Source organism: Myxine glutinosa, chromosome 1, assembly GCF_964187855.1.
Source record: "Myxine glutinosa chromosome 1, kmMyxGlut1.1, whole genome shotgun sequence".
Classification (NCBI taxonomy): Eukaryota; Metazoa; Chordata; class Myxini; order Myxiniformes; family Myxinidae; genus Myxine; species Myxine glutinosa.
Window position 1 is genome coordinate 340,999,429 of NC_136261.1, and position 72,089 is coordinate 341,071,517.

General features: G+C 48.6%; 1 protein-coding gene across 1 annotated transcript; it reads left to right on the forward strand.

The window, feature by feature from the left end:
- Positions 1-17,729: 17,729 nt before the first annotated feature.
- Positions 17,730-30,262, forward strand: LOC137419520 (beta-1 adrenergic receptor-like). Its single transcript, XM_068105547.2, has 2 exons — positions 17,730-18,444; positions 29,797-30,262. The coding sequence occupies exons 1-2, from the start codon at positions 17,737-17,739 to the stop codon at positions 30,136-30,138; spliced, it is 1,050 nt and encodes a 349-aa protein (XP_067961648.2). The 5' UTR covers positions 17,730-17,736; the 3' UTR covers positions 30,139-30,262.
- Positions 30,263-72,089: the final 41,827 nt, after the last annotated feature.

Sequence of the window (72,089 nt, forward strand, 5' to 3'; positions counted from 1 at the left end):
GGAATACAATATAACAATAACATGATTTTGTTGGGCGTTATGCTTTTTTTATTGGCCCGACATCAATGATTAGCAGCCCGACATAGCCATTAGCGGCCGGAGGGCCCGAAGTGCCCAAGGGCCGCTAATGGCTGTGGAGGGCTGCTAATCATTGATGAAGGGCCAATAAAAAAGTATAAAGCCCGTACAAAATCATGTTATTAGGTTTACTCTCCATGAAATGGAGAGTAACCTATTATTACTGCTAGAGTTTTTCTTATTATTATTCTTCTGCCCTATTTTGCACCTCCGAAAACTTCATAATTAATGTTCTCAGCAACCGCTGGTCGGATTGACAGGAAATTTTCATCAAATGATCGACTCGGCTCCTAGAATTTTTTAATGCTAATGATGACGTCATAGGTCACGTGGTATGGGCGCCATCTTGTAAAACAAATTAAAATTTCCCCCTCTGTATCTCCGAAACGGCCCAATGGAAAAATTTGAGGAATGGCTCATTCTGAAGAACTCTTCAATGGGAACAAAAGACATGTGTATCGAGTATATTAAAAATGCTAATGTTAAGAGGTTAGTATTCGTCAAACAAAAAAAAAATTCTCCCCCGAAAATGGGATTTTATTCCCCAGATGCTTAGTTAAAAAAAACTCAGACTGCAAAAAATTTCGAAGTCATACGTCACATGGTTCGGCCGCCATCTTGTTTTTCGTGAAAAAACACAAAAACCCCTTTTTATCCACAACGGCTGGACGGATCGAGCCCAATCTTGGCATGCGTATTCGCATGCCCATGACGAACAACAAAGTCAGCATGCACGACTTCATCCGACACATGGTTTCAGAGTTATGACGTTTTAAAGCTCAAACTAGAAATGGTATCACCTCCATCATTTGTGGAGATATCGAGTGGACACTTTATAGAACTGTTCCTCATGAGGAGATGTTTCAATGTTACTTGAGACGTTTAGATAAGTTACATGGTTTGGCCACAATAAATAATGGAAGTTAAATTTTAAAAAGCTTGTAACTCTTGAACCACTGCATGGATCGACTTGAGTTTTTAGCGCAATGTAGCGCTCATCAATCGGAAGAAGTGTTCAAAATTTCAAGATGATTGGATGTACGGTCTCGAAGCTATAAGTCTTTATTGTTGAAAGAAGAAGAAACACACAAATTTGTCCTTCCAGAACGTGATCACGATAACGCGATCTCCCGCGGTCATTTCAACCTCAAATGAAATTCCAATTGCAGAATTATCAATAGGTGAGGCATATTAACAAACGAATGAAACAGATTTGGTGAAATTCTGACTATTTTTAACTCGATCGCATTTAATAATAATAATAATAATGCATTTATTTTATATAGCGCTTTTCAGGAAGCCCAAAGACGCTTTGACAGAGTGCAAAACATAATGCACAGCAAAACATAAAGACAATTGCAAAAAAAGAAGAATCAATAGGGAAATATTCAAAGCACAAAGGAGGGAGAAGGAGAGGAGATAGTCAGGGGTTAGATGCTGTGGGTTAAATGTTGAATGCAGTGTTGAACAGGTGGGTCTTGAGTGATGTTTTGAATGTGGTGAGTGAGGAGGAGTCTCTGATGGTGTGAGGTAGCGAGTTCCAGAGGGTGGGAGCAGCGATGGAGAAGGCCCTGTCCCCCCAGGATCTAAATTTGGTCCGGATGGGGGGGGTCAGGAGGTTGGTACCAGCAGAGCGGAGGTTGCGGGTGGGAGTGTGTCTGGAGAGGAGGTCAGCCAGGTAGGATGGGGCCAGGTTATGGAGGGCTTTGTAGGTCAAGAGGAGGATTTTGTACTGGATTCTCTGGGAGATGGGGAGCCAGTGAAGCTTGTAAAGGACGGGGGTGATGTGGTCACGGGTCCGGGAATGGGTGAGTAGACGGGCAGCGGAGTTCTGAATGTATTGGAGTTTATTGGTGATTGTTGAGGGTGAACCATAAAGGAGGCTATTGCAGTAGTCCAGACGGGAAGTGATGAAGGCGTGGATGAGGGTTTCTGCAGCCACGGAGGAGAGGGATGGACGGAGACGGGCGATGTTTTTCAGGTGAAAGAAGGCTGTCTTTGTGATCTGTTTAGTGTATTTGTCGAAGGAGAGGGTTTGGTCAAAGATGATGCCAAGATTCCGGATGTGAGGGGAGGTGGATACTGGGAAACCGTCGATGTTGAGGGCAAAGTTATGGGTGGACTTGGTGAGCGTTTTTGGGCCAATGATGATTATTTCAGATTTATCACAGTTAAGTTTGAGGAAGTTGATTTGAAGCCAGGATTTTATTTCAGTGATGCAGTTTGTCAGGATAGAGTGGGTGGCGGTGGAGATGGACTTGGTGGAGATGAAAAGCTGGATGTCATCGGCGAAGCAGTGGAATTGGAGACCATGACGGCGGATTAAGTGACCGAGGGGGGACAGGTAAAGGATGAAGAGGAGGGGGCCAAGAACTGAACCTTGGGGGACACCTTGGGGGAGGGGAGCAGTGGGGGATTTGCAGTTATTGATGGAGATGAACTGACGTCTGTCAGAGAGGTATGATTTAATCCAAGAGAGGGCAGTGCCGGTAATGTTAAAGGTGGTTTCAAGTCGGGTGAGGAGGATGGTGTGATCGATGGTGTCAAAGGCGGCGCTGAGGTCGAGGAGGATGAGAATGTTGAGGTTTCCAGCATCAGAGGAGAGGAGAAGGTCGTTGGTGATTTTGAGGAGAGCAGTTTCAGTACTGTGGTTGGAGCGGAATCCGGATTGGAATGTTTCATACAGGTTATTGGCAGAGAGGTGATGTTTGAGTTGAGTGGCTACAGCGCGTTCCAAAACCTTTGACAGAAAGGGTAGGTTGGAGATGGGTCTGAAGTTATTTAGGGTGTCAGGGTTTAGTCCAGGTTTTTTCAGAATGGGGGTAACAGCAGCAATTTTGAGGGATGGTGGGACGATGCCTGTAGACAGGGAGGAGTTTATTGTTGCAATGATAAGTGGAGAGAGAGCAGGAAGGGAGGCCTTGACAAAGCTGGAGGGGATGGGGTCAAGAGTGCAGGTGGCAGTTTTCATTCCGATGAGGAGTTCAGAGAGGTCAGTAGGGGAGACTGGGGAGAATTGAGACAGGGGATGGCAGGATAAGGGGGGGCAGGTGGTTTGAGGGGGAGTGGGTGCGGCGGTGGTCAAGCTGTGAGGTGTTTTTTTCAACAACGCATTTCAACGCATTTCACTCAACGACAACGCATTTCAACACAACGCAACGCAACGACAACGCATTTCAACAACAACGCATTTCACTCAAAGTTATGAGCTACTGAAGAAGAAGCTGTCCATCCAGGACGTGATCACTATCACACGATCCGCGGTCATTTCAACCTCAAATGAAATTCAAATTGCAGATTTATCAATAGGTGAGGCATATTAACAAATGAATGAAACAGATTTGGTGAAATTCTGACTATTTTTAACTCGATCGCATTTCACTCAAAGTTATGACAGACTGAAGAAGAAGATGTCCAGCCAGGACGTGATCACTATCACACGATATCCCGCGGTCATTTCAACCTCAAATGAAATTCAAATTACAGATTTGTCAATAGGGGAGGCACATTAACAAACGAATGAAACAGATTTGGTGAAATTCTGACTATTTTTACCTCAATCGCATTTCACTCGAAGTTATGAGCTACTGAAGAAGACGATGTCCAGCCAGGACGTGATCACTATCACACGATATCCCGCGGTCATTTCAACCTCAAATGAAATTCCAATTGCAGATTTGTCAATATAGTCCGGCAGCTAAGCTAAATATAGCATAACAATTGTGCATTTTGTGGGGAAAGCACCAAATTTGGCACAGTAGTAGACTATCATATTATGAAAAGATCTGGATATTGGGCCATCTCAGATTCAGAGATTTGATTTTTGCAAGGATGTGTGTGTGTGTGTGTGTGTGTGTGTGTGTGTGTGTGTGTGTGTGTGTGTGTGTGTGTGTGTGTGTGTGTGTGTGTGTGTGTGTATGTGTGGAGGTGGGGGATGTGAGTGTGTGTATGTGTGGAGGGGTGTGCGTGTGGGGGGAGGGGTGTGGGGGTGTTTGTGTGTGTGGGTGTGGGGGGGTGGATATGTGTGTATGTGGGGGGGGGGGGTGTGCATGTGGAGGAGGGGGGGTTGGATGTGTGGGTGTGTGGGGGGGTGTGTGTGTGTGGATGTGTGTGTGGGTGTGGGGGGGGGGTGGATATGTGTGTGTGTGGGGAGGGGTTGGGGTGTGCATGTGGAGGAGGGGGGGTTGGATATGTGTGTGTGTATGTGTGGAGGGGTGTGTGTATGTGTGGAGGGGTGTGCGTGTGTGTATGTGTGTGTGTTGGGGGTGGGGGTGGGGAGATGTGTGTATGTGTGTGTGTGTGTGTGTGGATGTGTGGATGTGTGGATGTGCGTGTGTGTGGATGTGTGTGTGTGTGGATGTGTGTGTTTGTGGGTGTGTGGGGGGGAGTGGATATGTGTGTATGTGGGGGGGGGGGGGTTGGGGTGTGCGTGCGGAGGAGGAGGGGTTGTATGTGTGGATGTGCGTGTGTGTGAATTTCTGTGTGTGTGTGGGGGTGGGGGGGGGGGTGGATATGAGTGGGTGTGTGGGGGGGGGTGGATATGTGTGTGTGTGGAGGTTGGAGGAGGTTGGGGTGTGCGTGTGGAGGAGGGAGGGTTGGATGTGTGTGTGTGTGTGTGTGTGTGTTTGTGTGTGTGTGTGTGTGTGTGTGTGTGTTTGTGTGTGTGTGTGTGGAGGGGTGTGTGTGTGGGGGTGGGGGACTATGTGTGTGTGTGTGTGTGTGTGCGGATGTGTGGATGTGCGTGTGTGTGGATGTCTGTGTGTGTGTGTGGGTGAGGGGTGGGGGGGTGGTGGATATGTGTGTGTGTATGGGGGGGGGGGTTGGGGTGTGGGTGTGTGGGGGGGTGGATATGTGTGTATGTGGGGGGGGGGGGGGTTGGGTGTGCGTGTGGAGGAGGGGCGGTTGGATGTGTGTGTGTGTGTGTGTGTGTGTGTGTGTGCATGCGTGCGTGCGTATAAAAGAGAGAGATAGAATTGTGAGGAACAGAAATGACAAAACGGGGTGTGTGTGTGTGTGTGTGTGCGGTGGGGTTTTGGGGTGTGCGTATGGAGGGGTGGGCAGATGTGTGTGTGTGTGTGTATGTGTGGAGGTGGGGGATGTGCGTGTGTGTATGTGTGGAGGGGTGTGTGTGTGGGGGGAGGGGTGTGGGGGTGTTTGTGTGTGTGGGTGTGGGGGGGGTGGATATGTGTGTATGTGGGGGGGGGGGGTTGGGTTGGGTTGTGCATGTGGAGGAGGGGGGGTTGGATGTGTGTGTATGTGTGGGTGTGTAGGGGAATGTGTGTGTGTGTGGATGTGTGTGTGGGTGTGGGGGGGGGGGGTTGGGGTGTGTGTATGGAGGGGTGTGTGTGTGTGTGTGTGTATGTGTGGAGGTGGGGGGTGTGTGTGTATGTGTGGAGGGGTGTGTGTGGGGGGGGAAGGGTGTGGGGGTGTTTGTGTGTGGGTGTGTGGGGGGGGTGGATATGTGTGTATGTGGGGGGGGGGGTTGGGTGTGTGTGTGGAGGAGGGGCGGTTGGATGTGTGTGTGTGTGTGTGTGTGTGTGTGTGTGTGTGTGTGTGTGTGTGTGTGTGTGTGTGTGTGTCTGTGAATGAAAGAGAGGGATAGAATTGTGAGGAACAGAAATGAAAAAAAGACGTGTGTGTGTGTGTGTGTGTGTGTGTGTGTGTGTGTGTGTGTTGGGGTGTGTGTGTGTGTGTGTGTGTGTATGTTTGTGTGTAGGGGATGTGTGTGTGTGTGTGGGGGGGGGGAGGGATGTGTGTGTTTAGGTGGGGGGTGTGGGGGTTGGAGTGTGTGTGTGTGTGTGTGTGTGTGTGTGTGTGTTTGTAGGGGTGTGCATTTGGGGGGAGGGGTGTGGGTGCGGTAGGGGGGATGTGTGTGTGTGTGTGTGTGTGTGTGTGTGTGTGTGTGTGTGTGTGTGTGTGTGTCGGGGTTGTATCCAAGGGGGTTGTGTCAAAGCATGTCCAAAGAAAGTGGGGTGGTCGCAAAAGTGGGGTTGTATCAAAAGTGGGGTTGTATCAAAAGTGGGGTTGTATCAAAAGTGGGTGCGAGTAAACCGGTCATCACTGCCAGCAGTTTTAAAGTGGCAGTTCTAGTTACTATTATTACCACTTTTTCAAGGCAAACACACTGAGGGCAAAATCAAGGGCGCGGGCTGCGGGCCTTGTAACGCGACCTGTAACGGACGCGAAATGGCATATTTTGTTCCTTTTCTCCAGCCACGTCGAAAACTTATTCACTCCGTAAGTTGTAGCACGAACAGTGGAGTCTGGCAGCGCACTTTTCTCCAGGTTTTGCAGCTCAGTTTCCGACAGTTCGCTGTCGTTGTCATTGTAAAGAGAGTCAGCCATTCTGATGCTGTCGTCTGTCAACGTCGCGTGATGTGACGTCACAGAGGTCATGACCCGGGCCGCGGGATGTTATGAAAATCAAGCTCTCATTAGCGGCCCGCGGCCCTTATGTGATGGCATTGAGTCAAAGTGAGTCAAAGCGTTATACAGTTTCACCATGCATTGTAATCGCCGATACTGGACTAGCAACGCCTTCGCAAGTGGTAATAATAGTTATCAACAACGTTTGGTTTTAATCTGAAGGAGCTGTGCTCCAACTCGAATCGAAAGAATGTACGCGACAAAAAGCTGGAATTCGTCCGAGTTTCTTTATTGCATCAAATCAACTCGGGTACTCTGAAAAGCCCGTTTATCGGGCAGCATTATATACAAGCACTCGAATATCTCATGCCGGAGCATTTGCCCTTAAAAGGCGCGACTGGGCGTGTCCGGGAGACCTGGGCGAGTCTGGGCATGCCCGGGAACGGCGAGACTGGGTGTCGCCGGACGGGCCGGGCGTGCCTGGACATGCCCGGGAACGGCGAGACTGGGTGTCGCCGGACGGGCCGGGCGAGCCCGGGAAAGGCGAGTCCGGGCATGCCCGGGAAAGGCGAGACTGAGCGTCTCCGGGCAGTCTGGGCGAGCCCGGCACAGCGATCGCTCCGTGGTTGCGTCCTCGGCAGGTGTAAGGCGATTGTGTATGTTCAGCGGCAACCGCTACACACGCCCCTCCAGAATCGACTTGCACCGGCAGGGTCAATTTAAGGGTGGTCCTGATGACCCGGCCGAAGCAACCCCTGGAGGGTCGTGGGGGGGGGGGGGGCAGTGTGGGGGGGGTGGTCGAGCGGGAGGCACTGTGGACGGGGGGCGGCCTCGCCGCGGAGTTAGGGCCAACCGAGGTGGTTGGTCGATGTCCACGTGCACCGGCTTGAGGCGGTCCACCGAAATCCGGTCCGACCTGCCGCCGACGTCGATGACGAAGGACTTGTCGTCCCGTCGCAGGACCCGGAAGGGTCCGTCGTATGGCGGCCTGAGTGGCCCCCAGTGTGCGTCATGACGCACGAAAACGTACTCCGCTGTGTGAAGTGCTGGGGGGACGTAGGCCTGGGGGTCACCGTGGTGGGACGTTGGCACGGGGGCAAACCATCGGGCGGTCTCCTGGAGGTCCGAGCGCTGGCGAGCTGCAGACCAGGGACTGGTGGCGTCGGGCACAAATTCGCCCGGGACGCGTAGCGGCTGGCCGTAGACCAGCTCGGTGGTGGACACCCGGAGGTCCTCCTTGGGGGCCGTGCGGAGGCCCAAAAGGACCCACGGTAGCCGGTCGGTCCAGCCGCCGTCCTGAAGGCCGGCCATGAGCGCGGCCTTCATGGAACGATGGAACCGCTCGCACAACCCGTTGGCTTGGGGGTGGTAGGCCGTGGTACGGTGGAGCCTGACCCCCAGGTTGCGGGCGACCGCGCCCCACAGCTCGGAGGTGAACTGCGGCCCGCGGTCCGAAGAGATGTCCGCTGGTGCGCCGAAATGGGCGACCCAGGTGGCGATGAAAGCCTGCGCCACGTCGGCGGTGGTGGTGGAGACGAGGGGAACGGCCTACGGCCACCTGGTGGTCCTATCCACCATGGTGAGCAGGTGTGTGAAACCCCGTGATGGGGGGAGGGGGCCCACTAGGTCCACGTTGACGTGGTCGAAACGCCGTTCGGGCACGGTGAAAGGTGCCAGCGGGGCCTGGGTGTGTCGGTGGACCTTGGCCTGTTGGCAGGCCATGCAGGTGCTGGTCCAATCGCGGACATCCCGTCGAAGGCCGTGCCAGACGAATCGCGCCTACACCAGCTTCTGGGAAGCTTTCCGGCCAGGATGGGAAAGGCCGTGGAGGGAGGCGAAGATGCGGCGTTGCCAGGTAACGGGCACGATGGGGCGCGGTTTGCCTTGGGAGACGTCGCAGAGCAGGACAGTGTCCGTGAAGGGGACGTCGGCCAGGCGGAGGCCCGTGTCCGCCGCCCGGACGGCTTGCACCGTGGTGTCGGTGGTCTGGTCAGCCGCCATAAGCGTGAAGTCCACGCCGAGGTGGACCGCGTTCGTGCTGGTCTGAGAAAGACAGTCGGCCACGGCGTTGTCTTTGCCGGTGACGTGCCGGATGTCCGTGGTAAACTCCGACACGGCGGAGAGGTGGCGCTGCTGGCGGGCCGACCACGGCTCCGTGACTTTGGCCATTGCGTAAACCAACGGCTTGTGGTCGACGAAAGCCATGAAGGGTCGGCCCTCCAGGAGGTGGCGGAAATGGCGAACGGCCAGGTGTAGACCGAGGAGCTAGCGGTCAAACGTGCTATATTTGAGCTCGTTCGGCCGGAGTTGCCGGCTGAAAAAAGCGAGTGGCTGCCAAACCCCGTTCACCCATTGCTCATGTACGGCGCCCACCGCGTGGTCGGAGGCATCCGTGGTGAGGGCGATGGGAGCATTGAGCACCGGGTGAGCGAGCAGTGTTGTGTCGGCGAGGGTCCGCTTTGAGCTTGTAAATGCCGCGTCCATGGCTGCGGACCAGACGACGTCGTGTTTGGCCGGCTTGCCCCGGAGGGCTTCGTAGAGGGGCCACATGAGCTGAGCAGCGCGGGGCACGAAGCGGTGATAGAAATTCACCATTCCGAGGAACTCCTGCAGGGCCTTGATGGAGCGGGGACGCAGAAACGCGGTGATGGCCTCGACCTTGGTAGGCAGCGGCACGGCCCCGTTCTTGGTGATGTGGTGGCCCAAAAAATCAACGGCCGTTGTGCCGAAGTGGCATTTGGCCGGATTGACGATTAGGCTGTGCTCGCTGAGGCACCCAAACAGTGTTCGTAGGTGGAGGAGGTGCTCGGCCCGGGACGCGCTGGCGACGAGGATGTCGTCCAGGTAGACGAAGAGGAACGGCAGGTCGCGCAGCATGCCGTCCATCAAGCGCTGGAACGCCTGAGCCGCGTTCTTGAGGCCAAATGGCATTCGAAGGAATTCGAATAAGCCGAACGGCGTGAACGGGCTTTGGCCACGGCGAGCTTGGCTGGGTCGAGGCGGCGGGTTCTGGCGTAAACCGGTGGGCCCGTAGTTGGTATGTGGTGCTCGATACCATGTCGTACCGCGATGGCCGAAAACGTCGGCCGCGTGAGGGCCGGGAACTCTGCGAGCAGGCGAGCAAACTCATTCGCCGCCGGGAGGGCGCATGCTAGCTCGGTCGGCGCGGAGCTGCTCAATGTGCATGCCAGGGAGCTGAAGGTCTCGGCGTTGACGAGGCGACGCAGTTTGACATCAACCAGCAGCCCGTGTGTGCAGAGGAAGTCGGCGCCCAGCAGAGCCATGGGCACGCTTGCGGTCACAAAAGTCCAATGAAAGCGCTGGCTGCCGAAGCAGAGGGTGACGTTGCGCGGGCCGAAGGTGTGGATGGCCGATCCATTGGCCACCACCAAGGAGGGGCTGCAAACCGCGGACTGCCTGTCCTGATCGGAGGCGAGTATGACGCTCAGTTGGGCGCCGGTGTCACACAGGAAGCGCCGTCCAGACGCTTTGTCCCTGATAAAAAGTAAGTTGCCCGTGTGGCCGGCGCTCATGGCTGGTAAAGAACGCCCGGCCGTTTCCGGACTTGCCAAAAGTGCACGGGGGTCGGCATGTCCGGGCCTTTTGTCCAAACCTGGCATGGAAGTAACACATGCCTGGTCAAGTGTAGGCCCCGGTCGTCGTGTTGGAGGCGGTCGGCGCGGCGTAGCGGCCGCCAATTGCGCCGGCAGTTCGGCCGCCGACCGTGCCGGGTGCTCGGGCGCCATGGGCATTGCTTCGGACGGCGGCGGCCTCCAGGTCGCTGCCCCGATGCGTTGGCCTGCCGAGGAGATCTTGTCGGCTTCCCTGGTGAGGGCGCGGGGATCCGTGATCTGCCTGCTTGCCAGGGCGAGGCGTACCTGGCTAGGCAGCTGACGGAGGAACAGCTCTTGAAAAAGAAAATCCGGGGCGTGCTCCCCGAGCAACGAGAGCATGTAATCCATTCGCTCGGACGGGCGCGTGTCGCCGAGCTCAGGCAGGTCGAGCAGGCGCAGTGCGCGTTCCGCCGATGAGAGGGCGAAAGCGTCGAGGAGGAGCTTCTTGATCGCGCCGTACTTGTCAGCGGCTGGCTGGTGCTGGAGGAGGCTGAGGGCGCGGGCCGCGGTGGCTGAGCCGAGTGCTGCTACCACATGATGGAAGCGGGTGTCGTCGGCGGTGATGCCTCACAGGGCGAACTGGGAGTCCGCCTGGGCGAACCAAACCGCCGCGTGAGCCTCCCAGAAGGTAGGCAGTTTGAGGACAACTGCCGTGTCCATGTCGGTAGGTCACCAATGAAGGAGCTGTGCTCCAACTCGAATCGAAAGAATGGACGCGACAAAAAGCTGGAATTCGTCCGAGTTTCTTTATTGCATCAAATCAACTCGGGTACTCTGAAAAGCCCGTTTATCGGGCAGCATTATAAACAAGCATTCAAATATCTCATGCCGGAGCGTTTGCCCTTAAAAGGCGCGACTGGGCGTGTCCGGGAGACCTGGGCGAGTCTGGACATGCCCGGGAACGGCGAGACTGGGTGTCGCCGGACGGGCCGGGCGTGCCTGGACATGCCCGGGAACGGCAAGACTGGGTGTCGCCGGACGGGCCGGGCGAGTCCGGGCATGCCTGGGCAAGGCGAGACTGAGCGTCTCCGGGCGGTCTGGGCGAGCCCGGCACAGCGATCGCTCCGTGGTTGCGTCCTCGGCAGGTGTAAGGCGATTGTGTATGTTCAGCGGCAACCGCTACAAATCTATTTTTACTTTGTAAAGCGAAAAGTTTTCGATACATTCAAGTTTAAAAATGAAGTCACCCATGACTGATGTGCATTTTAAGACTGAATCAACACGTCTTTGATAATAAATTACTTTTTGAAGAAACAAAGGTACATTTTGATTACAACTAAAGCAAAGGAAACCAGGCAATGCCTGTTTCGTTCTGGGCGATTATACACTGCCCAAAGAAGATGCCTTTCATTTCTAGAGGAAATCAAATCATGAAATCTTTTTTTTTAAAATTTTGGGTTTTCGTACAAGTTTTCAAGGCTGAATCAATTGTGTTCACATCCAGGATCATTAAAGAAACTTAATTTCACGTGTGCATGGACATGTAATTCACATATGTAAAATAAATAAACAAACACAGACGGGAAATAAAATAAAATAAATAAACATAGAAAAAATGTATTTTTTCATTCTTATTTTATAAGCTATGTGCACATACACTTTAAAGAAGTTTATTTCAAATCTTTAATTTTAAAAATGTCATTTTGTACGCTGTAACCATAGCTTTGAGGGCTTTGAGGGCTTTGTTTGCTCGCATAGAAATGCGGCCTCTTTTGTACGGCCCACGGTGTCTTGCTCTCTCTCACAGTTTTATTTCAACTCTAATTCGATATCTCATTTCATTTTTCACAGTCGATAACCCCCCCCCCCCCCCCCCTCTCCAGTCCCCCCTCTCCAGTCCCCCCTCCATAGGAGCGGAAGGTTGGTTCATGTTATTATCCTTTCTGGGGTATATAGATTACAGTGTATTTAGGCTAGGGTTTGTTTGTCTGTGGGGGATGGGATAAGCATATGATCCTCAAGAACATGGGGTTTCTTCCCTTTCAATTTAGTGTTAAACAGTAGTAGCGACTGTCTGTAAAGGTTAATCAACCGTGTTTGTCATTTATAATTTCTTTACTTCCCTTAAGGGTGCCCCACAAAATGCCACGATAAGCTATCTATACACGTTAGCATGGCGCTTTTCCAAATAGGAAAAGCCCCTTGGTAATGGGGGGGGGGGGTGGGGGGCTGGTATATTTATTCGTATTATTAGCGTTTTGTATTAACATTGATATTAGGCTATTATCCTTCAGCTTCCAGTGAGGTGTTGGGCTAGTGGCTAGGGTGCCAGCTTAGAATACCTAGGATCCTGGGTTCGAATCCTGGTCAATCACTGAATTAACACAAGGGGGGTTGAACTCAGCCTGTTCATTCCTTCCAAGTTCGGCTAATGGAGTACCTGTTCACTGGTAATTCCCTGCTTGTAGTAAAAGGTGACAAAAAGGGTTGGTGGCAGGAAGGGCATCCGGCCATAAAACATTGCTTCAAAAAGGGGACCGAAAAACGACAACAACCATGGTCCCAGAAAAAGGCCAACCTGTGCATGCCGGGAAAAAATGGCCTCTGAAGGTGGTTTTCTTTTTTCCAGTGAGGTTCCCACTGGAAGCCTATTTTTCTTGTCAGGATTTTTATTATTATTCAAAGCAAATTTTGTGGAGATGATTCTGAGAAAACCGTTATAGAGACCTCTGCGAAACTTTAACCTGCTATAGATACCTATGTAAATTTGTGCATAACCTTTTTTTGTTTTCATTTTTTGACTTTTTTCAGCAGCCATCTTGGATTTATCAAAAACTTTAAACAATCTTTTCGAAAAGCCCTGAACAGATCAATGCAAAAAATTTTTAGCCATGAGGATGTAAAAATTTTTTTTAAATAAGCCATTGGTCACATGTTATGGCAGCCATATTGGATTTTAAAATGAAACTTCAAAAAGCCACTTCTCCAAAACCGTTCATCCGATCGATACAAAGGCTTTACAAATACGATCAGATATGCATGTGGAAGAAGTTTGGAAAATGATGACGTCATCAGTCACGTTGTTTGGCTGCAATATTGAATTTAAGCAAAAAATTAAATAATATTTTATCAAGAATTGTTCAACAGATAAATTTGATACTTCATATGTGTGATCGAATACCCATGTGGAAAACAAAATTAGAACTATGACATCATCAGTCACGTGGTTATGGTGGCCATCTTTCAATCTAAGAAAAAAATATTTGAAAATGTATATCTCCAGAATCACTCAACGGATCAATCTGAAACTTCATATGTACAATCGACTAGCCATGAATAATTTTTTTGCAAACTATGACATCATCAGTCACATGGTGTGGCAACCATCTTGGATTAAAAAAGAAAATCTTCTTCAAAACTGCTCAACTGACCAAACCAAACCTTACAGATATGTTTGACTACCCATGAGGAAAACTTATTGAAAATGATGGCATCATCAGTTAGTGTTGTGTTATTATTAGGCTTCCAGTGGGGTTCCCATAGGATGCCTATTGTTCTTGGAATTATTTTTCTTAGCAAATGTTGTGGAGACGATTGCAAGAAAAACATTATAGCTAGCTTTATTTAACTTTAACTGATTATAGACACCTGTGTAAGCTAGTGCATTATGAATTTTGTTTTTTGAACTTTCACTTTTGTTCGCCGCTATATTGGATTCAACAAAAGACTTCAAAAATTGAATTTGATAGTGCTGAATGGATCAATGCAGAATTTTAAACATACGACCGACTAACTATGAGGTTATAGGTTTGCAAGAAAAACGTCATAGGTCATGTGGTTTGACAGCAATATTGGATTTTTTTAACTTAAAAAATTGGAAACTGCTTATCTGATCGATACAAATCTTGAAATATATGATTGCATACCCATGTGGAATAAGTTTTGAAAATTATGACGTCATCAGTCACGTGATTTGGTAGCCATATCGGATTGAAAAAAAAAACCTTTAAGAGTCTTCAAAACCATGTGACTGATCGATACAAAACTTTGCAGATAGGATCGACTACCCATGAGTAAAATTCCTTCTAAATTATGACGTCCTCAGTCATATGGTTTGGCAGTCATATTGCCTGGAAGCCTATCATCACTGCTCGCAGTTCTAATTACCTTGGGAAAACTCCACAATAAGCCATCTTAACACAGATATACACCTTAACCCAGATTTTGCCCAAGCCAGAAAACAAATGGGAGGGAGGGCAAATGAAGCCCTAGGCCGGCAGCCCAGAGCATTTTGGTCAAACGAACAAGGTACCAATATCCGAGTACAGAAACATTTATTGTGTCACCTAACATATTCAGATATGGATGTCTGCCAGGGACCCCCTGCTGCGTGGGGCCCCTGGGGCCCAAAGAGGGGGGCCAAATAATGGGCTGGATCAAACATTGGGGGTACCACATGAAACCAAGTGGAAATCAACAGGTACATCTCACAGAGCACAGAGTGACCACCGCCAAACAAATTTGCCTCTGCATAGGCCCCCCCAGATCCCCCTGAAGGGGTCCCAAAATTTGGGCTGGATTAAACATAAGAGGTACCACATGAAACCAAGTTGTAATGAAGAATTATACTCCAATAAGTATAAAAAACCCATCGACAGACAGATTGTCTGCTGCATAAGGCCCGCCAGACACACCCAAAAAGTTGACCCTGGGGGCACTGTGGTAGAATTGGCCTAGAACATATCTCAAAAGTACCACATGAAACCAAATGGAAATCAACAGGTACATCTCACAGAGCACAGAATGACCACTGCAAGAGACCCCCTAAAAAGGGTCCACAAATTTGGGATGGATTAAACATTGAAGCTACCACATAATATACAACCAAGTTAAAATGATCAATTACAATCTACTATTAAGTACAATATATCTATCGATTGTCTGCCACATAAGGCCCGCCGGATCCCGCCCCCCCCCCTCCCAAAAAGGGTCCCAAAATTTGGGCTAGATTAAACATACCACGTGAAATCTATTTTACATGACATCCAACAGAATTTACAATATATATGCTTAATACATCCAATGAGTAGATCACTATCAGAAAATCCTTATGATTCTTGAGAGGGTTAGATCTCTGTTTCACTTTCCGAGTTTTCCTGAAACAAGATATGTATGGATTCAAATTTAGTTATCCACAATCAAATTCAATTCATGCTGAACTAATTGTATTCAAGATGCCCTTTCGTTTTTCAAAGTCAGTGTTTCCTCAAGTCACCACTTGGATAACACTTAGCTATTTTCTGAAAATTTACTCTCTTCAAAAAGCTCCCTTTGTGGGCATATCTGCTGTCGGGTGCATAGAAAGAAGATTTCACCATAATGCTAAAATATAGCCTCAAAACAAATTAGTGATGAAATAATATACTAGTTTAGTTTTCTGAAGTTATGTCGATTCATTCCCCTTCCCTCAATGAAATTATTTCTTGGTGAAAGACTACTTAAACAATAGAAATATCATAGGTATACTAGTACCTTATCCATTTTCCCAGTCATCTGACACAGTTTTACGTGTCTGGCCTCATTGACATCCTTCACGTCACCCTTCATGCCATACAAGGAACAGACAAACTCTTCTGCTCTACTCTGGTCTGGTTGATCTTCAGAAGCTAGTCTGCCGAAGAACTGGATGAGTGTTCCTTCTATGTCTTTCCCAAGAACTTCTAGAGGCTTCTTTTTACCCTTCCTGTAGAATGCAGTGGTGAAGTCAGAGCCGGTAAATGCATGAAGACCTGGCATGGCTGCAGCTAGTCCCTTCTGCTTTGACTCCAGGGTGGTGGCAATGCTGCTGACATCAATATGTCGACGACTATTCCCCGATCCACAATCCATAATAATGCTATTGTATGCCGTAGGTCTGTGACTTGTCAGGTGCCTTCCTATCATTCCTAGGATAATAACTAAGATATCAGTATCGGAGGCTCTGATCACTGCATTTCCAGTAACGCTGGATGCATGGAATGCAAGGAGAGTGTCAGCTTCCTCATGACTACCCTGGAGATGGGCTGGGTGTACAACAGACATCTTCAAATCAAGCTGATTGAATGTGAGATGAATACAGTTGCCACCATGGGACACAATAAGTATCTTGTTTGCTAGGATGGGACCATAATGATCTTCTTGCCATTCTTTAAGGAGAAATATCGCCAACTGATCCTTGAAGATCCCGTTTTGGAGTAACTTCTGACAGCCCTGTCTGGGTGCTTGCTCTGGACCAGTAATGAGGAATGGACGATCATCGGCTCCACGTAGTTTTCTCTCGCTCCCCTTCAGGGACATGGGACGATAAGTATCAAACAATACGTGAACCTCATTCCCTTGGCTGCCACATACATACGCTAGAAGTGTCCATGCAAGATTTCCATAAGATTTAATCTTCCCAATGGCAGATAGAAAAGAGTGGATCAATAGTCCACCATCGATCAAGGTCACATCAATCAGTGGGAGTGGTGTTTCCATGAACCCATCCTGTAGTTCCTCTAGCTTATTGAGTAACTTTCTCTTTGCAACTTTGCACAACTTTGCAACATTGAGTAACTTGCATCTGTGAGATGTACCTGTTGATTTCCATTTGGTTTCATGTGGTACTTTTGATATATGTTCTAGGCCAATTCTACCACAGTGCCCCCAGGGTCAACTTTTGGGGTGTGTCTGGCAGGCCTTATGCAGCAGACAATCTGTCTGGCGATGGTTTTTTTTATACTTATTGGAGTGTAATTGTTCATTTTAACTTGGTTTCATGTGGTACCTCCTATGTTTGATCCAGCCCATAATATGGCCCCCCTCTTTGGGCCCCAGGGGCCTCACGCAGCAGGGGGTCCCTGGCAGACATCCATATCTGAATATGTTCGGTTACACAATAAATGTTTCTGTACTCGGATATTGGTACCTTGTTCGTTTGACCAAAATGCTCTGGGCTGCCGGCATATCCCTGCAACTTCCATCGTGTAAACCTAAGTCCTGTCAAGTTTGGTTCAGATTGGATAAGTAATGACTGGATGAATCATGCCTTGAGAGACATGGACAGACTTGAGTATTTTAGTGTGAGAGACCTGGACAGACTTGAGTATTCTAGAGAGACCTGGACAGACTTGAGTATTCCAGAGAGACCTGGACAGACAGACATGTTCTGTTCATGTTCTGTTCTGTATTCTAGCTCTTCTGATCATCATCACATGTTTTTACGTATGCAAACCCATTATTATTATGGTTTTTGTTTCTTTATTTTAAATATATTTGTGGAATGTTTTTGGAAAAAAATATTGTTCTCCCCTCTTTGGGGAGAAAAACAAGGCCTTTGTACATAAATCAATAGAGTACTGTTCTCCCCTCTGGGCTGGTACACCCAAGATCACATCTCTCCTTCCTGCATTTGGTTTATTCCAAAGATCTCAACAATAGTGGAATCACCAGCAATTTGAACACAGCAAAATGGCTGTTGTTTTCCCATCAAAAGCAGGTCAATATCACTCTCTCTGTCAATTTCTCTGTGTTTTTCACCGTCTCAACTCCAACATTGATCCCTCTGGTCTCACAGTCCTCCGGGTCTCCCGAGCAACTCCAAGATGCACATATTCTTCAACAAACGAATTTGTGATTAAACCTCCGGAATCTGACTGCGCACACTTGATTACCCAAGAGATTATGACCCATGCATGGTGGTAAAAATGCCAGTGGGGAAATGAAGGCATTGATAAATAGCTCGGAGGTAACTCCTGGGTATCTTGATTGTCAACCAAGAACAATGAGCACAGTGAGCGAAAATATAAGTGTTGTTTTTGTCTTCCAGCCATTACAGGATGCTGTGGGATATTTTTTCTTTTTCATGGCATTTATTACAGTGGCAGGAAATGGTCTTGTGCTCATAGCCATTTCATATAACCAACAGCTTAAGCAAGGAGTTACAAATTGTTTTGTGAGTTCACTCGCATGTGCAGATCTGTTGATGGGTCTTTCAGTCATGCCTCCAGGAGCCGCTCTTATTCTCAATGGATCTTGGCATTTCGGGTCGAGTGCCTGTGCTTTGTGGAACTCTTTGGATGTGCTCTGTGCCACGGCTAGTATTGAAACTCTGTGTGTGATCGCCATCGATCGATACGTGGCTATTACATCTCCGCTGCGTTATCAATCAGTTCTCACTCGACGTCGAGCTTACATCCTAATCATTTGCGTGTGGATTGTCGCTGGAACTCTTTCCTTCCCTCCAATCTACCTCGGCTGGTGGCGTTCCGATGATCCTGCAGCGCAAGTTTGTTACGATGACCCTACATGTTGTGATTTCATCACCAGCAAGTCCTTTGCTATTGTCGGGTCTTTGGTTGCATTCTACATCCCACTTGCTGTCATCATCTTTGTGTATGCTCAGGTGCTGAGAGTTGCGGAAAGACAGGTAGGTGATGTTACTTGCTTTCAGCAATTCACTCAAAAATATATTGGCATTTTATGTTTTATGCCTCTATTAGTTTTTACATTTAAATACAATTGGAAAAACGTCTTTGGAACTGAATTGTTTTGTTCAATTAATCATTGCGATAAATGTACGAAGTAGGCAGTTTTGTTCAACCTCAGCCAATTTTTACAATGCTTGTTCCTTTCATTTCGTCGTTTTAATCCGTATAAGGTTTAGCAGAATCAATCCAATATAATTGAAGTTTATGTTTTTTAACCTTGACTATGGAAATTGGAAATCCTGAAAATTTGAAAGCCGCTTTACTCTCAAGTCTCAAGTGATGCGTTCAAAAGTTTTCGGAATGAGAAACATGCCAGGGTCCAGGAAGCGGCATTAAAATATATATATTTTCAAAGATAATTATTAATCATAAATCTACATGCTCATTAGCTTGCTTCCAATTAGAAGCAAGGTCATGTAATCATCGAAGTTGACATTAACTCCTTCCTTTTCGCCAACCGCTTGATCTCAGATCATCAGTTCAGTTTCAGATGTGATCATTCCGAATTGGACATGCTGTTTGTCCCCTCCCAACATGGATGGAAGCCTTTAATATCAGGCATGAGATCAGGGCAACTGGCTGGAAATATCTTGAGCATTTTAGAGAGCCTATAGCTCTTAATGGAATCCTCTCATCTCCTCTCGCTGTCAAGGCTATATAATAAAGGCTTTACAGTTAAGTTGGCTGAGTTGAGAACATATGGTCCTGAGTTTGAGCCCCCTCCCATGTCATTGAATTAACACAAGGAGGGTTTACTCAGCCTGTCATCCTTCCGAGGTCGGCAAAATGAGTACCAGCTGACTGGTACGAGGGCACTGCATCAGCGCCACAGCTGCACCCCCAGAAAATGTTGCCTTGCCACAAGCTGCACCCGAACCACCAGGAAAGCCTTGAGGGAGCACCAGCTGTCCAGCCTGGGTTCGGATCTCGACCCAGCTATAAACAGTGATCCTGGTGTTTCGCATAGAGCCTGGTGTTGGCTTAGCGATTAGGGTGCTGGCTTGGGATCCTACGATCCTGGGTTCGAATCTTGGTCGATCGCCAAATCAACACCAGGGTGGGTTGACTCAGCCTGTCATCCTTCCGAGGTCGGCAAATTGAGTACCAGTGCACTGGTAATTCCCTGTGTGTCGCAAGAGGGTTGGTGGCAGGAAGGTGCATCCGGCCATAAAACATTGCTTCAAAAATCGGACCACGTTGCCCGAAAAAGGTAGCCCTGCTCTGTGGGGGAAAATGGCCTCTAAAGGTGGTTCTTCTGGTGTTTTGCATCATCAATGTTGGGTGTAAGGTATCAATCAATCTGTGGTTGTCTGTCGGATGAATGTTAAACTGGGTATCCCTTCTGTTGGCATTGGTTAATGGACAATATTCCACAGTGTCCTTTGTTGCAACAAGTGGGCTATCGCCGCACCATATTTTAATTCCAAGTGTTGCGCCCGCAGTCAAGTATCCCTGTGTTGGAGCGATGACCCCTCCAGGACTGTAACCCTTGCCAAAGAAACTGCTATGTCAGAACCAATGCTTTCTCTAGACCATGACACATGAATAATTGAATTATTTCCTTCTGAGCAAGTTCAATGATTGATAGTGGTCACTTGGCTCTCGCTTTCCAAAATGTCTCAAGGTGGTGCGTTTGGATTGACTCCACCTTGCCACTGCAGATTTTAAAAGTTTCCAATTCCACAGTGACAATGGTATGACAGGTACATTGTCATGATCGTAAATGTAACGGTCCTATCCATAGCATTACAATAAAGCTATTGCCACACCCTGTGATAAAGCAAATGTTGATGGACAAATGGATAAAAAACAAATGCAATGGAGGATAAATATGCACCTGCAGCATTGGAACGTTAATTTCAGGTTCGCATTTGTTGTTCCAATATTATTTGGACTATCGTATTTATCAGTTGAGGTTTCAGTGCCATATTGTCAGGGCACTGTTGTCACATTGTCACATTGCCTATTGTCACAAGAAAAAAATCAAACAATGTGGTCAAGCACCATTTAGTGTTGTCTGGATTATCTATTTTTAGCCGCATCGCAAGACGCTGCTCATAGAGTGCCCTCTGCTGTTGTTGTTGTTCTTCTTCTTGTTCTTCTTCTTCTTGTTGTTGTTGTTCTTGCAGAGAAGACAAAACCTCAAAGCTCCACCCATTCTGGGAACCATAGCTCCACCCATTGTGGGAGAGGCTTCATATAAACAAATATCCATCATTTTATTAACTCGCATAGCTTTGAGGCCTGTTTTGTAGGCCTGTGGTGTCTTGCTCTCTCTCCCAGTTTTATTTCAAATCAAATTCGATATATCATTTCATTTTTCACAGTCGCTAACATAGTTTTAGACTCGGTTGAAAAAAAACGTGAAGAAAATTCGATGAAAGTTGCCCTTTATAGAACGAAATGAATTCTCAAAGGCCTGTAACTTCAAGTCCATTGAGATATATATTTTTTAAATCGCGGCATGGTCAGTCATACACCGCCCGAAATAACAGACGGGAAAATGCCGAGATATATTAAAAATTCGTCCATTTGATGACAATCGTCACGATGAAATATTTAATTTATACGTCGTCACAATAATGTGGAGAGAGGAGCATAGCTTCGTTCACGTGTCGCCACATACGGGAAATTGCCGAGATATATTTTTTTTAAATCGCGGCATGGTCAGTCATACACCGCCTGAAATAACAGACGGGAAAATGCCGAGACATATTAAAAATTCGTCCATTTGATGACAATCGTCACGATGAAATATTTAATTTATACGTCGTCACAATAATGTGGAGAGAGGAGCATAGCTTCGTTCACGTGTCGCCACATACGGGAAATTGCCGAGATATATTTTTTTTACATCGCGGCATGGTTAGTCATACACCGCCTGAAATAACAGACGGGAAAATGCCGAGATATATTAAAAATTCGTCGCCACACACGGGAAATTGCCGAGATATATTAAAAATTCGTCGCCACACACGGGAAATTGCCGAGATATATTTTCACTTTGCACAAAAATAACATCAAGTAATCGAATCAATAGGAATGTCCTGTGCCTATAACATCGACGTTATAGGCACAGCTGCATCTAGGCATTGTGTAACATCGACGCGGCTTTTGTTTTCATTAAAACTTTTTGTACTTGTTATATATGGAGTGCTTCGCATGCTACAAAAGTGGTGGCAACAAAACATGTCTGTGCACAGAAGGCAAAAGGCTTGTCCTCATCACCATGAGTTTTTCAAGAGTTTGGCAATTGTCTTTAGCTATAGGCGAAATGTTAAAAATGCCATGACCACATCATTTGTACTCGAAGGCACTGTTTTTATTCTTGAAGCGGCTTTTGTTTTAATTAAAACTTTTTGTACTTGGTTTTCCTCGGACGACGAAGTTGGATGGAGGTTATGTGTTATGGTCTGACATAAATGATCTAATCTCATCCCTGTCTGTTTGTTTGTGAACAAGATATCTCAAAATTTTGTGGACGAATTTGGACGAAACTTGGTGGACAAGTTGGGTGTGTGACAGGGACAAATTGATTCGATTTTGGTGAAGATCCAGATCCAGATCAGTAATTTTTTTTAATTTTCCAAGTGATTCTTCACCATTGGGATTATCCATTGCTTATCATCAAATCCTTTCTCTATTCATTGGGCGAAAAATGACATACGGTATGGCATGATATTTCAAAAGGTTGTAGACGACTTATGAGAAAACTTGATGGATGAGTTGGCTAAGCGATAAGAACGTGGCGATTAGAATTTGGTTCAGATCTGCTCCCAGATCCCTGGAATACAAAACAACTGTTCGGCCTGATGGAGGTATATGCTCTCTTCCAAGTTCTGTTCTCGTCTTTCTCTTGCAACGAAGGACATTCACAAAATTAAAGGACAGACAAAAAAAAGGAAAAATGTGAGCATTTCTATACTTATTGTGAGTATGTCTTTGCAAGAAAAGGTTCTCTAAATGAGATAGTAATATTTTCTGGCACGATTCTTTTAGAGGATTTGAGGCAAAGACAAACATGAAGAGCAGAGTACAAACAGTTATGTGAAATAACGAAAGACTGAAATCCAAATGTAAATGATCTAATTGAGGTCCTTGGAGAGCCATTTTCTTCCTCCAACCACGAGGTGCACAGACTGCCAGAATCAATAGATTCAATACAATTTGATCATGGTGTTGAACTGCAATATAGAAACCTATAAAACAGATGGACCATTTGATGCATGGTAAAATAACAACACGCCAATGCCTTTTTCTAGTATAAAAGTGCAAATGAGCTTTAGATCAACCTGATGTAACGGAACAAACACCATCACATAATGTGCTGAGATGAAAGCTTCCATCTTGGAAATAAGGTCTACCCAAGAAAAATCATGGCTGATGATGAGACCCAAACGTTTGAGTGACTTAACCTCTTCAAGTGGTTTGTTTAAGAAGTAGGTTGGAGAGTTTGTCAGACGGTCCTTTCAGAAAGACAGAGTGAGTGTGTGGGATTTGTTTGGGTTTAAAGACAGATTCCAAGAGTTGGACCAGCTGCTGATTCTATCAAAGGTCTGCAGAAAGGGAAGAGTGTGGTGTCTGCCTGTCTGAAGGATGATAAATGATATGGCAGAGGGTGGAATCATCAGCCAAGAAAAATAGCACTGATGAAGATTAGGATTACTGGGCTCAAGATATTGCTTTGGGGTACTTGAGCCTTGACAGCTAGAGGAGATGAGAGGATTCCACTAAGAGCTGTGGGCTATATAAAATTCCCAAGATATGTCCAGACACATCCAACAATTGAAGGGAGAGATACGAAAGTTAAAGTTGAGGACAAACCGAGCCCCTCTACACCTTGCGCTAGCTCAACCGAGCCCAGTAACTCTGGCACAAATGTCCATCCTTGTCCGAGTCCTCGCCCACCCTGGCCTAGCTCTGGGTGCCGCCAAACTGCCAGGTCTATCTGCACGCCCGGGAATAAAGATGTTTGTAGCGCAGACTGGAAACAGGTTTTGGCAGGTGTGCTTCGCCGGATGACGAGGTGAAGGCTCCAAAGCAGGCAAAAGCTCAAGGTCATGAAGGCGAGAGGAGTTGGAATTTAAATGAGAGCAGGACTCAAAGGAAGTGCAATTGCTGAATAATTTCAATTCCAGGAAGATCAGTCAAAGAGGGAGAATACGAAAATACTTCAAGAGGAAATGTTCTGAACTCCAATCCAATAAGAACAAGACGACAGACAGCCGGAAGAAGAAGAAGAAGACTGACAGATAGCCGGACGGACCCACCAGAGCTCTCGTGTGCTCCCCCTTTTACTTTGGGATCTCCTCCGATCTCCCATGTGGCTGTCCGCCATTGTCAATGGTTGGTTCCCGGCCCAGGGGGTACTCTCTTTTCCACCCGTGATTGGTGTATTCATTAACCCCAATACCTTGTGAAAATTCGGGATTGACCCCCGCAGATTGGGGTGTGGGGCACTGCCAGGAAATGTTTTGGCACACTGTTGCCTTTAATGATGATTGATGGACCATTTAGCATGGACCTCTGGGCATGATGTGCAAGAAGCCTGTTTGAGGTAGTTTGTGAGGTTTTGGGGCGGCTTTAGAAAGATAGAACTAGGTATTTGTTGTGTCATAAAGTACTCCAAGAATGAAGAATTCAGTAAGGTCCAACTGTTTCATTCAATCCAACATCGGACGCAGGTCCCGTTCCAATCCTCTCCATGCTCCGTCCTCTACCCGGAACTCCTTCTCCTATTGGCCATGCCCCCTCTAGCATACCTTCTATGCACAACACCACATGTCCCCCTTTCTTTAACCACATGCATACCATAACTCAGTGACCAACAATATATATAGTTAACGATAAGATGAAATGTAGTAATACCACAGCGTGGATTAACCATACAACAAGTAATAATAGACATGCAACAGTTTATCAGAGCTTCTTTTTCTTACTCTCTAAGAACGTTAGATTACATTATCACATAATCTCGTGTCCAGACTGGAGGTCTGCGAACTCTGGCATCCCGGCCGACCGGCACTGATTCTGATGTGTCTTGAGCTTGTGGTGCGGTGATGCCAGGAAGGAGTGGTTGCTCAGTATCGTCTCTTTCATTCCCTTGGCAGGCAGATGCTAAATGAGAAGCATTCCAGATCCGTCCATTGGACAGTTTGTACGTGTGAGATCCTCTTCGCTCCATAACGTGGAGAGGCGTTAAAAATTTAGATTGTCCCTTTTGGAGGGATGCCAGGTTTCCTCACTCAGACGAAGGAGCCACATTCAAAGTTCACATCCTTTGCCCCCCGCCATTTGTCTGTGTACGCCTTTTGCTTGTTCTGCTTTTCTTGTACTGTGAGTGCTGTGTCTTTGTGTGATGGTGTGTTGGCCTTTGGTATCTGTAACCAAGATACATGCAGCTTGGTGTGCATCTCACTCCCATGAAGCAGTTCAGCAGGTGATCGCTGTGTTGTGGCATGTCGGGTTGCCCGGTATGTTTGAAGAAAGTCTGTTGTAAATATTTTCCAGTCTTTCCCCTCAATGTTAGCAGTGAGCAAGCTTTATTTTAAGCTTCGATTGAATCGTTCTATTTCTCCATTCGCTTGCGGGTAGTAGACTGCTGACTTTCTGTGAGTAATGTCTCTGTATTTCAGAAAGGTTTCAAATTCCTGAGAGGTGAATTGTGAACCATTGTCGGATATCAACTCTTTTGGGTTACCTTCTCTGCTGAAGACAGATGACAGGAACTTGATCACTGTAGTGGAAGTTACCTGGGAGGTGAACGCAATTTCTGGCCATTTTTGCTGAATAATCGATGAGTGTGATAGCGAAACGACAGTCCAGTGGTGCAGAATCGAAGGGCCCCACTATGTCGATTGCCAGTTTCTCCCAAGCTACGTCAGGATAAGGAACCAGCTGGCTGCAGTGGTGATGCATGTGTCACAGCTGTCTTGTCGTGCTGCTGACAAGTAATGCAAGCTTTGATTGCGGACTCTACGTGCGCGTCCATTCCCGGCCACCAGTACAGATCCCTTAACCGCTGCTTTGTCCTCATTATGCCCTGGTGAGTGTCATGCACTAATTTGATGAAATGTGGTTGTAGTGCATCCGGGACAAGAAGGCGTTGAGTACCTCTCATCATGCAGTCCTCTTGTAATGACAGTTCACTTTGCAATCTGAAGTAAGGGAGGAGATCAGGATCCAGGCCTTTAGACGTTTTCGGCCAGCGCTTTGTAATAATTTCCCGCAGCTTTGCTTGAACAGGGCAGGAAATACAGGCAGTTTTGAATTCTTCAGCTGTCACCGCAGTGAGGGTTGCTGTGAGCGCAACAACCTCAACATCATCCTTGAGGCTTGGCTCTGTAGTAGGTAGAGGCAGGCGAGATGGGCAATCAGCTGTTACATTTTCGGAGCCAGGCTTGTGCTGAATGTCATAATTATATGACAGAAGCCGTGCGGACCATCTGGCCACGCACATTCCAGCTCTTCCCAATCCTTTTGTGGAAAGCAGTGTAGTGAGAGGACTGTGGTCAGTGCGTAATGCGAAATGTCTGCCCCAGAGATAAGTCCTCCACTTCTCTGTCGCCCACACATATCCAAGTACTTCCTTTTCCCCCGTGGAATATTTTCTTTCCGATTCAGTCAGTGTTCGGGATGCAAATGTGATCGTTTTCTCTGTTTTGTCAGCATGCATTTGCGTCAGGACCGCTCCAAGACCATAATCAGAGGCATCAGTTGTCACTATGGTGTATAGCTCTGGATCAAAAAGAGCGAGAGCTGGACTACTGACAATCAGTTCTTCAACTGAGTCAAAACTTTGCTGTGCATAGACTGACCAGGAGAAGGTGGATGCTCCCCGTAGTAATTCTCTCAGAGGTTCCACGACTGATGCATAGTTAGGGATAAATTTTGCATACCATGACGCGAAGCCAAGAAAAGAGCGCAAACTCTGCACGTCTTTCAGTGGAGGTGCTTGTGACATTGCAACAACATGAGCAGGGTCAGGTTTCAGTCCTGCATGTGACACCACATGTCCTAAAAATGACAGCTCCGTCTGTCTGAAGTAGCATTTTGAAAGGTTCAGTTTCATCCCAGCTGCACCGATACGTTGTAGTACCTCTCTGAGGTTTTTATCATGTGCTTTGGGAGTCCCTCCAAAAACGATTACATCGTCGAGGTAACACCGAGCTCCGGGCTGGTTTTTTTAAATGGCACACATCAGCCTCTGGAAACAAATGGGTGCTGAAGCGAGTCCGTAAGTGATTCGTTTGTAGCGAAACAGTCCCTCATGCGTAACGAAAGCAGTGAGGTCCCTGCTGTGCTCATGCAATACAACCTGGGGGTATGCACTTTGCAGATCCAGTGTGGAGAAAAGTGTGCTGCCTCACAGGTCTGTAAACATCTCCTCCATATGCGGAAGAGGATATCCGTCAATCACCACCGCTTTATTTGGTTCTCTTAAATCCACACACAGACGAATCCCTCCGTTTTTCTTCATTGTCACTACAATTGGTGAAACCCACTCTGAAGACTGAATTGGCTCAATTACATCCAATTTAACGAGCTTTTTCAACTCCTGAGAAACAGCATCTCTCACAGAAAAAGGCAAGCGGCACAGCTTTTGCTGGACTGGAGTCACATTGGTTCGTATTTTAACGAGATGAATAAACCCCTTTGCACAGCCCAGGGTGTCCTCCTTGCTGTCACCTGTAACATTTGCCACTGGAGTTCGATTTGCCCTGTTTTGGGTGGTAGAAGTGATGCTACCATTCAGCAATTGCATGTTGAGTGCAGCAACCAGGTCTCTGCCCAGAATGGCAGTGCTGCTCCGCACTATGTAGAATTCAGCAGGTGCACAGTGATACTCGAAAGTCGCATCGGCATGCAGGCAACCACACACAGGAATCGGGTTTCTCAGGTAGCTAAACAGGTGTAGTTTTGGTTCAGTCAGTGACACATTATTGAAACATTGCCTGTAGACAGATTCAGGAAGTATCGATACTGCCGAGCCTGTATCTAACATTAGTTCAATGTCCATGGGCTCTCCCCCGGCAGCAGTAACTTGTACAGTGCACATTATCTTATCGGCATCTCGAGTCCTATAGTCTACACTCAACACATTCACGTCCAGTACAGTCACTTCGTGAACGTGTTTTGAGCTCTGGCATACTTTAGCAAAATGTCCTCTCTTTTTGCAGCTGTTGCACTGTGCGTCCTTTGCTGGGCATCCATAGTAACTAGCTGTGTGGTTTACGGAACCGCATCTTTAACACATCTTCCCTTGAGCCGGTTGGGATCGCTGATCTGAAATACCTCTCCCAGCAAGTCTAAAGGGTCTTTTGCTGCTCTGCGAATCCTGTGTCTGCACAGGGTGTATGTATGACCTGTATGGCACTAGCAGCCCCTTGGCCTATGAACTTGGCCTCCGCCATTGCCGATTCAGTCTGTGTAGCGATGGTTTTAGCTTTCTGTAATGTCAGTTCCATTTCTAGCAGTAACCGCTCTCTAATCCGAGGTGAATTTGTTTTCTCGACCAGCTGGTCCCGGATCATTTCGTCTGCCAGCTCTCCAAACTCACATGTGGCGACCATCTCCCTTAATGAAGCAATGCATTGTGATGTAGACTCGCCATTTTCCTGACCACGTTGTTGAAATTGATATTGTTTCTGCCACGACATTAACTCTTGGGACAAAAAAAATTTCCTCAAGGCCGCAAGTGCAGTCTCATAGCCATTATCAGCTACTGTTAATGTATAGAAGAGTCTCTGACCTTCGGTGCCCAAACAATGTATAAAAAGTGCGCGCTTCTTCGCATCAGCAAGTGTAGTCTCCTGTATCGCCAGCACGAAGTTTTCAGACACGAGTCCAGGCCGTAAAAGGCATCGAAGGCTCACCCGGGTTTTGCAGAAAGGGTGTCGGTGGATTCAAGTTCAATGCCATACTCGTCGCCAGTTTGTTGTGTGCGTAAAGTACTCCAAGAATGAAGAATTCAGTAAGATCGAACTGTTTTATTCAATCCAACATCGGACGCAGGTCCCGTTCCAATAATTCTCTCCATGCTCCTTCCTCTACCCGGAACTCCTCCTCCTATTGGCCACGCCCCCTCTCGCGTATCTTCGATGCACACACAACACCACAGTGTTCCTGTGCTGAGATGTTGTGGAGAAAAAGGTGGGAAAGCGTGTTTGGCGGTGTGATGTGCAGGAATGGCTGTAGTTAAGAATGTAGAACCGAATAAAAACATGTATCCGACATCTATCTACACATTCACAGCTCATATCTACTTACATGAGCACAGTACATCTATCTATAATTCCAGTAATCTCTGTCTGTACGTTTGTACGTTTGTACGTCTGTACGTCTGTTTGTCTGTGACCGCTGTTTCTCGACAACCACGGGTCCGATATACTTTTAACTTGCCAGGTATATTGCTGGGGACCCGAGGATGTGCCTTTTCAAGGTTTCATATTAATCGGACAATTACTTACCGAGCTATGTACAAAAAACGATTCAACCAATCAGAGAGCAGCGAACGATCGCGTGTGCCGAACGTGGCGGGCACACTCTGCCTCGGATGGCACATTTGAGAGCGTATTCATTTATTTCACGTTTGCAAACTATGTTGGCGTTAAACTATGTTTTACAACTAATAAAAACGAATTTGCGATTCATTCGCTTTCCTGCGCGTTTGTGTACGCGATGGCGATTTCTTTACCAAACTCCGGAAGCCGTTCGCTTTGGACCGAACCATTGCATGTAAATAGAGGGGGGGGATTGTCACCACTCGCAAGCCGTTCGCTTTGGACCAAACCATTTCATGTAAATAGAGGGGGGGGATATAATTTTAGATATATATATAGTACGGGCATGCCCTAGTATAACCAAACAAAATAAGACGGAATAACTAATGTTATACGATGAGAGTGGCTCTCTTAACGCCGATAAGCCAAATCCGTCACGATATTGTGTCATGCCAATCACGTGTTTGTGTGCAACTCGTTGAGTGGCAGATGTTTTCTTCCAACAAAATTTTACCATAACATTTGGCTTTCAAATAAGTAATTCGAAAATGCTTAGTATGTCAAATTATTGCACGTAATTTTACAACAGCCATTTTGTTTCCTTGGGTCTTCTAAAGACTAAAAAACTGAAATGGATAATCCCTCCTCTTGTTGATCATATGATTATGACTTCAATGAAAGCTTCAATAAGTTTGTTTCAAAAATGTTTTTCTCCCTATGCAAAAGAAGTAAGTAAAGAAGTTCATAAACATAGTTTGATGCATTGTTGTTGTTTTTTGTCTCTGAAAGGCGCAGCAGATTGTTCAGAACAACAACCAAACTGATGGAATCAAGAGGAACCTTCACACCAATGCTGATAATCGTGTCATCAAGGCCATGTCAAAAAGTGAACATCGGGCCCTTAAAGCATTGAGTCTCGTCATTGGGATATTTGCCATTTGTTGGATTCCATTCTTTGTTTCAATTCCAATACTTGCTTACTGTCAGTTATGTGTACCAAGTCATCTTTTTGTATTCTTTACCTGGCTTGGTTATATTAATTCATCATTTAATCCCTTTCTCTATTCACGAAACCCTGAATTCATGGCAGCCTACAAACGAATTGTGTTTTGTAAAACAACACCATCATAGTTCAAAATAATTCTGTTTCAAACAGAAAACTGTAATGTAATCCAATGAAATATACAGATAAACAAAGGTGAATATTTCAATTTAATCAACTTGATTTCTTTTGAATAAACGTTTTAAAAGATCATTTGATCATTGTTTTGTCGTTCTTTCACAATAATAGTAAAAGTACCCATTCCCAGTGATGGGAAAAGCAAGCAAAAATATACCCATGCCCAAGGTTGGGAAAAGTTTCAGTTAATCTGTCTATTTAAATAGTTTCATGGACTTTTAAAAGGTTAATTTTGATGTACGAGTACACCCGCTATCTACGGGAGGGGCAGAAAGGGTCATTCCTCTTTGGGGTATATATGTTGGAACCCATCTGTGGATCGGTCCCATCGGCCGATGGGTCTGCGCCATCTGCGGATGTGTTGTTCACCTTGAAGGAATGTGTTGACAGAATGGTGCTCTTCAATCAGGTACACAGTCATTGGAATTACATGTGGTAGGAATTTAACAGAGATGATTTTTAAATGTTTTATTTAACTTTTATTTTTAAAATTTAAATTTTATTATTTTATTTAATTTAAATTTTATTTAATTTAATTTAATATAAAGGAATTTAACATTCCCCTCCGCCATTATCAGAAGAACACCAAATGTTTTGTATGAATGTTGAGTATGTTATGTAAAGCTTTACTAAAACTGCCATGTATCTGTTAATTACAAAATGTATTGACAAAATGTATAAATAGATGGGTAGAAATAGATAATATAACATTTAAAAATCATCTCTGTTAAATTCCGACCACATGTAATTCCAATGACTGTGTACCTGATTGAAGAGCACCATTCTGTCAACACATTCCTTCAAGGTGAACAACACATCCGCAGATGGCGCAGACCCATCGGGCGATGGGTCTGCATTGTCATTTCTCGTGCATCCACAGATGGGTCAGACCCATCGGCCGATGGGACCGATCCACAGATGGGTTCCAACATATAGATTACAGTCGATCTATGGTTTGGTCTCAATAACATTGGGTGTGTGTTCATTTACCAAGTTTATTGTGGAGAGATCGCCAAGTGGTTTAAGCATTCGAGCAAGCACTCCATTCAAAACCGTTAAGGAACGGCTGGCTTGGCAAGCGCGAGCTAGCTGTTTGGTAAAAGAGCACAACCCGGGCTTCCTCCCTTTCAGTTTCGTTTTAAACAGAAGGAGCGAGTTTCAAAAGTTCACTACGAAAAACGCAATGTTAGCGGCAGGAAGGGTCATGTTATCAAACCAACACTTATGGGACACCTATACTACAGTAGATCTTCGCTCAGTTCTGCAAGTAAAACTTACCCCACGCATGTCAGGATTCCTCCAAATTTCTTAATTTAGTGTTATACCGTTGCTCCCACAAAAACGCCATGATAAGCTATTTACCAAATGTCCGTCTGTCCGTCCGTTCCCAGGTACCGCAAAAACGGCTGAACCGATCGCAACGATATTTTGGGTGGGTAATCCTGGGACCCCCTGGAGTAAAATAGGCTATTGTGGCGGGCACAAGGGACAATAATTCCGCGCACCAGTGGGTGGCACGAGCGTCCAGGCGGAGAACGAAAGCGCATGCCCCGCCTTTCGACCGATCGGCCACGCCCGGGGACAAGGCGTGGCCTCGGGACATATATGCAAGCTCTAAGCTCGAGCCCGCCCAGTGCTGAAGTGCGAGCTCTTAATAAAGACCCTTTGTTTGTACCAACGCATTGTGGCCTACCTCTCTGGCAATCGAGTCGTGTGTGCACAGCACCACACTGGTGACCCCGATTGGTTCAGCCGTTGCTGACTCCCGAATGCGTCATGGCTACAAACGCCGTCAAACTCCCCGAGTTTTGGGAAGCGCAAGCCGACGTCTGGTTTGTGCAGGCCGAAGCTCAATTCCAGCTCCGAGGCATCACGGCGGACGAGACCCGGTACTACCACGTGGTCGCCGCCCTCGGGCCCGGCACTGCCGCCCGAGTCATGTCCATCCTTCGGCGCCCGCCGGGTGACAACAAGTACGAGGTGCTCAAACGTCTCCTCCTCGCCACGTTCGGGCTCACGGAGATCGAACGGGCCGACGGCCTCCTGGAACTTCCCGCCCTCGGCGACACATGACCATCCGTCCGGATGGATTTCATGCTGTCGCTGCTTGGAGACCAGCGCCCGGATATCTTGTTCCGTGCACTTTCCCTCCGCCAGCTACCTGCACAGGTGCACCTCGCGCTGGCCGGTTCCAAACTAACGAAACCCCACGCCCTGGCTGGAGAGGCCGACAAGTATTTCGCGGCCTGTGACACGCTGTCGGTGTACGGTGCTGCCGTAGTGGCTCCCGGTGCGGAGGCTCCAGCGCCCCCTGCTTCCCTCATGGCCGCTGCTACGCCCCGCCCACTACCGCCGCCGCCACCACCACCGCCGCCGACACGGCCACCGTGGGGGCCACCGCCGCAAACCTGGTGCTACAACCATGCCAGGTTTGGCTCAAGGCTAAAACGTGCCGCCCGCCGTGTTCTTTTGACAGGTCGGGAAACGACCGGCGCTCACTTGCGGCCATGAGCGTCGGCCATTCCGGCAGCCTCCTGTTCATCATGGACACCTTGTCCGGGCACCGTTTTCTTTGCGACACAGGAGCGCAGGTAAGCGTCCTCCCCGCCTCCACGTCTGACAAGCAAGCTGCGGGCCGGGGCCCCGCTTTGCTTGCCGCCAATGGTACACCCATCCGCACATACGGGAAGCATTGCCTCTCACTGCGGTTCGGAGGGCAGCGCTATCAATGGTCGTTCGTGACCGCCAGCGTGCCAATGGCCCTGCTGGGCGCGGACTTCCTATGTGCGCATGGGCTGTTGGTCGACGTGAAGCGCAGACGTCTCGTCCAGGCCGAAACCTTCAGCTCGCTCACTTTTTCGCTGAGCGGCTCGTTGAGCGGCTCACTGAGTGGCTCACCGAGTGGCTTGCCAAGCGGCTTGCTGGAAGGTTCCGTCCCGGCGAGTTTAGTTTGCACGCTTCCGGCAGCGGACGACTTTACCCGCCTCCTAGCCAGTTACCCGGCCCTCACGCAGCCCACCTTCTCAGCGGTGGCCGTTAAACACGGGGTGGAGCACAATATACCCACGGTCGGGCCGCCGGTCTACGCCCGGGCACGCCGACTTGAACCCACAAAGCTCGCCGTGGCGAAAGCGGAGTTCGCCACGCTGGAACGGCTGGGGATCATACGGCGCTCCAACAGCGCTTGGGCTTCTCCTCTGCACATTGTGCCGAAGCCCGGCGGGGGATGGCGGCCGTGCGGGAACTACCGCCGGCTCAATGAGGCCACCACCCCTGACCGCTACCCGGTCCTGCATATCCAGGACTTTTCTGCCCGGTTGGCAAACACGACCGTGTTTTCCAAGGTGGACCTCATCCGGGGCTACCACCAGGTCCCCGTACAACCGGGCGATGTCCCGAAGACGGCCGTCATCACCCCTTTCGGCCTCTTCGAGTTCCTGCGAATGCCTTTCGGGTTGAAGAATGCGGCCCAGGTGTTCCAACGGCTTATGGACAGCGTCTTGCATGACTTACCTTTCCTCTTTGTCTACCTGGACGACATCCTAGTCGCGAGCGCGTCCCGGGAGGAGCACCTGCTCCACCTCCACACGCTTTTCGAACGCCTGGGCCAGCATGGCCTAATCATCAACACCGCCAAGTGCCGTTTCGGCGTCGCCACCATCGACTTCTTGGGGCACCGCATCAGCAGGCATGGGGCCGTCCCTTTACCGGCCAAGGTGGAGGTGGTCAGGGATTTCCCGCGACCCTGCACGATCAAGGGGCTCCAGGAGTTCCTGGGCATGGTAAATTTTTACCACCGCTTCGTGCCCCACGTCGCCCAGCTCCTCCGCCCCCTGCACGAGGCCCTCCGGGGCAAGCCGGGCAAAGGTGACATCACCTGGTCGGAGCCGATGGCCGCGGCGTTTGTGGGCACAAAGCTGGCCCTGGCCAACGCCACCATGCTGGCGCACCCGGCGCCCGATGCGCCGATCGCCCTCACCACCGATGCGTCGGACTACGCGGTGGGCGCGGTACACGAGCAGTGGGTGCGTGGTGCTTCGCAACCGCTGGCGTTTTTTAGCCGGCAGCGTCGCCCGCACGCCGCTACAGCACCTTCGACCGCGAGCTGCTCGGGCTCCACCTGGCGGTCCGACACTTCCGCCATCTGCTGGAGGGCCGCCCGTTCATGGCTTTCGTCGACCACAAGCCCCGTGTGTTCGCGATGGCCAAGGTCGCCGAGCCATGGTCGGCACGGCAGCAGCGTCACCTCTCTGCCCTGTCCGAGTATATGACGGACATCCGTCACATGGCGGGTAAAGACAACCCGGTGGCGGATTGCCTTTCCCGGTCCGTCGCGCACGCGGTCCACCTCGGGATCGACTATGCCCGGATGGTGGAGGACCAGACCGCCGACCCCGGCGTCCAGGCCTTGCGGACTGCCGTCATGGGCCTCCGCCTCACCGAGGTGCCTTTCGACGCCGCGGGCGCGGCCCTCCTGTGCGACGTCTCCCTCGGCCGGCCTCACCCCATCGTGCCCGCTGGCTGGCAGTGCCCAGTGTTCGAAGCCATCCACGGCCTGTCCCACCCGGGCACGAAGGCCTCCCAGAAGCTCGTCGCGGCGAAGTTCGTCTGGCATGGCCTCAGGAAGGACGTCCGCGACTGGGCCAGGATGTGCCTCGCGTGCCAGCGCGCACAGTTCCACCGCCACACCCAGGCCCCATTGGCCCCGTTTGCGGTGCTCGTGCGTCGGTTCGACCACGTGCACGTCGACTTCGTGGGACCTCTGCCCTCCTCCCGGGGGTTCACCCACCTCCTCACCATGGTGGACCGCACCACACGGTGGCCGGAGGCCATCCCATTGGCGGCGACATCTGCGGCTGATGTGGCGCAAGCCTTCATCACCACTTGAGTTGCCCGGTTCGGTGCCCCCTCGGACATCTCGTCCGACCACGGCCCCCAGTTCACCTCGGAGCTCTGGGCCGCGGTGGCGCAAGGGCTCGGCGTAAAACTACACCGCACCACGGCCTACCACCCCCAGGCCAATGGCCTGTGCGAGCGCTTTCATCGCTCGATGAAGGCCGCACTCCGGGCCAGTCTCTGCGACAGCAGCTGGGCCGACAGGCTCCCCTGGGTCCTGCTGGGCCTCAGGACGGCGCCCAAGGACGACCTGCGCGTGTCCACGGCGGAGCTGGTCTTCGGGCAACCACTGCGGGTACCGGGCGAATTTATCCCCGACTCCACGGCTCCTTGGTCCGCGGCGCAACAGCGCTCCGCCCTTCCTTAGACCACCCGGAGGTTCGCCCCGGTACCGACGGCACACCACGGTTGCCCATCTTCCCACGTCGCCCCAGAGCTTCGCACGGCGGAGTACGTCTTCGTCCGGCACGACGCCCACCAGGCACCGCTATGGCCCCCGTACGACGGGCCCTTCCGCGTGCTGGAGACCGGGGACATATATTTCACCATCGACATCGGCGGTGCCCCGGATCGCATCTCCGTGGACTGCCTCAAGCCGGCCCACCTCGATCTGTACCACCCCCCGCAAGCAGCTCTGCCTCCGTGTCGAGGCCGCCCCCCGGCGGTCGGACCCCGGCACCCCCCAGCCCCGCCGTCCCGCTACCCCCAGGTCTGCACGCATCGCCAGGGGGCGTTTCGGCTGGGTCATCTGGCTTCCCCGCAAACTCACCCTTCAGGTGCGTGGGAATTCTGGGGGGGGCGCAGGTGGCGGGCACAAGGGACAATAATTCCGCAGACCAGTGGGTGGCGCGAGCGTCCAGGCGGGGAACGAAAGCGCATGCCCCGCCTTTCAACCGATCGGCCACGCCCGGGGAAAAGGCGTGGCCTCGGGACATATATATGCGGGCTCTAAGCTCGAGCCCGCCCAGTGCTGAAGTGCGAGCTCTTAATAAAGACCCTTTGTTTGTACCAACGCGTTGTGGCCTACCTCTCTGGCAATCGAGTCGTGTGTGCACAGCACCATACGATATTGTTTTTCCAATTTTCCAGTTTTTCCAAACATGATGGAATAATATTTACCGATATGAACAGTGATGTGGCTTTTATTGAAATTCTACAAATACTGTTTCGATTTTGATGAGAATTATGAACCTGCCGCGAATGCGGAAGTGGTCAGCTTTTTTTTTTTTTTTTTTTTTGATACAGAATCGAGGCACGTGAAAGAGCTAACATTTATCACACAAAACAAATCTAACAGACAAACAAAATATATAAAAAGAGGGAGCGGTAGACAAGATGGGGAGAGAAGGGGAAGCACACAAACAACATTTGAGAGTGGGGACTTCGGGAGATGTGTGGGAGGGAGAGGGCTTGGGGGGAGGAGACGTGGGAGGGGGGAGTGGGGGGGGAGAGGTATAAAACACAAGTACACCAAGGATTTCCAGGAAAGAAGTTGGTATTTCAAAAAAAGTGGATTTGGGGTGAAATTAGCAGGGGTAGAAAAGATCAAGGTTTTGGATGGGGGAAGATCAGAGATGGTGGTGAACAGCTGTTTTAAAGACCTAGAGGGAGGAGTGGGATTGAAGAGAATGAGGGAGTTTGTTCCAGAGGAATGAAGGAGTGAAGGTGAGCAGAGAGTCTTGATTTTGGCAGTTTAACCATAAGAGGGTTGCAGGCAGATCTTGTGCGACCTGTAGGAATATTTGAGGGACAGAGCCCAGAGAGAGCTGGGGGGGGGGGGGCAAGGCCGGAGAGGAGTCGGTAGAAGACGGAAAGACCACCATCCTGCCTGCGGTGAGTGAGTGAAAGGGCCTCGGAGTTAGCTTCATCGCGGGAGATTCCAATGATTCTGAACGCTTTGGTTTCAACAGCGTGAAGACGAGCTAGGTGTGAGGCAGGAGCACCAGCCCAGAGGGGAGAGCAGTATTCCATTGAGCTGCGGATGAAAGCCTTGTATGTGGTGAGGAGCTCAGGTGTGCCAAGGAAGGACTTCGCACGACGGAGGATGCCCAGTCGGCGACTGGCTTTGGAGGCCAGATTTGAAATGTGTTTTTTCCAGGAAAGTTCATGGCAGATAGTGAGACCCAAAAGCTTGAGTGACAGAACTTCTTGGAGAGGATTATTCAGAAAGTGGATGGGACGGTTGTCCAGTCAGTCTTTTCGGAGAGACATCGTAAGAGTGTGAGATTTGTCAGGATTGAAAGACATGTTCCACTTGTTTGCCCAGTCTGTGATTTTGTCCAGGTCTCCAGAGAGTGAGGAGGCTGCAGACTGCCGATCTGAGGGATGAGGAATGGAGCGGCAGAGAGTAGAGTCATGAGCAAAGAGATAGAGAGGATTTTCAAGAGAGTCAGAGAGATCATTGGTGAAGACCAGAAAAAGCACAGGGCCCAGAACACTGCCTTGGGGAACTCCAGCCTGAACAGGAAGGGGAGATGAGAGAAACCCATTCAAGGCCACACGTTGACTACGACTAGAGAGGACGTCCGCCAGCCATGCATGGAGATTTCCATGGATACCAAAGGAGCAGAGTTTGGTGAGGAGAGCGGGGTGCCAGACTGTATTGAAGGCACGTGATATGTCAAGGGAGACAGCTCGAATTTCCTGTTTGGCATTGAGGACCTCCATCCATTGTTCAGAAAGCAGAAGCAGCATGACCAGAGTAGAGTGACCTGGTCTGAAACCAAATTTATGATCAGCAGACATTTTCAGGGAAGTTAGTCATAACCAAGTCCTGAAGAGAAGATGCTCCGTTGACTGAGATCCGGGTCGGGAAATTGACAGATTGTGTCAGTCCCAGTGAGTCGCAGAAGTCCTTTGCTGAGGAGCCATGGCTGGTGAGAGAGGTGCCCACACCCAGCCAACTGGCATGGTGACAAATGAAATCACCACATATGAGGAAGAGAGAGTTGGGATGGATAGACAGAAGTTGGTCCATATTATCAGACAGCGAGATGTAGATGGAGTCATCACTGTTTGGTGGACCGTACAACACACATATGAACAAAAGGTGGGAGCGAAGGGGAAGCCGTAGCCAGAGGTATTCCTGGTGGTGAGGTGGAAAGAGGGCAGTGCAGGGGGAGTGGGGAAGAGAGTTTTTGATAAAGATAGCAACCCCACCTCCAGGAATTATGCAATGATCGGGTTTGATAATATACCAATACAACCATCATTCAATCGTAATGTTAAATCGTTAAACGTTAATCGTTTTGTTGAATTGTCAATTGATGATTGGAATTGAGTGAATACAATTACGATTTTGAATTTGTAATTGTATTCACCCAACCGTACGGAACTTCACATCAGGATTTAAATATTTGTTTATGTCACGAATGTTGTTAAAAGTTAATTTTTTATATTAATGTTATTTCATTTGTGATTGGAGTTATGCTGTTTGGAATGAAAAAATATATATCAAGTTCAAGTGAATGACGAAATGCCGTGACGGTTTCTACTTTCTAAACATGAAATTCGCGGATCGCCATATGCAGATTCGCCATTGACTGGGAATGGAAAACACGTACCTGTTTGTTTGCGAACGGGTACGTTTTTCATGGAAGTCCTTCACGAACCTGCTGTCCATGTCTGACGTACTACTGAAGGTGCTACAGGAATGTGGAATTTATTGGTTTCATGCTTTAGCATTCGCCGTTTCTGCATTGTCTGTTTGCTTTTGGCCTCCCACCCGTGCATAGCACGTGTATCTCACTAGTGTTATTAACCCAACACTTATGGGGTACCTATAGTACAGTAGATCTTCGCTCAGTTCTGTAAGTAAAACTTACCTCACGCATGTCGGGATTCCTCCAAATTTCTTCATTTAGTGTTGTGCCGTTCCTCCCACGAAAACGCCATGATAAGCTATTCATATACGTTGACTCGCTGGAAAAACCCCTTGGAGAGGTGGGATATTATTGGTGTTAATATTGTTTTGTAATAACATTAATATTATGCTATTATCGTTAGTTTTGTTATTCAAAGCGGCCTTGGAAAAATGCCATGATAAAGCTAACTTAATATGGATATACACCTCAACACGCAACCCATTGACGGCAATGGCGGGGAAAAGCCACTCGGGGGAGAAAAACCCCCTTGGGGAGGGGGGCAAATGAATGCGCTACGACCTTCATTATGTAACTCTTGGTCATCCTGTCAAGTTTGGTTGAGATTGGATAAGTAATGACAGAATGTATTGGCGTCAAAGATTCATCAGACAGACAGACAGAAATGGTTTATTTTAGTATGATTCAAAGAAATCCCCTTCTTTTCAATTTGAATCCAATTGGTCATTCTGTTTGCCAAAAACTGCAGTCTCAAAACACCCTCCAAGGCCATGGCCAAATAGCCCATGTTTTGTCCTGCACAAAGTTGTATCTCTACACCAACGATGGAGTTTGTATCTTTAAAGATGTGGCTGGGCATAAGGTACAGACCCACAGAGAGCGAGAGAATTAACGCAATCTTTATATAAAAACTTTTTTTTTTACTGTCTGTCTGTCTGTCTGTCTGTCCATCCCTAAACTACTCCCTCAGTTTTGGGGCTAGCCCCACCAAACCTCCTGTGGAACATTTTAGGTTCCCAGCGGATGTTCTAAGGTAGGTAGGTTTCAAAAATTCCTCAATAAAATTATGACTGAAATTAACTCGACACGAACCTGTGGCGAATCCTGAAACCCGATGTGGTGGCTTACCAGTGGAGCAGCCGCCGTCTTGGTCATCCCACTGCACCTTGCTGGGTTCTTAATAGTATGGCAGATAGGTGAAATATTTGGGAGAATTGTGACTTTGATGATACAAGCACGAGAATTGGCACACAGTTAGAGTATGCCCTAAGGAAGATATTTGGCTTTTGGGCCATCGCAGATTTGTCCTGTGACAACAATGGCGGCCATTTTTCAAAATGGCCTCCATTGCTTGTTATTTTACATATATTTGGTACATTACTGTGTATAAACTGTTGTTGTGGTCATACAAGCTTGACATTTGGCACATAATTAAAGACCCCGAACTAAAGGGTTATCATATATTTGTCCTGTGACAACAATGTTTTTAAAATGGCCGCCATTTATATGGTATATTATGGTATATGGTATATGGTATATTAATTTGTATAAACTGTTGTTTGAATCATACAAGCATGGTATTTGGTACACAGTTAAATATTCTGACTATTAGAGTCATCACAGATGTGTCCAATAAAAATGGTGCCCAATTTTTACTTCGGCAGATAGGTAAAATATTTGTGAGAATTGTGCCTTTGATGATACAAGCACGAGCGTTGGCACACCGTTAGAGTACGCCATAAGGAAGTTATTTGGCTATAGGGCTATCACAGATTTGTCCTGTGACAACAATGGCGGCCATTTTTCAAAAAAGGACAAATCTGCGATGGCCCTACAGCCAAATATCTTTCTTAGGACATACTCTGACTGCGTGCCAAATGCCATGCTTGTGTCATCAAAGGCACAATTTCTGCACCTATCTGCCATACTATAAGCCGCCATTTTGCTTCGACCTACTCAAACGTGCCTTGCCTTGGAAACATAATCGATTTATCATTACATAATTGAAGCATATCATCAAAATCTGGATTCTGATGTGAGGATTGAATGCTGCAAATTAAATAATTTCCAAATCTGGAAATCTGACAAAATTTACAATCTCTCGATTTTATAACTAAGTGTATATATGCATTTGCTTAAGCGAGGCTGTGATTCTCATTCTGGGGTTAGTTTTCTTAAATTTAACTTAATAATCGTTTTTAACTTAATTCTTACTTCCATGGGAACTGCGCCGAGACGCGTTTTTGGAATGAAATGTTTTTTTTTATAGCAAAGATCACTATTTTAGTAGTTGGGAGAGCTGTTACTGTTAGGGTCAATTCTGCAGTTGGAATTTTGAAGATCGGTTCGGATTAAGAGTTTGTGGAGCTTATCTCATTGTGGTTTTTAACCGTTTGCGGAAATGAAATAAAGGGGTCTAGGGAGAAGGGGTGGATACGACCAGTTGCAACTGGTAAACTAGAAAGCATCTGAAAATGCAAAGCATTTTCACACACAGGGACAAAATACCAGGCAAAGACACACACACACACACACACACACGGAAACACAGGGACACACACACACAAACAAACACACATACACACATACACACAGACACACGGACATACACACACACACACGGGGACACACAACACGGGCGCGCGCACACACACACACACACACACACACACACGGACACACACACCAACACACACACACGGACACACACAGACACACACCATTAAGACTTATGGGAAGTTACGATGGGCGGCAATTTGACATATTGCCCCGAGTGTCATTTTTCCTCGATACGCCACTGCTCCAGTATGGTTGTGATCTGTTTTTTAAATTCCCTCTAGATGATGGACCCAAATTGCGTATATCATATTCCCGTCAGAAAGCGACTCATTGTTACCCAGCAACGCCGGTACTTTTGCTAGTATGTATGTATCAAAACAAACAGAGATTTCACAGATTATGTCATGATCAACATCAACATTCAATACTCTGACACCAGTTTCGCTAATTAGAACACTCAAAATAACAAATCTTTGCCGCATTCCCTCTCAAGACTCTGAGGGGCACCGTAACCGGAGTTTGGGGAGGTAACACGTAACAACATATATATATATATATATATATATATATATATATATATATATATATATATATATATATTGTTGTGGATATGAGAATGGTGTTTTTTTTTTGTTGTGTAAATTGTTGTAAAAATATCGCCCTCCTTGCTCCAGTTATGTATAAAGGTCAAAGTGCGTCCCGTAATTAGTTCATAAGCACTCACGTTAGCCAATCATAGATTTCCCCCCTTGTTGACAGTTATTTCCTTATTCTGTGTATTAGGCTAAGGATTTGTCTTCCATTAATTTGACACTCCATTGCACTGCATTAAATAAAGTAGATCCCTCCGACATGGCATCTTCAAAGTGCCAGGTTTGCCAGGTTTGCTGCATTTGCCAACTGCATTTGGGCGGTTTTCTTCATTCACCATTGCTGCCCTTTGGCTGGGGCTAGCTCGAATCGCCCCAAAACCACCATTGGCCACGAGGTAAGGTCGAGGAAGAAGGGCGTGTCTCCACCTCGTCATAGAGGGGAGGAGTGAACCAGCCCTTGCCGACCAACCCAGAACGAGGGGTTGGCTTTAGAGGGCGGAGAGAGAACGTTTGGGGGAGGTTCGCAAAAGGGTCAAGGGTGGGGCTTATATAACCCGAGATAGACGCCCCCAAAAGAGTCGAGGAGGGAGGAGATCAGATCACAGACAAGCCAAAAGAGAGTCCTGCGAGTTTGTGAGAGAGGGAGAGAGAACCCGTCATGCCAGACCCCCCACCAGCAGCGTTGGCTCCACCAAGCAGCTCCGACCCGTTACCCCGCGCACACGACAGGATCGGTGGCATCGGCGGCCGTCGAGGTCCAGCCCGACATCCCGTGCGGGATCAAGCTCCAGCCAGCTCCGTGCCTTCCTCCCCCTCCAGCCACTCACCTCCTTCCAGCCAATCCACTCTGCAATTCCCCGTGTGAGCCGTCCGTCTTTGTTTGTTCTGTCTAGGGTATAAGTTAAGCCTGTTTAGATAAGCTAGCAATTTTCACTGTGTCTCCTTGATTTCTTCTGTAAATTATTTTATTATCCTTCCTTCTCCTTGGTTACTTTTGGTTGTAAATAGCAAATAAATTATATTCGTATTCCCTACTTCTGTCTTCCTCTTCTTCACATCCGTGTCGCCTTTGTCTTTTCCCCATTGAATATCTGTGGCACGATTTGGCCCACGTTTAAGGGATCGGGTCTAGTCATTGTAAAAACAGTTCGGGCCGCGGCGCCATCCGCTCGGCAAAATAACATCTTATCCGCGGTCCGTAACAATTGGTGCCAGGAGTGGGATTCGGACCTGGAGCGCGAATAGCGCGCTCCAAATTACGGGTGGCCCAAAAAGAAATTTTGTTTTATTTAAAATCTTAAATTTGGAAGTCGTGCCATGGACAATCAAGGCGATCGGATGCAGGTGGTTGAGCTAGAAGAGGGGTTAGGGGTAACCCAGGACCACAGGGAAGAAATGGAGGAGAGAAATGAGGGGGTGGTTGAGGGAGTATCAGGAGCACAAAATGGCGCCCTCGCGCACGTGAATGCAGCGGCACCAAATTTAGCGGCGCCCGTGACCGTAGCAGCACCGGTGGATTCGAACCTTTTTTTGCTACAAATGGGGGCCTTTATGGACAAAATGGGTGAGCGAATGAGGGACGAAGCGAGGGCTAATAGTGAGCGATTGGAGGACCAAATGGGAGCAATAAGGGACGAAGCGAGGGCTGATAGTAAGCGATTGAGGAGCCAAATGGGAGCAATGAGGGATGAAGTGAGGGGTACCGGTGAACGGTTAGACAATAAATTTGAGGGGTTGGACAATAAATGTGAGGGGTTAGACAACAGGATAAAAGAGGTAAAGAATGGGTTAACGGGGCTAGAAGATAAGATGGAAGGCAAATTGCAGGAAATAGGGGAGCAATCCGCCCGGGAAATCAAACAGATGGGGAACCAGATAGAGGAGGTGAAAGACGGGTTAGAAGGTAAATTGGATGCTCAGAGGGATGAATTAGAACAAAAGAGGGTGGCATCTACCAAAGAGATGGGAGAAATGAAGGAGGAAATAAGACGAGGTGTAAGCGAGGAGGTCTCGGGGGTACGCGAGGAGGTAAAGCAAGGTGAGAAGCGTATGGAGAAAGAGGTGAGGAATAATACGGCTAGGTTAAAGGGGGGCATAGAGGGTCTGACGAGGGGAGTAGAACAGCTGACAGTGGGACAAAAGGAACTCGTGGACCAAGTGGAAAAGAACACTGCGGAACTAGGAGGGTTAAAAGCGACACAAAAAGAACTCAAAAATGACTTGATAGCGACGAAGAGGGAATGTCAGATGGTACGTGAGGGACTGACAACGAGGTTGGATGAGGTGACGGAGGCAATTTAGACAAAGGACCGGGAGGTGAGGACGCACATAGAAACGGTCAATGTGGCCTTAAAGGAAGAGATAGAGGAGACGCACCGGGAAATAAAAGAGGTGAAGCAAAAGTTAGAGGAAGTGGAAGAGGGGGGTGAGTGAAATTAAGAAGAGACGGAGGGAAACTAAGAGAGAAATACAGGAGGAGGTGATGGAATATGTGCAAGGTCGGTGCTCAAATCGTGATGATGTGCTCGCTAACCAAATAAAGAGTGTGCAGGTGGCGAAGGAGGTGCGGAGACGAGGTGCCGAGGTGAGTGGCGATATATTCAGGAATGTATATGATGAGGGGAGATTCAGTCGGCTTGGGGGTTGGTTTGGAACCGGGTGTTCGTGAGAGGCCGCTGGTGAAGTGTGCGACAGGTATGGAGTGCGAAAGAGGAGGTGTGCGAGAATGTCCGACTCTGGGGTGTGTGAGGAAAAAGTGCGCGCCGAGGAGTGAGTGTGCTGTCGAGAGTGAGTTGGTCGTAGCGCGTGTGCGAGGGGGCACATGGAAGCGCGGGATGGGGAGTGTTACAGAGGATGTAACGAGAGAGTGCACACCTGTGGTGAGTGTTACAGAGGGTGTAACGGGAGAGTGTGCACAAGAGGATGCGCGATAAAGGTGTGTAACGGACGGGTGCATAAGGGCAGAGTGCGCGGTCGAGAGTGAGGGTGAATGCGCGACCGAGTGTGGTGGTAAAAGTAGTAAGAGTGACACGGAGCGTGTGTTGGGTGTGGCAGGTGAGAGAGGATGTACACCTGGAATGGAAGGATGCACACCTGGAATGGTAGAGCGCGTATGGGAATGCACGCTGGAGTTGGTAGTGAGGCACGTGGTTGGGTGTGCAAGTGAGAGCACACCTGTGGTTGTCACAGAGGAAGTGACTGAGGAGGGGGCGCGAAGAGGTGTGTTGGTGAGGTGTGCGAATGATGAGTGTGTGCAAAGGTGTGCGGTGGTCAGGTGTGTGACCAAGTCTGTAAGCGGATTTGAGTGTACCTGGGTGTGTCAGGGAAGGTGCAATGACAAAGAGCATGTAGACGGCTGGATGTATGAGCAAGGAACGGGCTGCGGGGTGTGAGCATACAAGTGGAGCATCGACGGTAACCGGGTTAGCGGTTAGAGCGACGTATAGCCGAATCGGGCCCTCGGTGCGCGCCGGGCAGCTTTGCGTGCCGCGGGGATCCGCGGTGGTTTTGAAAGAACCGCCGTGCGGGATCCACGCCAGGCCACGCTTTGAACGGCCGTGTCCGTGCTCCACTAGGCGGAGCGGGCAGCCCGATAGGAAGGGTCGTCATGGCGACCCCTTTTTGTTGAGGCGTTCCGGCAGGTCGAGATCGGGCCATTGGACGGCTCCGTGCTGAGGTGGTGCGTGAGATCTCGGCCCGGGTAAACCTCCTTCCCTGCACCGAGTGCCGGACGGATCCAGCCGCCGGCACCAAGCAACCCGCATTCATTGCTCGGCTTTACAAAGCCGGGCTTTAGAGATGAATTGGCGCACCGAGAGGCACTAGTGAGTAGACGTGTGATGAGGATAGTGTTTTGGACCCCGAAATTAGAAAAACAAAATTTGATGATTGGTAAAGGATTGGCAGATTGATTGGTAATGGTAGAGTGATTGGCAGATTGGCAAATTTTTAATTAGCTGGAATTTGGTGTGCAAAATTGGTAGTGGAAGATGCCCGATGTGGTGGGATGGCAACTCTGCCATCTCTCACAACGGGGGCAAAGGAGCAACAGACTTATGGGGTTTATGGCTTTGAAAACTAGCCCGGGAGGGTTAGGATAATGATAGGGATCTAGAGAAGATGACCTTAGGTAACAGTAAGATTAGGTAGTGACAATGATACCTGTAGTGGGGACGCAGGTAGATTAGTTTGGATGATAATGACGTGGTATGTGCTTAGTTTAAAGGGAAGACGGGGAGCACTAAGTTAGCAGGGCAACAGGTAGTTCAGATGATGCCATGTGTGTGGTTAAAAGGTGTGATTGCACAGGTGTGCAACTGGACAGGTGTATGGAGCAGTGTTTGAGTGATAGTGATGTGAGTGTGTTGACTCAAATCAGGAAGGAAGGAGGGTGCAAGTGGCACCAGGTGTGATTGCACAGGTGTGCAACTACAGGTGAATGGAGAACAGGTGTATGGAATAAATGGTCTGGAGTCTATGGAGTATTGGAATGGATGGTCGTGGAGTGAGTATGGTGGAAACTGTGGAGTGGAGTGGATGGTGCGAAGGTGTGGATGGGGGAAAGGAGGTTGGACCCCATCACGAATACCCGGGAGGGTCGTGTAAGTGTTAGGTAGAGGGTACAGGTAAATTGTGGTTGGATATTGGCATCTGTGGTGTGGGTAGTTGCACAGGAGTGTAGTGATGGGTGCATTAGTGTTGTGGAAATGGCTGGGTGTGTAGCCTGTTAGTGTGTGTAGTTGGTTGACACTCCACCACTGTTAGGATGTCGGCCAGGTGAGGCCGCAGGTGGGCTCTGTGAGCCAGTAGTTGTTGTGGATGGGGCCCGAGGATCCGGAGGACGGACCCGGGTAGCCCAGTGCCGGAGGGCACCGAGGGGTGACAGAGCCAGGAGGGGCCTTCCCCAGTTAGATAGGTTAGGGTGAGGAGCTAGGTAAGCTCGGGTGGCAACTATAGCGGTGGAGGTGTGCAGGTGGGTAGACCTGCTGGGAGACCTGCACGACCTAGCCCGGAAATTGTGCAAGGGCACCGGGAGATGAATCGGGGGAGTGAGACCCCAAATTGATGAAGCACCACAGTTTGGTCAAGGGGAATTTGGTTCTTAAAACCGCATAGAGTAAGTTGGCCAATGGATTGGCAGGGAAGACCCCGAGTAGTGTAAAGTGTGTTAAAGTCATTTAGAAGGTAGTTAGGATGGAGATCTCCTCGCACCATCTACATCCACTCACCTGGGGTAACGATGGTACTCCACACCATGCCATGGTTTGTTGGTTTTTATTATTTTGATGCAAATGTTTGGAATGTGAGACGCATCATGACGTGGGTGTGACATTGTGCTGATGTTCCATCTCTTCCTCCTTATGAGGATTGATGATGAATTGGGTGATGGCAAATTTTGGTTAGAGGGATTGTGGTGACGAATTTGGTATTGGAGAGATATGGGGAGACGCGACAGTAGTGACAAATTTGTAAATGTGTAGATTTTGTACATATGGGGTAAGGGCAAGGGTAGTGTAGGTGACAGGGGGGGTGACGTACGGTAGGGACGAGCTTTTCTCCGCTCCGTCTCCATACGCACCTTGCCTTGCATTGCCTGTATTGATGTGTACCCTTGAGACCTTACCCCTCGCTCATCTGTCTTTTCCCCCCTTTGTCTCCCACATGAGGACTGTGCGCCACTGGGCACCGAGGGGAGCGTGCGAGAGTCCGCCATTGGGCGCCCGAACCTCTCGCAACTACAGCTGTCTGCATCGATGCACCACCTTATGGACCACATGTCTGTGGCTGAGCACCACTTATGGACCCCATGGGTTGGGGCATGGCCCCTCTGCTGGAACCGGCCATGAAGGCCCGAGATCTTGCGGGCGGACCTTGGTCACAGGGCACCTATGCCCCACAGGTGAACCACACTAGTCGGCCCTGTGGGCCATAAATAAATAAAAACGGACACGTTTGGTGCATTTTATTTTATTTGCAAATAGGCCGCCAGCAAAGAAGATGACAACATCAAGAAGATAACATGGCCAGCAGAGGGAGCCGAAGAGGGAGACCAGCACCAGGGTTTGTTGTTTTTATTTTTATTGAACTGTGATGACTGTGCACCGATTGGTGCTTGATGGTGTTTTGGTGCGTTGTGGGTGCTTTCATGGTGCATCGATGCAGGGCAGACTGTCTTCCCCCCCAAAAGAACGATCACAGGTCCTGGGTTGCGTTTTGTAAATAAAGTAGAGTCACTGTAAATAATGCGCCCCCACCGTAAATGTATAGTTTGAAGACCAATCCGCAATTTGGTTAGCTGTGGGCGTGAGTCTGTTAGGTAGGGTGCAATGGAGCAGCGGGACATATTTATTTATGTTTTAAAACTGTCACACTCAGGGTCAGGTTAAATGTAGAGGAAACTACACCTACGTGCCACACTAAAAGTCAAGGTAAGAGGCCCGGGATGTGCCTAAGAGGAGGAGGGTGCAGTGTTGTGGATATGAGAATGGTGTTTTTTTTTTTTGTGTAAATTGTTGTGAAAATATCGCCCTCCTTGCTCCAGTTATGTATAAAGGTCAAAGTGCATCCCGTAATTAGTTCATAAGCACTCACGTTAGCCAATCATAGATTTCCCCCCTTGTTGACAGTTATTTCCTTATTCTGTGTATTAGGCTAAGGATTTGTCTTCCATTAATTTGACACTCCATTGCACTGCATTAAATAAAGTAGATCCCCCCGACATGGCATCTTCAAAGTGCCAGGTTTGCCATGTTTGCTGCAATTGCCAACTGCATTTGGGCGGTTTTCTTCATTCGCCATTGCTGCCCTTTGGCTGGGGCTAGCTCGAATCGCCCCAAAACCACCATTGGCCACGAGGTAAGGTCGGGGAAGAAGGGCATGTCTCCACCTCGTCATAGAGGGGAGGAGTGAACCAGCCCTTGCCGACCAACCCAGAACAAGGGGTTGGCTTTAGAGGGCGGAGAGAGAACATTTGGGGGAGGTTCGCAAAAGGGTCAAGGGTGGGGCTTATATAACCCGAGGAAGACGCCCCCAGAGGAGTCGAGGAGGGAGGAGATCAGATCACAGACAAGCCAAAAGAGAGTCCTGCGAGTTTGTGAGAGAGGGAGAGAGAACCCGTCACGCCAGACCCCCCACCAGCAGCGTTGGCTCCACCAAGCAGCTCTGACCCGTTACCCCGCGCACACGACAGGATCGGTGGCATCGGCGGCCGTCGAGGTCCAGCCCGACGTCCCGTGCGGGATCAAGCTCCAGCCAGCTCCGTGCCTTCCTCCCCCTCCAGCCACTCACCTCCTTCCAGCCAATCCACTCTGCAATTCCCCGTGTGAGTCCGTCTTTGTTTGTTCTGTCCAGGGTATAAGTTAAGCCTGTTTAGATAAGCTAGCAATTTTCACTGTGTCTCCTTGATTTCTTCTGTAAATTATTTTATTATCCTTCCTTCTCCTTGGTTACTTTTGGTTGTAAATAGCAAATAAATTATATTCGTATTCCCTACTTCTGTCTTCCTCTTCTTCACATCCGTGTCGCCTTTGTCTTTTCCCCATTGAATATCTGTGGCACGATTTGGCCCACGTTTAAGGGATCGGGTCTAGTCATTGTAAAAACAGTTCGGCCGCGGCACCATCCGCTTGGCAAATTAACATCTTATCCGTGGTCCGTAACAATATATATATTTATATGTCAGGAGTGACTTCTTGATCGTAATAGAATTCCACCACCAATTTGAGAATGACAAACGTTTATTAAAAACCAAGTACACAGCTGGGAGGGAGCAAGACATCTACAGCATGAATGGACAGCATGCCAAGTCAACCTTCCTAAGGACACATCGATTCGCAGTTCATTTATATAGAGGCACACTTTATCAGAGAATCTCCGCTAGAGTCTGAGAGGACATAGAAACTGGGCTAATGGTCCTCCCACCGGCATCCCCAATGGGCCATGTTCCCCACCGTCATCCGTCCTTTCGTTTTGGAGGAGTGAAGCACGCACCGTTAGGATCCGGACCAGATGTGTTTTCAAGGCTCCGAGGTGACAAGAAATATAACTCACTGAAGGGGGATTGCATTCCTGGTTCTGATAAGGCCATAAAATGTATGAGGCCGTTCTGATGAGTTCCAGGTGTTGGATGTACCTTTCAGCTCACTTTCTTATTTAAACTTAATCCAGAGTAGGGAAATCAAATATATTTATCATAACTCAAGCATCATTTGATTATACGAAATATAGTTAATGTTTTAACAGTCTATCAGCAAAGGTCTATGTCTACAAATTCAAGCATCCCACGTAAGGTTCACATTTCACACACGTATAATCTGCATTCCTGCCCGCGGCTCGAGACGCTGTTTGCGGGCCAAAGAGAGAGTTTTACGACAAGGCTATCTGGCCTGTAAAGAACGCACGTATACAACAAAGCCATCTGTTCTGCACAGATGAAGCGTGTATTTCTCATTTTAAACTATGGCAAAGCGAAAACCTTTTTATTAACTATGAAATAACATTTTCAAACAACATTTATAACAGAGCTCGTACAGTAACAAATCAGCTACCTGACATTAACCTTCCTCTTGTCTCGTCGAGACAAAGTATCTCAAGAGACAACGTGCCACATCAGGCTTTATTGAAAGACAATCGTGTAATGCGGGTATCTCCCAAGGGCATACCGTGCACCCATAGCGCCTCGCCCGTGCATTTGGAGAACGTGTCGTGTGGTGCGTGCTTGGAACCTGAGGGCTCAGAACATGAAAGTCCATTAACGTTTCGGATCCACAACGAAGGCGTCTGGTCCAGATGAGGTTCTGCCCCGCCAGAGGGCCTGCCACCTCCCCTGCGGAACTTGCTCCCCCCACCCTTTGCAGACGCGGTCCTTGCAGATCTTCGAAGTTAATCAACGATCATGCCCATGAGACCTTTCACGTGCTGCTGTTCTGGGGAATACATAACATTGTCAGTATCTTGTGTCTCATGATCCTGGTCAGGGTACAGAGCGTTAAAATCTGAAACATTTGAAGCAAAGAGAGAGACTTCCTTTATGTCAAAGTCTCCCATCGACGCCTGGTCGGCTTGTGGGTCTAGGATATCCATGTCGGGTCCCTCGACTGCCAGACCCAGCGTCGCAATCAGATCCATAGTTGGGTTGGAAGGGGGTGTACAGCTGTGAGCTTGTAATACATAAGAGGCGTTAGCCAGTTCATGCAAGGGGTTTACAACACAAGTATCACAGTCATCACAAAAATCAATACAGGCATCAGCCAGTTCCCACAAGGGATTTTCAACACAAGTATCACAGTCATCACAGAAATCGATACAGTCTTCTGAAGCGCCGGTCACATCTGCCTTGTTGAAGGACCCATTCAGGTCGACGGCCTCTTTGGTAAGAACCATGGTCGTTGTCGGCGGCTTCTTCGTTTTCCATCCTGTAAAGTACTTTCTCATACAGAGGAGGACTAAAGATTTCATTAGTGCCCCCCAAATTACTACCCCGATTATCACGGCCAGTGCGGTCAATAACCACTTCACTATAGTGCCTGTCCATCCCCGGAACCAGTCAGTGAGCCAGCTAAATTTATATGAGTTCTCGCGCGCGATCCGATCGATCGTCAGGGCGTGGCTAGTTTCCCTTAGTCTCACTATTGCGGCTGACACTCCTTCGGATGGATCAGGTATGTAAGTGCAACATTTTCCCTCTATTATTCCGCATACCCCTCCTTTCTCTGCCAGGAGCATGTCCAAAGCCACCCGATTCTGCATCACCATTGTACGCATGTGAACTACCGTGTCCAATAGTATGTCATGAGCCGTAGCGGTGTCATTTGCCACCTTTTCTAGGGCCAAAGCCAATTTATCTATCCGGAAGCTGTTCATGGCTGTGCCCGCACCTGGGAAGAAGAAACCTAACACCTTTTCCCATAGGCTCCCGTGTAGTTTAGTGGTTCCATCTTCGTTCATGACTGACCTCTTATGTCGCCTGTCCATGGACTTTGGGTCTAGCTCGTCCAGTATCTCAACGTCAGGAAGGACTGAACCAAGATAACATGTGCCCCCCCAATTATTTGGTAAATAGGGGTAAGCCTTGTCGCCGCATATAAACATTGTCCCATGGGGTGGGACCAGGTGGGTAGATAAGCACTGGAGTCCCTTTGTCACCCCATTAAACCTACTAACCCCCCTAGAGAATGTTATAGCCGTTATGTTGTGGTTGTGTTTATCTTGCAGTACTATTCGTAGTGTAATCCCAGTGCTCCCCTTTCCCAGCTTCCCGGGGAGAGTGTAGGCGCATTCTGATTCTCCCATAAGCAAGTGGCCGGAACCCTGGAGGCAGACCATCCCTTTCTGTGGTTTGACCCAGACGGGGGCAGGCCTCTCGGCCACATGGGCAATCATTGAAGGGCGATAATTAAATTGTCGATTGCAACTCTTGCCGTTGCCAACCCCTTCTCTTTCCAGCGTGGTGACTAAACATGGGGAATCGATAGGTTGTGAGCAAAGATCATTGAGGGACAGAGGTAGCACTATCATGTGTATTCCTGTGGTGCCTGCTTGGGGGAAGTGCATGCACGACCAGCAGTGTGTCCTATTTTGAATTGTCGCCACCTCTCTTGCCACTTTCCAATATGTGTTTTCACCCTTCTTTGGGGCCTTGTCCTGGGGGTGCAGCGTGAGTATGTATTCGATGCATGGTGTGTATTTAGTTTCGCCACTGGCCGCGCCAGGGGTCCAGACGCTGCACTGGATCTGCATAGTCATGCCTTTCTCTAGGCGTGTGCGTGTTTGTAGCTTAAAATCAGGGGTTCCCCATTTGTATCCTGGTTGGGCCAAGGTCTTAATGCTGGCTTGCCCGTTCTCCCGGAACTCTCGTTGTTTTCGTAGTACAATGCCAACGCGTCCAGGCCCTGCCGACAGTGCTAGCCATCTTACGCTTACCCAATTTGTGTGCAGGGCTTTCTGGTCGAAACATGGTAGTGATACTCTTTGTCCCCATGTTACGGTGAGGTGTCGTGTTTTGTTTTCGCATCTATTGTAATCGGAGCTTCCCCTAGCTGCTGTCGCTATCAATAGTATCGTACCTATAATTAGGCCCATCATTACTGTGGTTGCTGTGGTGTAGTGTCTGGTGCTTGTATGGCCAACTTACAGTGCGTGGCGTGGATCCACGAGGTCTTGCCCTCGCAAAAGACAGCCGTTGGTGTAGTCAGCAACACCTGGACTGGTCCCTTCCACCTTGGTTCCAAGGCGTTCTTGCGGGTGAAGTGTTTTACGAGCACGTAATCGCCGGTCTGGAAGTCGTGGATGGCGTGGCTTGTTGGTTCAGGCAACGCCTCTCGTACTCGGGCGTGGATGCTGCGCACCACATTGGACAATCCTCTGCAAAACTTTAAAAGCATGTCATCCATCACAGGCAAATCAAATTTGGACATGTCCATCGGGGCCAAAACGGGCAAGCTCATAGGTCGTCCCATTAATATCTCGTGGGGGGAAAGACCCGTGGTGCGGCCCGGGGTGGAACGAATACTCATTAACGCGAGCAGGAGTGCTTCCGGCCACTTCAAACCTGTATCTGCACAGATCTTGCCTACCTTGAGTTTCAGAGTCCGGTTGGTGCGTTCCACAAGTCCCGCTGATTGTGGGTGATAAGCGCAATGGAAAGATTGTTTCACGCCCAGTGCCTTTAGGATACCCTTAATCACCTCTCCCGTGAAGTGGCCCCCTTTGTCTGACGTAATTTTCTGAGGGATGCCGAATCTGCACATGAAATCCCGCACGAGGCGCTTGGCTACTGTCGGGGCGTCTGACTTAATGCATGGATAGGCTTCAACCCATTTTGTGAACGTGTCCACGATTACCAAGATGTAGCGGAATGACATACTCGGTTCCATGTTTATAAAATCGAACTGGACATGACAGAAAGGCCCGATTGGTCTGGGATGGCCCACGTTATGTGGGTGCCTTGGTGGTGCCCCCCTATTGTATTGTTCGCAAACCACGCATGACCGGCACACCTCTGATGCGATTCGCGACAGTCCCGGTGCCACCCAAGTATAGTTTATCTGTTCCATCACCCCCCTCTGGCACACATGGCCATTTTGATGTCCCATATGTGCCAGCCAAGGCAGTAGTTCCTTGGGTGCTATTGGTTTTCCGTGAAGGGTCCACATCTCATTTGGTCCGGGGCGCGTGGCCCCTCGTTTTACCCAGTCATCGTGTTCGGCGGCCGTTGCTGCGTTTTGAAGTTTTATAACGTCCTCATTATTCGGTGAGGCGGTGACGATGGTACACCCATTTTGTGAGGAGGGGGTTGGTCCTGAGGTCGGTACGTTGGCAGTCTGCGCGGGTGCCCCCTTTGCTCGCGTTACCATCGGCATGTTCCGTCCTACTTGTTGGTTCGCCGCTTTTCCTGCCGCTGCGTCCGCTCTGGCGTTGCCTCGAGTGACGTCAGAGTCTGTCTTTTGGTGGCCGAGACATTTAATTACCGTGACAGCGCAGGGAAGCAAGATGCTTCGGAGTAGCCCTTCAACCAGTTCGCCGTTCTTTATGACCGAACCCGCAGATGTGAGGAAGCCTCGCATCTTCCAGATTGCCCCTTTGTCGTGAACTACCCCGTGCGCGTAGGCTGAATCTGTATAAATGTTGACGGCAAGGTCTGCCGCCAAGCTGCATGCTCTAGTCAAGGCGCACAGCTCTGCCTGCTGGGTGGAAAATGTGGGCGGAAGGCGCCCACTTTCTACCGTCTCATTATCTGAACACACTGCGTATCCGGATAGCAAAGAGCCATTTCATCCGCGTTTAGCTGATCCGTCGACGTAGTATACGCGATCGGGGTTGTCGAGGGGAACGTCCTTCAAGTCCGGACGTACCGTGGAGACTTGCTGTACTACATCGACACATACGTGGGGTTCACCCTCCTCTGGGGTGGGCATCAGTGAGGCCGGGTTGAGTGTAGTGCAACGTTTAATGGTGACGTTGGCGGCTGTAATCAGTGCTGTTTCGTATTGCATTAATCTAGTGGTAGACAACTGTTGTGTTGTCCACTGTAGTAACAGCGAAGTGGTGCAGTGTGGCACCTGTAGCGTTACCAGGTGCCACATCACAATGTCCGCTGTCCTTTCCACTGCGTACCTAGCCGCTGCCACGGCTTGCAGGCACACCGGAAACCCTTGCTCGACCGGTTCTAGCTTTTTGCTAAAGTAGGCTACCGGTCGCTCCTTATCTCCATGAGTCTGTGTCAAAACGGACTGAGCAAAACCCCTTACTGCATGAGTGTAAAGGGTGAATGGTTTCGCATAATCAGGGAGTCCTAAAGTCGGTGCCGTTACCAATGCCTTTTTCAGCCCCTCGAAACAGCGCATCAATTTGTCCGTCCAAACCAAGTAGTTCGGTTCTCCTATTCTGGTGGCTTCGTACAGTGGTTTAGCAAGTAGCGCGTAGTCAATTATCCAGGAGCGGCAGTAACCCGTCATACCTAGGAAGCGCAACATCTGTCGTTGCGTGCTTGGCCGTGGCGATTCCATGATAGCGGTCACCCGTCCAGCATGCAGTTCCCGCTTCCCGTGTGAAATGGCATGCCCCAAATAGGTTACTACCTTCCGTACAAATTGGAGTTTTCTCCGTCCCACCTTGTGGCCCTTGGCCGCCAAGGCTCTTAGCAGGGCCATGGAGTCCCCCTCACAGGCTTCCTTGGAAGGGGAACAAATCAACAAGTCGTCAATGTATTGCAACAACACCGACCCCCCCTCTAGTTCCACGTCTGCCAAATCGCGGTGCAACGCTCGGGAGAACAGGGTGGGGCTGTCAGAGAACCCTTGGGGTAACACCGTCCAGGTGAACTGGCGCCCTCTAAAGGTGAAGGCGAACAAGTATTGGGACTCAGGTGCAATAGGTACGGAGAAAAAGGCAGACCATGGGTCAATAACGGTAAAATGTGTTGCGTCCGGTGGGATAGATGTCATAAGGCCTTCCGCATTTGGTACCACTGGGTGTGGTGTATGCCTTGTATGACTTTGTTCACTTCCCTCAGATCCTGCACGAACCTCCATTTATCCTGCATTGGTTTCTTCACGGGCAAAATTGGTGTGTTGCATTGGCTGTTAGTTTCCACAATTATTTTCTGTTTCACCAAAGATTGAATCACTGGCTCTATGCCCACATCGGCCTCGTGCCGCAATGTATATTGTCTCACGTTTGGGAGGGGCATTCCCGGTTGAACTGGTATTACCAGAGGTTTGGCATCGCGAATTCGCCCGACATCGTTGTCGTGTTGGGACCACAAATCGGCCGGAACCTTCTCCAAAAGATCATCGGACTCGCACGGGCTCTTAGACACCACTCGCACAACGTGGGTGCCCTTTGGGGGCAAGTCTGCCTCTTCAAATTTTCCTTCTCTACTCTGCTCCTCAAGGGTGATCAAATACCCCTCGTCATTGTCGAGCATCGTCACTGTCCAGTGGTCCACTTCATAAATGGCGCTGCACGGAATTTCTCGCAAGCGCCCCACCATCCAGCCTACACTTTCTGCCCGGCCACCCTTTGGCGGTGGTGAGGGTGACATGGGCGTCCACCCCTGCGGGATACTGAGACAACGCCCGCTGCTCCGCAGTTAGGGTTACCTCGACACCTATTCCCTCCCGTCCAACCCATATATTTGACAATAGTAGGTCCGAACTCTTACCTATCGACCCCTTTGTCCTTTCTCGGTACTCGTCGTCATTGCCCCTGGCATCGTAGTAAGCCGTGCAGTGGGGAGGGTTGTCCTTTACGTCTGTTGTAATTTGATGTACGCGCAGCCAATCTCGCAACCCGTCGCTCCGGGAGCACACTGTGTCTAGGACGTGTGTCCAAGTGGCCAAAGCCCCTTCGTCCAGGCTCCACCAGTAAGCGGTGGGGCCGGGGCGAGACAATGCCTTCATTAACAGATCGCGTTTGGATTCCGCGACGTCTACAAAAACTCCCTGCTCCATGCATGAAATTTGGCAGCCTAAACGGCAAAGTAAATCCCATCCCAACAAGTTAGTCGGGGCTGTGGTAGTCATCAAAAAAGCGTGTCTAGCTTCTAGTGGGCCGCACACCACTCTTACCTCTTCTGAAATGGGGAGCGCTTGGGGCAAGCCTGAGAACCCCACTATCTGAACGTTCCTATCTGTGGGGCGCAAGGATGGTAACTGCCCCTCGTTAATAGTACTGCGAGTCGCGCCCGTATCGACGAGAAAGTCCACCTGTTGCCCATCCACGTCTAGTGTCAAGGTCGGCTCCTCGGTTGGTGTCATAGTCAAAAGGGGGCATTATATGGGCGGCCCGCCGGCATCCCGTCAATAGGCTACTTGATTTCTCGGTGGCGGGTATCCCTGGCGGGGCCTTCGGCAATCACGTTTCCAATGTCCCATCTGTCCGCAGCGAAAGCACGCCCCTTGTGGAGCGGTGGATGCGGGGTACCCGTTGTTATTGCGCGGACCCTGTTGCGTCGGACGCCTCGCAGGCTGTTGGTTCTGCTGTCCCCATTGTGGCGGCCCATTCCCGTTTGCTCCGTTTGGGGCCCAGTAACTTGGGGGAGGCCCATCGTTTTGGGGAGGGGGTCCCTGTGGATACCCGTTCTGGGGAGGGGGAGGGGGTCCCTGTGGATACCCATTCTGGGGAGGGGGCGTTTGTACTGCCCAGGTCTGTGGAGGGGGTGTTTGCACGGCCCAATTCTGCGGCTGTGGAGGGGGCCCCCCCATGTTCCAGTTTTGGGGAGGGGGCCCTTGTGGGTTCCAATTTTGGGGAGGGGGCCCTTGTGGGTTCCTTTGTGTCCGCATGTCGACTCGTCCACTGTCGTTGTCGTCGATGTCATTTTCGTTTTCGTTATCGCGGCCCCACTCTTTGTTGGGCTCTATCCTGGTGTTCCGATTCTGGGCCCGTACTTGGCCTCGATTTCCCTTCTTATTTTGGTTGAGTTGGGCCCGTTTTTCCTGGACAAGCATTTGCAATATGTCGTCCTTTACATCGGCCTTCTTATCGTCGCCGTCGCCACATTGCTCGGCCGCTTCAACTAGTTGGTCGGTTGGGGTGTTCCTCCACCCTATCATAGCCGTTTGAATGCGCTTCCTAACTGCCGGTCTCATCCCTTCTACCATAAAATTGTTCACCACAGCGCGAGGGAGATCTTGTGCCCGCACCTGGCCCAGTCCTCCCCACTTTAACACTGCTCTTTCTACCCTCTCTCTCCAATCGATTGCTGCTTCGCCATGTTTCTGTTTTAGGCCGTATATTTTATTCCAATCTGGCCCCGCGGCTGGCATCAGTGCGGTGTATACCCCGGTCAACAATAGGTCGACAAGGGCATTCCAATCGACGAGGGTCTGGGCCGGGGTTTAGGCCGGGGTTGGTGCTACATTTGGCCAGCGTGCGTGTATTTTGGCCTGGTCCCACACCCGCGCGGGCAATACAGCCTTCCCCATATGGCAGACGTCCCGCCAATCTGTGCCTGTATTGTGTATCCACAAACGCATAAATTCCGGTATCTGACTGGGCTCTTCGGTCAGCAAGGTTCTCACCCACTCCTGCATAGACGCCAAATCTGATTCTCTCCAGGGTACCCTGATGTTAATGGGTCCCGCCGCTCTCAGTCCTATGGTTTTTAAGGGACACATCCCGATTGTAGGCTGTGGGTTCTCCGATCCCGTGAACCCTTCCAATGAGGGGTACAGTTCTCCTAGCCCTACTGGAGGCGCGAACCCGCTGTCTGCCCCACTAGCCTCTTGTCCTCTAAATGGATTACCCGGGCTAAGGTGAACCTGAGGGGCGGCTGGTCTAGTTATCTGGGGGTCTAACCCCTGGGGAAACAGGGGCGGGGGTGGGAAAGGTGGCGCCTGTGGCCCGGGGACAGGGCTCAGGGCTTGGGGGGGGGGGTAGAGGCATGGTAACTACCTCCCCTACCGTGGGGTCTTGGTCCGGATTCTGGACGAGCGGCATTAGCCGCTGATTTGCTTGTTTGACCACCTCCCTAATTGTTTTGTCCTGAACTTTGTCTGCTTGTTTCTTTTGGCCCTGAAGCTTCAGTACTTCCCCTGCCAAGCTAGCCTGTCTTGAGGCCGCCAGTCGCTTCATCCCTTCCTTTTCCCACCACCCATACACCTTCCAATAATCGGGTGGGAAGTGTTTCCTCTCTTTCTCTAGCTTATCCAAAGCTCCGTACAGCACTTCCAATTTGTCAAGTGCAAACGATCCCTCCTCTGGCCAGGGATTACTCAAGTCCTTAGTTAATACAGCCCAGTCCTTTCCTGGTCTTACCGCGGCATAATGATGCCTTTTAAACATGAAAGATGCCGGGGTTCCCTTGAGGGGCTCCCCCTCTTTCGTTAGCTTGTTTCCCATCTTATTGCTCTGGGCTGATCCTTCCTGGAAAGTTCTTGGCCACCGGCGCAGCCTTATGGCTGTCCGACCTCACTTTTCCCCCTCCTCCTTGCTAACTGTAACGTTACCCTTAATGTTACCCTGCAAAAATTCTATCCTTAACGTTATCCTGGTGAATTTAACAAAGGCTTGTCATTCTGAGGCTTAAAAATAGCCTTTACTTACAATTTTCGTTTGGAGAGCAGGCAGGGCAGATGGCAAGGGAGCGGACTGAGCCCGCTCGAGGGAGGGAGGTTCGAATTTGGAAAAATAGCCCTTTAATACACGACAATGCTCACCTTAAATCAAATCAGCATGCCGGCGCCGGCCTCAGGCAGCCTCCCTCCTGTCGTTCGGGGTCTGCTCCTCTCGTCCTCCTCTGCTGCAATCCGAGTCACGGCACCATTCAATGTCGGGAGTGACTTCTTGATCGTAATAGAATTCTACCACCAATTTGAGAATGACAAACGTTTATTAAAAACCAAGTACACAGCTGGGAGGGAGCAAGACATCTACAGCATGAATGGACAGCATGCCAAGTCAACCTTCCTAAGGACACATCGATTCGCAGTTCATTTATATAGAGGCACACTTTATCAGAGAATCTCCGCTAGAGTCTGAGTGGACAAATAAACTGGGCTAATGGTCCTACCACCGGCATCCCCAATGGGCCATGTTCCCCACCGTCATCCATCCTTTCGTTTTGGAGGAGTGAAGCACACACCGTTAGGATCCGGACCAGATGTGTTTTCAAGGCTCCGAGGTGACAAGAAATATAACTCACTGAAGGGGGATTGCATTCCTGGTTCTGATAAGGCCATAAAATGTATGAGGTCGTTCTGATGAGTTCCAGGTGTTGGATGTACCTTTCAGCTCACTTTCTTATTTAAACTTAATCCAGAGTAGGGAAATCAAATATATTTATCATAACTCAAGCATCATTTGATTATACGAAATATAGTTAATGTTTTAACAGTCTATCAGCAAAGGTCTATGTCTACAAATTCAAGCATCCCACGTAAGGTTCACATTTCACACACGTATAATCCGCATTCCTGCCCGCGGCTCGAGACGCTGTTTGCGGGCCAAAGAGAGAGTTTTACGACAAGGCTATCTGGCCTGTAAAGAACGCACGTATACAACAAAGCCATCTGTTCTGCACAGATGAAGCGTGTATTTCTCATTTTAAACTATGGCAAAGCGAAAACCTTTTTATTAACTATGAAATAACATTTTCAAACAACATTTATAACAGAGCTCGTACAGTAAAAAATCAGCTACCTGACATATATATATATATATATCTATATATATATATTTTTATATATATATATATATATATATATATATATATATATATATATATATATACACACACACACACACACAGTCGTTCAACCCTTTGACTAAAGATGACGTCCAGTGCCGCAACCCGCGAAAAAGTTTTGTGTATGGATGACGTTACTACACATCATCGACAATACCTATAAATAGATCGTCAGTACATGGTTGCATTCCCGTAATGCAAAATAAATCCTGTACCGGGGGTCATTTTATCAAAAAAAAATCCCGTATTCAAAGGGTTAAAGTAGCATCATGGCAACGAGAAACCATACGCATCACAAAGGGGATTCTGCATACAGCTGGATATGGGAAATGGGGTGGAGGATCTTTTTATTACCCTCGCCAGAGGAGAGGGTATTGCATTTGAATCCGTTTGTTTGTTTGAGTAATAGTTTTGTTTGAGTTTGTTTGTTTGTTTGTCCACAAAGAATAAATAAGATTTTCTCTGCAACCGTTGGTCCGATTGACAGGAAATTTTCACCATAGGTGCAACTCCACCTGCAGAATTTTTTTTAATGATAATTATGACGTCATAGCTCACGTTGTTCGGCCGCCATCTTGGAAAAATCGTAAAACTTTGCACCTCTATATCTCCAAAAGCGCTGAATAGAAAAAAATTGAGACATGGCTCATTGTGAAGAACTCTCCATGGGAAATAAAACATGGTAATGATTATGTCATAGGTGCCTCCTTTATGACGTCATAATTCGACAAGTACAAATCTTCATACGATCCAGATTAAATTTCTTGAGCATAATCTCGGAATAAATTTGTTTTTTTTTTGCTTTTTTTTGTATACAGGATCGAGGCTCGTGAAAGAGCTAACATTTATCACACAAAAAATCAAACAGAAACAGGATTTGATCCTTCTAAATAACCAAAGCAAATTATTCAAGCCAGAGTCCCACATCATTGGAAATGGCCGTATAACTGACCCGGTGTCAGATGCATGCTTGCAATTAACATTCGCAAGCCTCAACTTGGAAAAAAAAGGTCATATTGAAATGAAGGAATACTCTTCAGGCAAAAATGCTCCAGCCAGGGGACAAGCCAGTTTGGAATATCTGCAGCCCATCGTCCTTTTTCAGCCATATTCAGCTCATAAAAAAGTACAAGGTTTATGTTAGAAGTGTTATGGAATATGGCTTTCTTCTGTGGGCATTGTGGGAGTTTCTATATCCTTTTTCAATTTTACAAAAACATTTTTGTTCACAGAGAAGCGAGGCTCATGGAAAAGCAAGGTAGATCTGACAGTTTGACAAGCTTGTTGCTAACAGGTTGTGCAGCAATTGCTGAGGTGAGACTCAATCTGTGCCTTGCTTCCTCGTCAAGTTAGGGGGTTCAAACTATATGTATGTATGTATGTACAGTATGTATGTATGTATGTATGTATATATATATATATATATATATATATATATATATGATATATACATATATATATATATATATACATATATATATATATATACATATATATATATATACATATATATATATATATATATATATATATATATATATATATATATATATATATATATATATATATATATATATATATTATATATATATATATACATATACATATACATACAGTCACGTGAAAAAGTAAGTACACCCCATGTAGAGTTTTGACTTTTTCAACATCTATCTATAATTCCAGTAATCTCTGTGTGTCTGTGTGTATGCGACCGCTGTTTCTCGACAACTACCGGTCCGATATACTTGAAACTTGCCAGGTATATTGCTGGGGACCTGAGGATGTGCCTTTTCAAGGTTTCATATTAATCGGACAAGTAGTTACCGAGCTATGTCCAAAAAACGATTCAACCAATCAGAGAGCAGCGAGCTATCACGTGTGCCGAACGTGGCGAACAGACTCTGCCTCGGACGGCACATTTGAGAGCGTATTCATTTATTTCACGTTGGCAAACTATGTTGCCGCTATGTTGGCGTTAAACTATGTTTTAAAACTAATTAAAACTTATTTGCGATTCTTTCGCTTTCCTGCGCGTTTGTGCACGATATGGCGATTTCTTTACCAAACTCCGCAAGCCGTTCGCTTTGGACCAAACCATTTCATGTAAATAGAGGGGGGGGATTGTCACCGTACTCGCAAGCCGTTCGCTTTGGACCAAACCATTTCATGTAAATAGAGGGGGGGGGTTGTCACCGTACTCGCAAGCCGTTCGCTTTGGACCAAACCATTTCATGTAAATAGAGGGGGGGGGATATAATTTTAGATATATATATAGTACGGGCATGCCCTAGTATTTCAAAATACAGCTATTTGTTCTTCATTTCAACAATATTGAGAGATAAAGGTGATAAAATATAACAAATATCATGAAACATTTACATTTTGTAGTCCATTGTAAAATTTAAATAAACATAAATGCAAATTTCACCTGTGGAAAAAGTAAGTACACCCCTATATTTATCACGACTTCAAATACCTAAAATTAGAATCAGGTGCACCAGCTCAGGTGCAAATGATTAGAGCATCGTTAGGGAGGATCTTGGAGGAACCTGTCTTATTTAAACCTCAGACATTTAGTTTGGTTTGCTCTTTGTTGTTGAAGTGTGCGGCGTCACCATGCCTAGATCAAAAGAGCTCTCTGAGGCCTTCAGAAAGAAGGTTATAGATGCCTACGAGTCTGGGAAGGGATTTAAAAAGATCTCCAAACAATTTGAAATCAATCATTCGACTGTCCGGAAGATCATCTACAAGTGGAGAAAATTCCAAACAACTGCCAACTTGTTCAGGCCAGGCCGCCCCAGCAAGTTCAGCCCGAGAGCAGACCGCAAGATGCTGAAAGAAGTCTCTAAGATCCACAGAATGTCATCATGGGACCTACAGGTAGCTCTTGCCACTGTTGATGTCAAAGTGCACGAGTCTACCATTAGAAAGAGGCTGCACAAATTTGATCTACCTGGGAGAAGTGCCAGTAGGAAACCTTTGCTGTCCAGAAAGAACATCAGGGCAAGACTAAAGTTTGCCAAAGAACACCTTGGCAAAGACCAGCACTTCTGGAACAATGTTCTCTGGGCAGATGAGTCAAAGGTAGAGCTATTTGGTCACAGTACCAGAAGACATGTTTGGCGAAAACCAAAAACAGCATTTGACCACAAGAACCTGATACCAACTGTAAAGCAGGGTGGTGGAAATATTATGGTTTGGGGCAGCTTTGCTGCATCAGGGCCTGGGCAGCTCACCATCATAGAATCCACTATGAATTCTTCATTGTACCAGAGGGTGATTGAGGATAATGTGAGGCTATCTTTCGGAAAGTTGAAGCTCAACCGAAGGTGGACCTTGCAACATGACAATGACCCTAAACATACCAGTAAATCCACAAAGGAATGTCTGAAAAGAAAGAAATGGCGGGTTCTGGAATGGCCAAGTCAAAGCCCGGATCTAAATCCCATCGAGATGTTGTGCGGGGATTTGAAACGAACTGTGCATGCAAGGAACCCCTCAAACATCGCACAGCTGAAAGAATTGTGCATGGAGGAGTGGGCAAAAATTTCTCCCAGTCGATGTCAGTGACTGGTAGACAGTTAAAAGAAATGCCTACTTGAGGTTGTTTCTGCCAAAGGGGGCAATACCACCTATTGGAGCCAAGGGTGTACTTACTTTTTCCACATGCGAAATTTGCCTTTATGTTTATTTAAATTATACAATGGACTACAAAATGTAAATGTTTCATGATATTTGTTATATTATATCACCTTTATCTATCAATATTGTTGAAATGAAGATCAAATAGCTGTATGTTGAAATATGTTGAAAAGTCAAAACTTTACATGTGGTGTACTTACTTTTTCACGTGACTGTATATATATATATATATATATATATATATATATATATATATATATATATATATATATATATATATATATATATATATATATATATATATATATATATATACAGTGGAACCTTGACTTACGAGTGCCCCAACTTACGAGTTTTTCGAGATACGAGCCGTCGCTCGGGCGGTTTATTGCTTTGAGATGCGAGCCGAGATCTGAGTTACGAGCTTTCGCCACCCGGTCACGTGGTTATCTTGCCGTGCAAGTACAGTATCTCTGCCGTATAGCGCTGCATTTTTGTTTTCGCATGTTGGTTATTTTGAGTTTACGCCACCAGGTGGGTTCCGGTCACGTGGTTATCTTGCCGTGCAAGTACAGTATCTCTGCCGTATAGCGCAGCATTTTTGTTTTCGCATGTTGGTTATTTTGAGTTTACGCCACCAGGTGGGTTCTGGTCACGTGGTTATCTTGCCGTGCAAGTACAGTATCTCTGCCGTATAGCGCTGCATTTTTGTTTTCGCATGTTGGTTATTTTGAGTTTACGCCACCAGGTGGGTTCTGGTCACGTGGTTATCTTGCCGTGCAAGTACAGTATCTCTTCCGTCAACTTGTTCAGAGTGCCGGCGATAGCTCGCCTTCTCTTTGTGGAAAACACGGTACTGAGAAGAAGAAGAGGATGATGTGCTTGGATATAAAACACGCAATCGTTGGAAAACATGAGCGAGGTGTCGAGGAGGACGTATATAACGGCAGAGGAGAAGAGCATGCCAGGCCACAACTTGTGGATATAAAACACGCAATCGTCGTGTTTTATATAAAACTTGTGCTTGGATATAAAACACGCAATCGTCGAAAAACATGAGCGAGGTGCCGAGGAGGACGTATATAACGGCAGAGGAGAAGAGCATGCCAGGCCACAACTTGTTCAGAGTGCCGGCGATAGCTCGCCTTCTCTTTGTGGAAAACACGGTACTGAGAAGAAGAAGAGGATGATGTGCTTGGATATAAAACACGCAATCGTCGAAAAACATGAGCGAGGTGTCGAGGAGGACGTATATAACGGCAGAGGAGAAGAGCATGCCAGGCCACAACTTGTTCAGAGTGCCGGCGATAGCTCGCCTTCTCTTTGTGGAAAACACGGTACTGAGAAGAAGAAGAGGATGATGTGCTTGGATATAAAACACGCAATCGTCGAAAAACATGAGCGAGGTGCCGAGGAGGACGTATATAACGGCAGAGGAGAAGAGCATGCCAGGCCACAACTTGTTCAGAGTGCCGGCGATAGCTCGCCTTCTCTTTGTGGAAAACACGGTGAGATCCTTAACATCCAACAACTAATGAGACGCAAACGGGGCGCCCAGTTTAGCGGTACACACATTGATGAATCACCCTGCCTGTGATTCACCCATGACAGGTTATAGCTGGGTCGGGATTCAAACCCAGGCTGGACAGTTTAGACTTTAGAGTCAAGTGTGCGTACCTCCAGTCCAGGCCATCCTGCCAACTTGTATGCTGCATACAGGTGAAATATAAAGCGCGAGATATTTTTATATATACTGTATATTTAAAAAAAAATTGGTGTGGTTTTTGGCGGGCTGGAACGGATTAATAGCATTTCAATGCATTTTAATGGGGAAATTTGATTTGAGAAACGAGCAATTTGAGTTACGAGCTCGGTCACAGAACGAATTAAATTCGTAAGTCAAGGTTCCACTGTATATATATATATATATATATATATATATATATATGTTGGAACCCATCTGTGGATCGGTCCCATCGGCCGATGGGTCTGACCCGTTTGCGGATCTGCAGATGGGCGACCCATCTGTGGATGCACGAGAAATGACAATGCAGACCCATCGGCCGATGGGTCTGCGCCATCTGCGGATGTGTTGTTCACCTTGAAGGAATGTGTATGCATCAATGGTGGATGAGTATGTTTATTTGAACCTAAAAATAAGCAATTGATGTCATAAATGTTTATAAAGCAGTCCGTGACATGTGGTTTGTCGATAACCGTTTGTAGATAAGATAAAAATAAGATAATGTCGCTCCATTTAAAAACGCTGGTCTACTTCGCTGGTGGCACTGGCAGACTCAGCTCTCCATTGTTTATATAGCAATTCCTGGCATGCCTTAATCACCCCAAAGCTAAAGATGAAGGTGTGGCTTCGTAATCGGGGCATTGTCAATTATATAAACACAATAACGCATTATGTGATTCTATGAGGCCCTCAGTGTGATTCTATGAGGCCCTCAGCGATGGGTCTGACCCGTTTGCAGATCCACAGATGGGTCGCCCATCTGTGGATCCGCAAACGGGTCAGACCCATCGGCCGATGGGACCGATCCACAGATGGGTTCCAACATATATATATATATATATATATATATATATATATATATATATATATATATATATATATATATATATACGTATATATATATATATATATATATATATATATATTGTTACAGATACGACTTTGATGGTATGGTGGGCCGAGCGGGATGGCCGCCGTATCCGTACAAGTTACCCGATTGTGCCCGAACGTTGACTAGCCGCGCTATGCTGGCTCACTAAGAAAAAGAAGACACCCGGCTGGATTACAATCACACAATACGACACCAACGTTTCGATTCTCAAGTATATTCGTACGGAAAAGGTTAGATTACAGGGGCTAGAGGTATATTACAGGAAGACAGGCACTTAGACACACTCTTATATTAACCCCGGACAGACGACAGACACACGGGACAAAATGCTGACTCACACGGGGGTTGATGAAAAGGACAGCGGGTATCGATGGCTCAAGGTGCACTCCTGGCTCAAGGCAGAATCGACTCGGTCCGGTCCAGAGATGCGGGGAGGTATCGTCGCGCTGGGGGTGGCGGTGGCTTCTCTCTCCAGTCTCCAAGCTGAGGCGCATCTGACGTCACATCCGGCGCGGGGCCGCGTATATCCGGCGGGGAGTGACACGCCCTCGGCTCGTTAGCTCCGCCTCGTGGAATCGGCACGTTGCTTCTCATTGGGTGCGTGCGGGGGGTTTACCAGGCTCCGCCCTTGACGAGGAGCTGACAAGGCGCCCCTTCGTGGTAACCCCGTGGAGCGCATGGTCTGGAGCTAATCGAGCCGGTGTGAGGACGCATCCTCCCCCGCTCCGCCGCCATCTCCTCTGTTGTTGTTGTAATTGTTGTTGTAGTTGTTGTTATTGTTGTTGTTTGGGGAAGAAGATGGGAGGAGGTATGGGAAAGGTCCTAAACTCACTACTGATGCCATATAATCACATTCTGGTGCAACGAAGAGTCATAATTAATGGAAACGAGGCCTTAACTGACATAGATTAAGAATAACTAGGAAGATGTCCGAAAGTTGTCTACGTGTGGTGCGGTGGACCTGGGCACGACATTTAATGGGGGAAGAAGGGGAAGGTCGGCTCTACTGATTGTTATTTACATGCAATGGGACTAGGGAATGGGGGATTGGGGAAAGTTGGGGAGTATTGGAGAAAATAGGGGAATATTTACAAGCGGATATGGAGGCCAAATTCCATATTCGCAACATTGCACCCTTCTCTACCCTCGGGGCGTCCCGACCCGATAAATTTTTACCTACTTTAGTGTGGCACGCAATGTAGTTCCCTCTACTATTAACTCTACCCTGAGTGCGACAGTTTTACAGATATTCACAAATGAGTAAATATGTCCCCCTGCGACGTTGCACCCTTCTCCTCACAGAAACACACCCACAGGATAACCGAATCCGGAAAGAATCCTCAAACTAAACATACAGCCGGTAGGGAGCATTATTTACACGACTACGCTGCTATTTACACTACGATCCAGGACCTGTTTTTGGAGGAACACATGCAGATGTTATGCATAGAGAGAGCGCGCTTGCCAGCATCGATACACCAACCCACGAGTGCTCTGTGGCCGACGGCCTTTAATAACGTGCAGAGCACCCTTCCCGAGCATCAAAAGCACCACCCCACCACCAATCGGTGCAGTCACCATTGTTCATTGGAATAAAAATAAATTCGACAACCCCTAACCCTGCAGGTGTCTCTTGCTCTTCTTGTGGTGCACTTGGTGGTAACTAAAAGTGGTTCACCTGTATGGCATAGGTGCCACGTTGACCCATAGGTCCATCCCCGGGTGGTGCTTGGCCGCAAACGAACTGCGGTCCATTGTGGGTGGCCACAAACATTGCGGTCCATATGGTGTATCGATCCCGGCAGCCAACAGCGAAAGTGCAGGCCCACAACTGCGTAGCCAGCACCTCTCTCTCCTCTCTCTCTACCCCAAAGCCAGATCCTCGGAGGTGGGAGACAAAAGAAGAAACAAGTGAGTAAGGTGGTAAGGGCGCAAAAGTGCACGCAATATAAGGTAATGCACACTGGGGGCACATGGGAACCAGGTGAGACAGGTACGTTCCTATCGTACGCCCCCCCCCCCACCAGGTAACCTACATGGCCCCTCCCTTACCCCTTACTGTATCCACAAAACACAACACTACCCATAAACATCTACTTTACAAATCGACAAACATCCCTACTGTCTTCCCCGTTCCTCCCATAAACCAAATTCGTCTTCTCTCCCTCCTAACCAATCAAATTTGCCATTTTCAACTCTCATCAAAATTTGCCATCACCAATTCATCATCAGTCCCTCCTAGGGAGGGAGAGATGGAATCACCCCAATGTCTCATCCACGTCGTGATGCGTCTCACAAATCCACAGCAATTTCATTTCCTGCACAAAACAAAGAAAACACAGGTGTGGAGTCATCATCATCACCACAGGCAAGTGGCTGCGTATGGTGCGACAGGTTCATCAATCCTAACTATCTCCTAAATGACTTTAACAACTTTACACTACCCGGGGTCTCTCTCCGGCCAAACCATTGGCCCTCTTACACTATGGGTTCTAAAAACCAATTCCCATTGGCCAAACTGTGGTGCTCTTCAATTTGGGGTCTCACTCCCCCGATTCATCTCCCGGTGCCCTCGCACAATTTCTGGGCTGCGGCGTGTACCTCTCCCAGTGGGTCTACCCACCTGCACACCTCCACCACTGCAGTTGCCTCCGAGCTTACCTGCTCCTTGCCCTAACCTAACTACCTGGGGAAGGCCCTCTGGCACTCTCCCCACTCGGTGCCCTCTCTGGCACTGGGCTACCCGGGTCCATCCTCCGGATCCTCGGGCCCCATCCACAACTCTACCGGCTCCCAGAGCCCACCTGCGGCCTCACCTGGCCGACATCCTCACAGTGGTGGAGTGCCCAACCAACTACACACACTAACAGGCTACACGCCCAGCCATTTCCACAACACTAATGCACCCATTCACAACACCATTCTGCAACCGCACCACAAATGCCAATATTCAACCACAATTTACCTGCACCCTCTACCTAACACTTACACTACCCGCCCCGGGTGCTCGTGAAAGGGGTCCACTCTTCCCCCATCCACACCTTCGCACCATGCACACCACTCCGTACCACTCACTCCAACTCTCTCCACACACCTGTACCTGCACACCTGTGCTCTCACACCTGGTGCCACCTGCACCCTTCTCTCCCCAAGCGCATTCGCGCTGATCCACACACTCACTACTCATACACTGCTCCACACACCTGTCCAGTTGCACACCTGTGCAATCACACCTGTTCAATTCTCACACACACGGCATCATCTCAGCTAACTACTCCCTTCTGAAACTTGCGCTTCCCAGTCGTCCCTTTAACTATTGCGCTCCCTCGTCATTATAATCCACACTAATCTACCTGCGTCCCCACTACAGGTATCAGTCACTAACTAATCTTAACGTTACCTAATGTCAATCTTCGCTAGATCCCTACACACCATATCCTAACCCACCCGGGCTAGTTTTCACTGCCATACACCCCATAATCTAGTGCTCCTTTGCCCCCCACATGGGAAGGGTGGCAAGGATGCCATCCCACCACATCGGGGGCCTCTCACTACCAATTTTGCACATCAAATTTCAACAAATTAAAAATTTGCCAATCATCTGCCAATCACTGTACCATTACCAATCATCACTCTGCCAATCCTTTGCCAATCATCAAATTTCGCCTTTTTCTAATTTCGGGGCCAAAACACTAACCTCATCACCCAGTCTACTCACTACTGCCTCTCGGTGCGCCAATCCCTGTCCAAAGCCCGGCTTCGTAAAGCCAAGCAATGGATGCTGGTTGTTTTGTGCCAGCGGCTGGATGCGTCCGGCACTCGGTGCAGGGACGGGGGCTTACCCGGGCCGAGATCCCACGCATCACCTCGGCGTGGAGCCATCCAATGTCCCGATCTCGACCTGCCGGCACGTCTCACCAAAAAGTGGTCGCCATGACGACCCTTTCTATCGGGCTGCCAGCTCCGCCTATTGGAGCACGGACGCGGCCGTTCAAAGCGAGGCCCAGCGTGGGTCGCGCACGGCGGTCCTTTCGAACCCGCCGTGGCTCGGATCCCCGCTGGTTCTCGCGGCACGCGAAGCCCGGCACGCACCGAGGGCCCGCTTCGGCTAAAAGTCGACCTAACCTTTAACCTGTGTAACGTCGATGCTTCACCTGGATTCTTACACCCCGAAGCCCGTTCCTTGCTCACACATCCAGCCGTGCCCATGCTCCTCGTACCTTTCCTTACACACCCAGGTACCCTCATTCCACTCACAGCCTTGGTCACACACCTGACCACCGAACACTTTGGCACACATTCGTCGCTCGCACACCTCACCAATACACCTCTTCGCGCCCCCTCCTCGGTCACCTCCTCTGTGACAATCACAGGTGTGCTCTCATTCGCACACCCAACCACGTGCCTCACCACCAACTCCAGCGTGCATTCCCACTCACGCTCTACCATTCCAGGTGTGCATCCTTCCATCCCAGGTGTACATCCTCGCTCACCTGTCACAACAAACTCACTCTCCTTGTCACTCTCACTACTCTCACCTCCATTCTTGACAGCGCACTCACCCTTACTCTTGACAGCACACTCTTTCCCCATGCACCTGTCCGTCACACACCTTTCTCGCGCACACTCTCCCGTTACACCCTCTGTAACACTCACCACAGGTGGACACTCTTCCTTACTTCTGACAGCGCACTCTTTCCTCATGCACCTGTCCGTCACACACCTTTCTCGCGCACACTCCTGCGCACACTCTCCCGTCACACCCTCTGTAACACTCACCACACCACGCTTCCATGTGCTCCCTCGCACACGCGCTACGACCGACTCACTCTTGCCAGCACACTCACTCCTTGGCACGCACTTTTTCCTCACACACCCCAGAGTCGGACTTTCTCGCACACCTCCTCTTTCGCACACCAGACCTGTCGCACACTTCACCAACGGCCTCTCACGAACACCCGGGTCCATCTCGACCCCCAAGCTTATTAAATCCCCTGGCGCATCATACGCACGACCATATTGGTCACCACTTACACCGGGTCCTCTTCCTCTTCGCTTCTCCTCCATCACCTGCGAATCCCTCATCCGGTTAATGAGCACATCATCACGATCCAAACACAGACTTTGGACCAATTCTTTTATCTCCTCCTTTATCTCCTTCTTATCCCCTCTCCGTCGCTTCTTAATTTCACTCATCCCTTCTTCCACTTCTTCTAATTTGTGCTTCACCTCTTTTATTCCCCGGTACGTCTCCTCAAGCTCGTCCTCCAAGGCTACCTTGACCGTTTC

What these genes read in the sequence shown, in the direction of transcription:
- LOC137419520 (XM_068105547.2), top strand. Translation starts at nt 17,737, where the DNA reads ATGAAGGCATTGATAAATAGCTCGGAGGTAACTCCTGGGTATCTTGAT. An exon ending in TGAGAGTTGCGGAAAGACAG is followed by an intron (nt 18,445 to 29,796) that starts GTAGGTGATGTT and finishes TGTCTCTGAAAG; the next exon opens with GCGCAGCAGATTGTTCAGAA.